The sequence below is a fragment of the Cupressus sempervirens genome, chromosome 9 (assembly GCF_028749045.1).
Source record: "Cupressus sempervirens isolate cs-2001-9-10 chromosome 9, ASM2874904v1, whole genome shotgun sequence".
Taxonomy (NCBI): domain Eukaryota; kingdom Viridiplantae; phylum Streptophyta; class Pinopsida; order Cupressales; family Cupressaceae; genus Cupressus; species Cupressus sempervirens.
In genome coordinates this window covers 439,099,738-439,171,826 of record NC_143126.1, presented here as the reverse complement: position 1 = coordinate 439,171,826, position 72,089 = coordinate 439,099,738, and the positions used below count along the sequence as shown (strand labels likewise).

The window sequence follows — 72,089 nt, the reverse complement described above, 5'->3', positions numbered from 1 at the left end:
ATAACATGCCAAATAAAAGCATAAACCACACCTTTGCCAAGAACCCTGTGAGTCCTCAAGATGCAACCATCTTCACACACCATGAAGAAAAACATCTCCACATACCAGGAATAACCATCTCCACATACCATGAAGATAACCAAGAACTCCATGAGTCCTCAAGATCTAACCATCTTCATACACCATGAAGATAACAAGTGCACCATGCAAATGTCAAAGATGCTTCTGCAGCAACAGGATCTAAGACAAACCTCCAACATCTGCAAAAACTCAATAAATATATCAATGCCAACAAAACTCCCACTCAACCGTGGTACCAAGTCACCTATGGCATCATAAAATCTATCCTCTCCAAACCAAGAAGATATAAACCAAACCAGGAACTAATCCTGCACTATCACCCCATCACTGTCACAAGCTCCCACTAAACTGTGTATCCAAGCTATCCATGACATCATGATGAAAACCCATCCTCTAACCATGAGAATCAACCAAGGCATCAAACTATCAAAGAACTCAAAGTGCACATCATGAGCTCCTCAAAAGAAACCAAATAACCATGATTCTCAACCAAGAAGATATACCACCATAACTGAATCAGAAATCCAAGCTAATGAACATCAAGGATGTACCTGTATAACCAATCATGTCATGCCAAAATCCATGGCACCATGATCACATCCATGAACTGAGCATCAGGCTCTCAAAGTGTCCAACCTGTCAGCATAAAATAGTCAACCACAATCCTCCACCATGACTGTCCCTGGTAACAATATCTCATCCCTTCTACATGAAGAAAATAGTAAATCATGTGACTTAGGGCATAGACAACCCAAATCCAAGCCACCAATCTGAATATGCATCAATTATGAAAGATCAATGGGCAAAGACAACCCATAACCAAGCTATAAATGCAACTTGTAAGTATAGACCGCTTACAACACTGCACAACTTGTAGACCCAACAAGTCATCATGCATATCCAAATCCAAACACTGATAACCATATCATCATGAGACCAATCTAAAATATGAACTGAGTATACAATGACATCAAATCTTAAATTTTCAATGCCATAAACTCACAATGTTACCATAGTCAAAATATATCTATAAATTGTTCAGATCAATATATCAACAAATAAATCATGCCAAACCTACACCAAATCTAAACCAATGTGTAGAGCTCTCCAAAAGCTTTCCGTTGACTACTCGAAGTCCAAAATCCGACTCCGTATGCCCAAGTTATGCCCTAATCCGTGCTCAAAATAAACAACATCTGACTTTAGGACTCTTAAAACTTGACAAAATGTCAAAATTATGGAACCAAACTTACACCATGTTGTAGTGCTCTGAATTAGCTTTCCAACGCTTGTAAGAACTCTAAAATTTGATATTCTGAGAGAAAGTTATGGTCGTTTTACTAAGACAGTCTTTTTACCATTTTCAGTACGATTTTTTATTTTTTTTATTTTTTCAGTGACGAAAATTCCGACGGGATTAAATTTGACGGCCATCATGGGCTGAAACCAAAAAACTCTTTCATTTTCTCTGAACATGGCCAAACTAGGGCATATTATATATCAAATTTTATGGAAATGTCAACCCGGATCCAATGGCGAGGTCTGTTTTTACCCAGGAGGTCATTTCTGCAAGCTACCCCCCAAAACCCTCATTTAAATGAAACATCCGAAAAAAAAACTTTTTGTCCAACAATTTCACATGCCCAAATCTTTTAACATCCCATCATAACAGCAAACCCAAAACCCTCAGATCTGCAATAAATCATTCATATATCTTGCCCTTTCTTTTATCCTCTCATGCATTCCTATGGATTCAATCTAGGGTTACAAATAATAAAACCATAGCTCTGATACCACTTGTAAGGAAACTTGGCAATAAAGAATATAACTGTTTCCACATAACTCATAATAAATTTGAAATAAATACGGAATTAAAATCCACATGCAAGAGAATAGACAACATACCCATAAAATGTGACACAAGATATACCCTAGGAAACCCTCATTGAGGGAAAAACCCAACCTCCAAAAGCATCCATCATCATGTATTATTCAGCAAAAAATACCATTGCCATACAACCATGGAAGCCTTCATGGCCATAGCCATAACCGAGCAAACTATGTGAACAAGCATGAATCCACACATCCCATGCCATGCTTTCAACCTTCACAAATGCTCCTTTGGCTAACCTGTCAAGCCTTGTCCCGCTCGACTCTTGGCTTTTGTCTTCTCCTTATCACTCTCTCTCTCTTTCTACAACAACTACCCTTGTGTCTGCTTATATAGTAGCAAGTCCCACAAAACCACCAAGTGGTATTACATAAACCATGTGCTACCTAACCCACTGACCCCACATTTAATATTGGGCATTTAATTCTTTTCCCCAATATTAAATAATTACATAAAATATTTTTACAATGTTACAATACAACTCATCAAGAATATTCCATGGAAATCTTTACATGTTGCACGTCCATCTAGGTACAACATTACATAATAAAATAAAATAATAAAATAAAATAATAAAATAACAATATTATGCAATGTGTGCAACACCCATTATCTCAACACAACCTCCTTTTTTTTTTGGCTCCTTGTTCACCTCTTCATCATCAAAATCTTAGGATTAATAGAATTATCCTATAAATCAGGAGATTTCAAATCTTTCTCTTCATCGATAACCCCTTTTTCCATCTCCTCCATGTTGTTTGGCTCTATAATATTGTGTTCCTTAATAACCAAGTCATCCTTTTTTTTCCTTTTCAGAGTCAACAAAGAGCCTCTTCTCTTGGGTGGCCTCTTAGATAGGCATTTCCCCTTGTTTCATTATATCTTTATCCACAAAGGGGTTTCTAGGAATAGTCCAAGTCTTCACATCCAAGTTTGGGGAACCAAAATTGCTACACTCTCCATCATCATTTTATGAAGAGACCCCTTGACCATTAGAGTACCCATCATTATTTGAGTTGAAATCTCCACTCTCCATCTCACCCTCTTCTTCTTCTTCATTGTCTGACTCTATTGTGCCCTTGTTCTCCTTCGAGTTTGGAATAGGTTTGGTGTCCTTCTTACTCTTCTCAATAGCTTTCTTCTTATTTTTTTTCTTAACCTTCTTCTCCTCACTCTCTGAACTAGACATCAACTCAGTTTCCATTTTTTCACTATTCATCTCCTCAATGAGGCTTTTAGTTTTCTTTACACTCAATTCCATAATCTCCTTCCTAGAAAACTTCTTCCTTTTTCCCAGTGAGGGTGAGGGTTTCACAACATTATTTTTGTAGCATTCTTGAATCAACAGGATAAGTCCTTCACAAAGGACATGTTGGGTGGATATTTTGCAACTGACAGTTTTGAGTAAAAATCCAGTCGCAAAATAGGATGACTAGCCATAGCGTGTGAGATAGAGTCTCTCCTACATTAAAGGGAAGGCTCCCCCTTCTCACCGTTCCTTGGATCAACTCAAGGTAAGAAAGAAGTTGAGAGATTTTATAAAATTGGTGTTACCAATATCCTTTCTTCCTAAATTTCAAGAAAGAATCCACTTACTTGTGGAGCGAGTAATGGGTAGGGTGAATTTCTAACTACACTTCTATCAAGAGCTGGAAATAGTGTCACCGATAAACCTTCACTAACTCAAAGGCTAGCTAAAAATATACCAGTTTGGCTCTAAGTCTGGTCCTACTTCTATATGAAAAAGCTTTACAATTAGGGCACAAAGACTCCTAAAAGTAAAAATAACTTAACTATTTTGCAAATTAAGAGAGAAGTATAAGCTACAAATAAAGCTTCTAGCTATACACTTTCACAATTGCTCCTAGTCAAAGCTCTGGCTTTAATTGCTTCTTAAATCTTTTCTATTCAATTTACAAGATACAAATACCAATAACACAAGATAACATGAATCAAAGGCAACTTGGATGAATTATAAAGAAATCTTACAATTCACACAAATAACAATCCCACTTAATCAAAGTTAAGTCTCAAATGCTCCTTTGTATTCACTTTCTCTCAAAATAGTGCTTACACAAACAAAATTCTGCTAGCACAATTTCTCCAAAGCTCTCTTGCATAAAGATAATGATGAATTTACAAAGAAGGGGCACTCCTTTATATAGGCATAGGATTTGAGAAAAAGGTGGAGGAAAAAGTGGGAGAAACTCAACCAACTTTGACCTAGTCTAACTACAAAAGAAAATAAAGGGTTACATGCAACTGCACATGCAACTCGCATTACATCTTTTCCATACACATGCAACTCACATTACATATAATTACACTTTTTTATGTAATGTGTTCTTTACAACTAAAAACATGAAAGAAGAAGAAGAAGAAAGATAAAAAAGAATTGAAACAATCCTAGGGATTGTTATGAAGGGCCTTGTACTTGGCAATGCTATCCCAGATGATAACAAGAATGGGTGTTCTTGTACTTTGTACCGCTGCATTCACCTTGATAACCATGGTCTTGCATCTTTCAATAACCTCTAACTTTGATGAATTTTCTATTTTCATGTGGAAACTTAATGTGATCCAACTTTTCTTGCTCAAGTTGTCGTGAATTCTCCTTTGCATATCAACACAAATTGGATTCTCTGACACTTTGAAAACCTTCTTGATGATGACCGGATGTAAACTCAGAACAAATTTCCATTAGCACCTTTACCCTTTTTTTCTCTTTTATTTGACATAAAGTCCTTTGCACATGGGAATGCATGCAAATGGAGATTGTTGATTTCCAAAATGTGACTTGGGCTTTCAAGATGTCATTGCACAGAAAATGGATTACATGTAAATGCAACATGCAGTGGGAGATGAAAGGTGAAATGAGATGTAAAATCAAGTGGAGGATGCACTTCAAATGTAAGTGTGAATGAAGGATGAGATGAAAAACATGAAAAGATGGAGAAACATGTATTTTCTCATGAAAGCGCAAATGCATATGAAAGGATGTAAATGGAAAATGGAAGTGAGATAATGAATTTATAGTCACTTTTGGCAAAAAGGAGAACTCAAAGTACATGGAAAGTGAAAGTGAAATCTTTTTGACTTTTCAAAATGTGAGTTTTAATCAAAATCAGACCTTTTGGATGCAATTACACGTAAGACATTTCGTGTAATTGTGTCATGCGAATGGAAGTGAAAAGTGAGATGGGTGAAAATGGAAATGGAAAATGGGATTACATGCATATGCTGATGGCGAATGGAATGAAAAATATGTAATCACATTTCATTGAGTGAGAGATGAAATTTTGTGACAAGAAATTAAATGTGGAATATGACGATGCTTTCATATGTAATGAAACAAAAACAAGTTCTTGGGAAAGAACTTGCAATTTTTCCAAGTGGAGAAAATCAGCAATCAAGCACAAAACACAAAACACAAAAGAAACAACATACCTTAAAAAATAACTCAAAACATGCCAAGATGCAAAGCACTTCAAAGCTCAAATTCAAAATTGGGACTTGGGAAAGAACCAAAAACATGAAAATGAATGAAAATTTCATATTTAAAGGAAAAATGCACTTTACATGGCAAAGATTTTCACAAATGGAAATCATCAAGTAATTTTATGCATAAAATCAACAAGATAAGCATGAATTAAATTACAAGGAGGAAGAAGTCCACTTACATGAAGATTAAGTGCCAAATATGAAGGAAAAAGATGCTCCAATGTTTGAAAAATTCTTCAAAAATGCTAAAGACCTTTTCCAACTTTGAAAATTTGAATGGGAGAGGGCAAAAAACAAGGAGAAATTGTTGGAAGATGCCAAAACGTGCCCTAAAAACTCTCCATATTCCAACTTTTTCAAAGAATTTACGCTTGCAACACGTTTTTGGTAAACAAACATTTTTCTTCATGTTATAAGATCAAAACATTTTGTTCATTTAACTTCAAAATGTGAACTCCAATGCCATGTAATCTCCAAAAGATGCCAAAACAATTTGGTTGCGAGAGAAAATATGCACTAAAAATGGATTTTTTCTACATATTTCTCCAAAAACGTGATCCATCATGAAAGTTTCAAAAACATTTTTGAGGCAAATGAATCCATTTTAGAAGCAAGGAAACTCATTGCCATGCAAAAACGTTTCAAATAGAATAGATCCCATGCAAATCCATTGAGTAAAATTCAAGTTATGAGTAGAAATGAAGGAATTTGGAGTTTTTCTTCAAAAACATGCCCTAGGATCGATCTCCAAAAACAATTTTCAGCATACTAAATCCATTCTTGATGCAAAGAAAATCATTTCCAAGGAAAAATATCTTGAATGGAGAAGATTTCATGCAATTCCACCAAGAAAATCTCAAGTTATGGGCAAAATCAAGTTCTTGGAGGCCAAATGCATGCTTTCCTCTCAAAATCAGACTTTTTGGGATGCATAGTATATTTTAAAACATGTTTTCCTTCCAAATCGGACCTTTTTAGGTGCAATGCATGTTTTAAAATATGCATCAAGTGAAAATAGAACCTTTTTAGGTGCAATGCATATATTAAAATATGCTTCCAAGTGAAAATCAAACCTTTTGGAGGGGAATGCATGTTTAAAAATGCATATCACTTTTTCGATGCATAAGCATGAAAACTTCACTTTTCATGTCATGGCATCAAAAATGTCCACTTATGGTGAACTTTTGATGTAATGACATCAAAAATGTCCACCAAAGTAAACTTTACATGCAATGTCATGCAAAATGTCCACTTTTGATAGATTTTACATGTAATCACACACAAAATGTCCACGCATAAAGCCTTTGAGTCATTTAATTCATTCAAATTTATAAAAATGTTACAAAATGGGTCAAAAACAATATTTATTTATCATACTATGAAATATAATACATAAACATCATTTTAAAGTAACATTTAAATAAGTATTTGATTTTTAAAACCAAAAATTTAAAATGAAACTATAAAGTTATATAGTTACTTTAAGTGAAAAATTAAAAAGTATCTCAACTTAAAATTATAACATAAAGTGCACTATAGTCACTTTAAGTTATAAATTTAAAGTAAAAGTAGCTTAAAAACATAACAAAAAGTGAATATAATGTTATATTTTTCAAAAAGTGAATATAATGTTATACTTTTCAAAAAGTGAATGTCAAATTGAAAATATAACATCATATTTTTTATTCATGCTACTCCACCTAAAATGTCCACTTTTGAGGCACTAAAACGGGCATAACTTTTGACTGGCAACTTTGATTGACCTCTAGATTAGATCAAATTGAAGGGAAAAATGAAAGGAATGACATGAGAAACACCAAAGGACTAAACAAAAAGCAAATGCAAACTCAAAAGAAAAGAATCGACTATGAAGACTTCAAAAATCAAGCAAAGGCTCAACATAAAACAAAATGAAAAAGACTTGATGAAGGCCTTCAGTAAAAGGATTCATTATATCAATTGGTATAGATTGGTTGATCAATACTAACCAATTAAACAACTTAAACTCAGAGAAAAGCAAAAGTAAGCTTGAAAAAGTTTCGTATTGTTACTTACATTTTGTGGTGACAAAATGCAGGACAATATGACACATCTACTTTCTTTCTATCTATGCACTTTGAGACTATTCAACATCAAATACTTCAAATAAAAAGGAAAATATAACCTATCCTTATATCTAAAATGGTTCAGAAAAAGAAAGTAATAATGTGAACCCTTTTAGACCATCCATCCAGAATGAAGTACTCACGAACACACGATAAAACATCTTGCCATATTTCATTGATCTAGTTTGGATCAAAGAAATCCCCTTTCTTGACCAATTTCTTTTCTTCTTTATTTTTTTTGGAATTTTCTTAAGGGCAACATTCAAGTTTTTCATTTCTTTTTAAAATTTTATACCCCCCATTCGAAGGCCAGTAGTCTCTTCAACAAAATCCTCAATCAAAAAGATCATAACCCCATGTAAAGACACCTTTTTCTTAAACCAATTATTAAAAAACTACTCAATAATATGTGGTTTAAATCTATGTAGCTTCTCAAGAAACATAATCACCTTACCCTATTGAAGGATATCCATACCGCATGCTTCATCTTCCAGTTATTACAATTTGAGGCCTCCTCCTTCCTTCACTCACCTCCCATAATGAAAAAAATGATGAAGACTACAATAAACGGTCACAAGAGCAAAAAAATAGCAATATTTTAGCTCAAAAACCCTGACCACCCAGAAAACGTGCCAAGTAAAGACAACTATAATGAGTTGGTACTTCCTTGTAAATTGATAATGCCCTTTATTAATGCTACCATGATATTTACTAATTAGTGAAATCTTAAATAATCTTTCCTTCGACTACATTTTTCAAATTATAATTAATAATTTCCTTTAAATTAGTTTCCTTACTTAGGTCCTCTGCTCATGCCATCTTTCTATTCGAACCCATTGCTTTGTTGGCAATCTAGTCAGTAACTCTATTTCCTTCTCGATAGATGTGGGATATGATGAAATCATCAAAGTTATTGAGGAAATTTTTAATTTCTACAATACTTCCTTCAATATTCCACATCACTAATTTTTTTATCATTCAACATATTGATTATGTTTAAAGAGTTCCCTTTCAGCCACAATTTTTGATAACCAGTTTCCAGTATAATTCTAACAATGAAAAGGACAACAATGACTTCCACCCTATGACTAGTACAGGAACCTATAGGGATCTCCACAACATCCACCATCTTACTATTATGGTCCCTTAAGAATCCACCACAACTAGCTCTCCCAAGATTCCCTTTAATCGATCCATCAAAGTTAGCTTTAAACCATCCCACCAGAAGAGATTTATAGACTATACCTTCTCTACTAACATCTTTGTTTATTTTTCTAACTTTGATTTTAAAGGGGTAAGAGATATTTAAATCTCTTTTATTTTTATTTTGAGAATCAAAGTTCTCTTTAATGGCTCTTACAATTTTTTGACCCACTACCCAAGCAAGACTTTCTTTGTTGCTAAATATCCTATTGTTTCTTTGTTTCCAAAGCCCCCAATAGAAGTGAGGAAGAGAAAGATCCCAAAGAAAATGAGCATCAATAAATTTAACATGAAATTTCCAATTTTGAAAGCACTCCACAAGATTCTTAGGCTCAACCCAATAGATATTCTAGTACTGAAGGAGAATACTCCACACATTCTGGCTAAAAAGTTAGTGAATGAAAAGGTGATTAATGTTGCATGAGTATAAGGATGTTTAATTTTTTTGTTTCTATTTACTTTGCATTATAATTAGTTTATGATTGTGTAATTAATCAAAGAAAGTTAGAAAAATTTAGAACATTGATTTGACCACCACCCCCCCCCCCCCCCCTCTGCCCCACCTCTCAGTGTCCCTCTATAGCATTGGTCTCCTTTTTTTCTTCCCTATTGTCTTCTAACCCCAATGTTGATGATACTAAATAGGTTGAGCTACTTGAAGATATCCCCCATCTAGTTTCTAATGAGAAGAATAAAATGATGAGTGTTATTCCTAATGGAGAGAAAATTTTCAAAGTTGTGTGCTCTTTTGAAGGAGATAAATCCTTTGGGTTAGATGGTTTCCATGTAGTGCCTCTCCCATTTTATTTTTGTAAGGCATCTCGATGGATGCAACCTTGTTGATCTCTCCTTGAGAAGGGATCATGATTGGGACCATGAGTGGTCTACACCCTTGAGGTGATTTGATTTATGTTACTATATCAGTTGCTTTGATTTTGGTTGTGGCTAACTTATGAGATTATGTTGTGCTATATGGTTCAATGAGGTTTGTGCTAGTAATTACTAGGATTAATGTGGTATTGTGATGATGTAGTTTTGTAATTACCTTGGAATGTGTGCAAAGATTGCACTATGTACTATTACCCACTACACTGGACTAGGTTTTTGTAGAAATGGTTAGTCATGTAGATGACTCTGTTTGCTTATGTGTTTTAAGTGCCTTTTCAAGTTTTTTAAACAACCATTATTAAATTATTAAATAATTAAAAATGTATTTTCAATGTTGGATTCATTGGTTATGTGCTATGGATATTTACCTTATTATATTTTAATCCAAGAGATACTTGATACTCATGTTATGTTTTACATTTGAGATGACCTAAGGGTCAGATGTTATACTTTGATTTCAGTATCATAGATGTTAAACTTCTATGCTGTTGAGTTGATCATTTTTACATGATGATGCCATTTTGAGATGACAATATATTTTATGATAATATCTAGTTATCTGGTATTTGGACACATCCCCGATTATGTTATGTGATGGATTTAATGCTATGGTTATTTACTTCATTCTTGCATCATTATGCTACATGTGAACATGAGTGTTGTAAATGTATTATTTTGGTATAATTAAATAAATGGTTAAATGACGCATTTAATACATTTATTGCTTCGACTATGCTATTATATGCAATTGCACTTGATCATGTGTTTTAGTGTGTAGGATTTATATCCCTAGCAGTGGCATATGGAGTTAGTGATTTAGTTGTTCATATTTTACCAATGTCATCCTTGTATGGTCAATGTATCTTATTTAAATGTTTTGATTAAACCTTTTGGTGATTTGATATATCCAGACTCATTTGCATTATGCGATTAGACTAGTAAGCATGCTTGTGCATTTAGAGTTTTGCATTATCGTGAAAGTTGTTAAGGAAATTTATGTGATTTTGGGTTTTTGGCTTTAAATTTTATTGAATTTAATTTTTGGCAGCTTTTCCATAGATGAATTCCTATTACTAGGAATAGCCAATTTTTGTTTGGGTTGATTCGAGGTTTAACTAGGTTGGCTAGTTATTTGCTCTAATCAATTATTCACTTGAAAAGTGAATAATATTGAAAGAGGAATTTAATTCCTTACTTCTCACTTTTGAATTAGAAAGTTTGAGAGTAAAACCCAAAATCCTATCCATGAGGAATTACTATTTTTTTCATTGTGGGAGCTATAGGTGTGGGATCGTCACAAGATCAGTCTCATTGGATGTAGCTCGAGGAGACCTTGGATTGTCGCAATTTTTGGCTACTTCTGTGGAATTTTTATTTTATGGTTCAGATTCCTATTTTTTCCTTTTGGCTATGAGGTAGGGCTCTCCCATTTTATGGTTTCAACTCCATTTCTACTTCTTTTTTTGGTAGCCATTTGTTAGGAGGATGAGAACTAGTGCTCCCCTCTATTTCTGTATGCTAGGTCTACTTGGTTTGGGGGGGGGGGGTACGAACATTTCCCTATTTTCTAAGATGAGGGTTTGGGTTTTACATCATTATTCTGTCTATTTTTTTGCATATGGACTCCAAACCCATATTTTATTTGATTTTTGTGGCTTTTGTGCCCTAAGACCAAATGGGTTTTAATTTTGATTTTTTTCCATTTTGGAGTTTTTGCCTCGATTTTTATGTCACCCAATTTTCTCAAGTTTTCTTGGCTTGATGTTGGTCATGGACATGGATTGTCTATAGACTATCAGTCAGAAAAATTATTGGACTTTTATGTTACATTGGGATACGTGTCATACTCTCAACTTTGTGTTCAGTTAAGTGATTTTATACCTGATATTTCTTTTTCTTTTGGACCCTTGTTATTTCGTGGACACTAGGATTCATGTAGAATCCATACTCCTAGATTAAGGCTAGTTGAGTGAGTTCATGATGTTTGGTCTTGTTGCATCATTAGGATTCGTGTAGAATCCATACTCTTGAATTGAGGTTGGTTGAGTGAGTTCATGGTGTATGGTTTTATTGTTTTTGGGATTCATGTAAAATCTATTCTTCTAATTCTATTTTGGTTGAGTGTATTTTTGCACTGTATTCTCATCCAGTCCTTGTGTTATGATCTTCATGATGGTGGTGCACCACACACAAGTACATGCACATACATTAGTTAAGTGACTTACAAGCTCAATCTTCTATGATAATTTTGGTAGTTATGATCATTGGAGATGGGTTGGGAATATGCATGTCTATGGGCACTCATCGTTGGATCAACATGGGTAGGGTAGGGTACCATATGGAGGGGGATTCAATCTTGCAGCCTGGTGATGATTATGCCTAGAGGGTTGGCAAAAGAAGTCTTAATTAAGTGATAACTAAATAAAACGCTAGGTGGTAATAAAACTTAAGATAATAATATGTGCTAGATCCTTCCATTGAGGGAGTTGAATCTGCACAATCTAAGCTTGGGCTTGTCGATGCCAAGCAACTCTACATAATGTCAGCCCCTACTTAGTAGCCTATTGAGTGTCTGACCAGGACATGTAGTTTATGCATTGTCTCTTGATATTGGTTTCGGTCATCATTACTATCTGGCATGAGTGTTAGCCATGGAAATTTTCTTTATGTGTGTTTGTGGTTGGATCATTATCTCCATCAGCACGGTAGAAGTGGACCTATGGGTTTCACATGGTTGGGTGGTGTAGCTACCCATACCACTATCGGGGACTGGTGTACATAGACGGTCCCTTGTTCTAGTGTGACCGTTGTTGGATGTTTTCACTTGATACTTCAAGTTATAGAGTATGATTCTTGTGATCTATGCTTTCATTGGAATGCTTGGATATCATGTTTAGATGATGTTAGTTATTTGTCGCATTCCTATATTATGATGGTTAGCATATGATTAGCTGATGTGTTCGGATTTGTTTGAATATCTAGTGCTTTACTTGTTAGCATGCTAGATTTTCGATTTGTATGATGTTTACTATATGAGTAGATGATGTTAATTTCTTGGTTGGATTATCTATTTCTTATTGGAGTAGCATGATAGATTTCATGTTCTGATGATGTTATTATGCTTTAGAAGTGGCATCCGCATAAGACAACTCTGACTATCTAGTTGATGGTTTGGGATGTTATGCGTGGGTGATGGCTAGGACCTTCAAGGTCTCATGATGTTATTATGGTTTGGTGGAACCACACACTTAGTTTTTTATTTCAGTACATTGTGATGTTATTTCCAATCATTTTCCTTTACTGCTATGTTAGATGTTTAGATGCAGTTTCCATCTTTGAGTTATTTCATTTGAGTATCTTCGCCTAATTGTGGATCTAGTACTCCCCAATGTGGAGGAAATTTATTTCCTAGCATTTTATCTTTATGTTTTTTGGCTTTTTTTTTGTATCCTCGTGTTAAATTGTTCTTTATCACGTGAGAATGCAAAAGCTCACATCGTGTGTTGGGTTTCCTTGTATGGCTTATAGTGCATCCTTGCATGAAACCCAACACTAGTTTGGGGTTTTTTGGCTTCTAGGATAAGCAAGTCCTCGAGCAATTGGTTAGATCCTCGCATGGCTTGTTGTACATCCTCGCACACAAATTTGCCAGTTGTGTTTCCTTGCATGAAAAATAGGGGGCATCTCCACTAGTTTTTGGGGAACACAAATTGATGTTTTAATTACCCTTTGGGTTTGATTAATTTTCCATGCTCTAAAAGATACACTATTCTTTGTTCTATAGTCATTTTGGGATTTTGTTTCTTAGTTTGAGTGTGTTAGTTTGGTAGTAGCATTTGGAGACCCATTGGCTATTGGGATGGTTAGTAAAGTGTTCCATTGTGATATTTGTGATCCCTATATGATGTTTTCTTGTGCATTCATACTTGTAAAAAAAAATTAATTAGCTTTTCTTGTAATGAATCCTTGTTCCAAGGATCTTTGGGCAAGGCATTACATTCCCTATGTTTTTCTTTCAGAAAGAGTGTGTTGCCCCACTTTTCACCTTGTAGCCATTTTGAAAAATTGGAAAATTTTGTCTCTTAGTTAAGCCTAGGTATGTTTGGGTCTAATTTTAATTTCCCTTAGGTGAAAAGAGTCTCCATCAAATTTTCCATCTTTTCCTTCTCCCACATTTCATGGCCGGGTGGTTTTCCTTGATGTTGTGAGTTTATGGGTAGCTTAGTACCTAATTTGATGGGGAATCTTGCAACATACAAAATTTATTCACAAAGTTGGACTTGTTTGTAGCTTATCACGTTTTCAATGACATAAGGAAGCTTGCAAAAAATCAAGCACCACATTCTGCTCTATGGGTTTTCAACCCATGAAGGCGATTTTCAATGAAGAGCAATAAATGATGTTTGCAGGCCTATATAAGAAGATAATGAGCTATTTTATGGAAAATCCCTATTTTAATTACAATATTCTACCTTGAGAAATATTCAAGATTCATCATAGTGCTCTGAATCATTTTAGGCAAAAAACTCAAAACTAACTTCTCCTTGGCGGGGCTTTTAATCCATGAAGTCCATTTTTCACCAAAGGCAATTGTAAAGGAAAGAAACAAGGAGGTGGGCCACTTTTTGAATTTTGTAGTCCTTTTAAGATTTTCCAAACCCAAAGGAAATATTAACTCAAAGGATAAGGTTTAAATGAAAGTCTGGGCAGAAAAATGAGAATCATCTTCTCCTTAGCTAGTTTTCAACCCATGAGGACGATTTTTTGCATTCAAGAGAAAATCAACTTTGTAAGTGGATTGGGTCCATGAATTACACACCAAACATCTTAAGATGATAATGGAAACAATCTAACCATTTAAAGAAAGGTATACTGATCATAATTCAATTAGGCAAATATTTCCTTACGGGGTACTCTGTTCATAATTTCCCAAAACTTAATGGAAAATGTAAAAGTAAGTATACGAGAAAGGAAAGTTACCATTGGGCCAACAGAAATAGTGAAAAGACATCGAAATATTTGTTAGAAGCTCCCGCATTTACTGTTTCAACAAATTTACCCTTTAATTCATTCGTGTGGCGCAAATCTTGAAGATCAACGGATGAATTGAGACTTTTATATAGATGGAAACATAATAGTTATTCAAACTACCACTTTTTCTTGAATTGTTATCCTATTAAATTGCACAACTCTTTCAAATATTTTATATCTGTGAATTCAATATCTTGTTCCTCATCTAAATTTGAAATTTCAATTTACTTCATTCTCAGATAGAATGGCAACCAAATTTGTTGGGTTTGATGGACTAAATGGAATCAAGTCCACTTTGTAGAATTTCACAGATACTTCACTTCATTTTTATGACATACAAGATTTCTAAAGGAGGCTGAAGTCAGAGCCGATTCATCCCTAACTGAGCAGCTTTGAGGAAGTGGACTAGTAGAGGTAGCTAGTTTCCTAGTGGTAGTCCAAGCTCTAGAATTGATTTATGAATGCATAAATCACTACAATCTAGATACCAAACAAATTGTGTTACTTGATCATACAATATTAATCTCTATTGATAGGAAAACTATGGTGAATTACCTCCGAGTTCCAAAATGAGAGGAGTTTTCAGACTTGATAGTAAGAGGAGCAGTCTGTGAGTTCTCTGCAAAGAAGATGGTGTGGAGGAAGGAAATTATGTAGTCATGGTTTCAAAAGCCACAGAGCACCAAGAGTAAGGTCCCAAAAACTCTATTTGGTACTAATCTCAAACCTGAGATTTGGTTCTGCTACACAAACTAAAAGGTGAGGTAGAAGCTTTAAATTTTGTTGAACAATATTTCTTTCTAGTACAAGTTATTTGTTCAAATACACAATATATTGATATGGCCCATGAGGTAAGTGAAAATCTTTCTAGGGCTCTCAGCACCGTGAAGTTCTACAATACTTTCTATATGTCTTCCTTTCTGATTTACATGCTAGCATCTCTACAGTTATGGTCAAGCCTTCCAAGAATAGAAAAATTTCCTACTGATGTGAAGTGTTATGAGTTTTATCCATGTTTGCAATTGAAAAATAGTTATGAGAAGTATGTCAAAGTTAATGACGCACTCACAATGAGAATTTGCAGGGAACTCCATGGATGCCTGGAGACGAGATGTCTGGAGGCAATGGCGGCTATTAGTTAGTTCAAAAGCTATTTTATCCAGTTCTCATATTTATCACATTTGCATCTTGTAGCTTTCAATGGATTCCCCTTGAAGCTACCTAGGTATCCAAGTGACATGATCATGATGATAGAGATCGTAAGGTAGGCGATCCAGGTCAACATGCTAAGCAGAAGCTTGAAGAAGAAGGGATATGAGTTTCCTATGAAAGTAGGAGCTTACAGTTACGAGTCCCACTCTAATGTAAAGAATATGCTCAAAGTGTTCAAGATGAAATACAAATTGGAGGTGTATGAGGTCTTGAGACCTGTGTTTGATTCGAATGGATATGCTAGGGATGTGTTGTAGATTGGGAGTATGATCAAACACATTACCACTATTGAAGATTATTGGGAAAATTGTAAAGATGAATTTAAAAGTCAAGATTGTGCTTTCGCCAGGCTCACAGTGGAGTAAATAAAAACATATAATATCAACCTTAATGCTGAAGGATTGGAGGATGATGGGAAAAATATGTATAGTAATACATATTTGACTAAGTTAAGGAACACTCCTATCAGTTCGAAGCCTTATGAGAATACTGAGGAAGATTTAGACATTATGATGGCTCGAATCATCAAAAGAACTCAGAAGTGGGTTGAATGGACAACCAAAAGAAGTTAGAGTAAAGGTGTAGCCACTCAAGCTTCTCTAGCAGCTACAACTCCCTCTTCCTCCCAGAGTGCTACACTTGGCGTAACACTAGCTATCACTCAATGAATAGCTCAACCTTTGAGAGGAGGTGACCAACCTCTTGACAAGAGCATTCCCATAGCTAAGACTTGTCATGATGGCTCCCTCCCAATTATTGGAACCCAAACTAGTGTTGAAGAGAAGAAGATGGAGGTGACAAAGGATAGTGCTATTACACTAGTTCCCTCTCCTCATGTTACACTAATTCCCTCTCCTCGTGTTACACCAGTCTCCTCTCCTCATCATAGCCTAGTTTCACCAATAAGTGTTACACTTCTACAACCAAGTGGCTCCCCAATATAGATAGTAGATTTGGGAGATAGAAAGAGCAGTAGTAGTGAATCTACTGAATTTGATGAGGCAATGAAGAAAACCTCAGAGGTGGAGAAAGGCCAAAGCTCTTTCAAGCTCATTTATAAGGCCCTGAAGAATCCCTTCTCTTCAACTACGATGACAATAACTCCAGTTAAGAAGAAGATGTTAGCATAGAATCACTTGGGACAGCCTCCAAAGTGATAGGCACTGATTTCGGATCGGAGGATACTCTCGAGAGGAAGAGAAAATGGAAAGATGAAAGCGCCCCCGCCAAGGATACCATATCCCTTGCAGTTCATTCTAGGTCTACATTAACCAAGGTAAAGAAGCAAAAAACTATGTCTATACTTGGGCAAGATCCAAAAATAGGGCACCTAACAATGGAGATAGCCAAGCCCAACAAAGAAGGAAGAATTGCAGATATAACTACTGATGATTTTACCCTGCACTTGGTGGACCTTGGAGAGGCCAGACATGACACCAAGGTTGGCTTGTGAAAGTCAACCAATGAAGTAATTAAGGGACAATTAGAAAACCTAAAGTTGTCAAAAGCTAGGATAAAGGTTGAGATAGAAGAGTTGAATAGATTCATCAGATAATTGGTCACTCCATTGGAAACTATCTCCAGAGTATTGATAACAAGAAATCCTACTACTACTGAAGCTCAAGCCCTTATCTCTCGACTTCAGGAAGATAGGCACTTTGGCCAAATTGGTAAAGACTAGACTGGGAAGCTCAAATTGGCAATGTTATCTTAAGATTAGAAATAGAGAAGGATAACATCTTAGCAAATAGAAATACCCTGGTTGGAGAAAGAACGAAGTGCGAGGATTGTATTTCTCTTTTGAAGATGGTCATTCAAATGAAGGCAAAGGAAGCCGTTGAAGCAAAAATCTTGCCAAAGAGAGATGAACCTCTATTCGAATGGCTTCAGAGCATGCAGTTCAAGTCAGAAATGATCTTATTAGCAGAAAAAGGACTCAAGGAAATAGAGGATAAAGTGAAGAAGACCCAAGATAGAGGATTTGAATTCATGAAGGGGCTACATACAAATTCATAGACTATTGGCCAAGGGAAAGAACTCATTGGGATAAACATCATGAAAGAGAAATTCTCCAAATTCTTAGATAGTCTGACTGATGTGTCTTCCAGTAATCAAAATAGAGTCATGGAACTCTAGAAACTCAAGAGATGCATACACGTGGCCACAAAGGAATTTCCAAATCAATTGAATGATGTGAAGGAGTTGGTCAGGGAGCATTCTAGGTGGCTCTTGAGATACACCAACATACACATGCCTAAGCACGAAGAGCTAATCCCAATCATAGTTGTTGTTAAGGCCTATAGAACAGAAGTAGAAAAGGGGAAGAAGATGAAGGGATTCACATTCTACCCCCTTTTCACTTTCTTATATAATTATTGCAATATGAAAAATTGGTTTCTTACCATTTGTCATTCTTTGAGGAGATGAACTAATTAAACTTCTATTGTAACGGTCATCTCAAAATCCTATATGTATGAAATTGAAAGATTAATAAAAGGTCAAAAAACATTTGGTGTGAAGTACTTGATGTTGTAGAGTCAATTGAATGGTATTTTGTAGCAACTATTTTATGTTCCATTTCTGTTAATTGTATTTATATGTTTTCTTTTTAATCTAGATTGAAGCAAGGAAAGAATAGAGTTTCATTCCCTTGTTTCAAGGCAACGAAAATATGTGATAAGTAGTGCCATTGCATGTTCCAAGAGGAATCCCTTAAACATTTTTCCCTTTAGCTAACTTCTTCTCTATAGTTTAGATTCTAATTAATTCACTTCAGTATTAGTTGTTATCCTATTAAGCTTTGTGAGTTCATAAGATGTGTTGGTTCATAAACTTAATCAATTCTTCAGAAGTCTTTTTCTGCCTGAGTTAGATCATGTTTAGGTCTGGCTTGCTTTTACCTCTTCTGTTCTCAGGTCAAGAACACACCCCATATTAGTTTAGAAATAAAATATAATTCACTGCAAATCTACCATAGGGAGTTCTACCTATCAATTTAGAGAAAAGCCAGTCTATCCATAACTGGATTTTCAACTGTTTGTATTTAGACATTGCTCATAATTTGGGCATTCACGAGTCATAATCAAAGAAGAAATTTTTTTTTTACCAATGGAGTGGAAACTGGTTGGCAAAGATATGTGTGATGTTGTCAAAGAATTCTTTGGAGCTAAAAGAATGCTAAAGGAAATTAACTCTACCTTTCTTTGTCTTATCCCAAAAAAGATTGGAGTTGATTCCTCTGATTAGTTCATACCTATTAGTCTCTATAATTTGATTTATAAAATTATCTCTAAAGTCCTTACTTTGAGATTATTGAGCATCCTTCCTAATCTAATTTTTGAGAAACATAATGGTTTTATTCCTGGAAGACAAATTCTCAACTATATTATATTTGTCCATGAAAATATCCAATCTTTGTCTCTGTCTAATAAACAATGGTTTATTATGAAAGTAGACATTGCTAAAGCTTATGATAGAGTTGAATGGATTTTTATTCAAAAGATTTTACTTTCTTAATTTGGCTTTAATGATAATGTTATTAAGTTAATATCGTGGCTTGTGTCCACTACTTCTCTTGCTGTGTTAGTCAATGGGAATTTCACTAATTTTTTTAAACCCTCTAGGGGGTTGAGGTAGGGTGATCCTATTACCCCTATTCTCTTTACTATTATGGTTGATAGGTTGGGAAAATATATTGGGAAGCTAGTTTTAAGAGGGGAAATTCAAGCTTTGAGACCTTCTCATCCTCTTATATTCTTTCATAAACAATTTGTGGATGATACCATTTTTCTAGGTCAACCTGGTGTTAGGGAGGCTAGAAGCCATAAAAAGGCTCTCAATCTTTATTCCTTTGCTTCTGGGTAGCTAATCAATTGGAATAAGAGCATAGTGCTCTATTTTTTATTAATACTCCTAAAAGTAGACAGAGAAAGATTACTAATATTCTTGGTTGTTCTATAGGTTATTTTTTGTGCTCGTATCTTGGTCTCCCCTTGGGTCTTAGCCCTTTAGATACCTTTTGGGAGGACCTAATTAAGAAATTCAATAAGAAATTAGCTGGTTGGAAAGTGTAAGAATTTGCCTTAGGGAAAAATTTACCCAGGAACTAAGAACTCAAACACAAGGACAACTGTAGACCAAAAAGAGAGAGTATGATCAAAATGACGATATATTCATTCAATATGCCATAAGAGGACACTAGGAGTGCTTGTATATAAAGGCCTCTGAGATACATCTAGAATGCCTCAGAATCAGCTACATGATAAGTCATACAACCAGGCACATGTCCACTAGATATGGGTTATCCTTCATTAAGCACGGAAGTAAGTGTGATGATGAGAGGATAAACCTACATGGGTGTAGCACGCAAATCAATGTTGTAGACAACATGTGCTAAAAAGGGAGTGTGAATAACTATGTTGTATACATGACAACTTAGTGAATGATGCAAACTCCAGTGTTGTAGACACCATGTGCTAAAATAGAATTGCGTACTTCTGTGTTGTCAACATGACAACTCAAAAAGGTACACAAACTCCTAAGTGTGTCACAAAATAATAAAATAATGCATTAACCTAAGTAAACTTAGGCAAGTGTAAATAGTAAATACTTATTTACACCAACATTCCCCCTTAAGTGCAACTTAGGGGAATGCCCTTAAGCTTATGAAAAACTAGGATGAAATGCATAATGGGTCTTGGCAACTAGGCCATGTTAGGTACCCGTGTACATAATGAAATGCAATCTCTCATAAAGTAGAGAAAGAGGGAAAACCTCATGGGAAAATCCCTCCCCCAAAAAGAGAGATAAATAGGGATGCATGGTTGGATGGAGTAATCAAGACTCCTCCATTATGACATCCAATATATACAAAAGTGAAGAATGAGAAAAACTAGACCTCATAAGAGGAAAAAGTCCCCCCCATAAGAAAGAAGAGGAAGAGAGACAAGGTAGTCCCCCCCCCCAAATGAAAAAAGTCTGTCAGTGAAAGCTGCTCCAAGAAAGAAGTTAGACCATGAATGCTGAATTATCCTCCTCCCTTTTGGAAGGAACAGTGGCAAAGGTGCAATCTTGAAGATGTATGTTGGTCCTGAAACCTGTCTAAGTATCCCTATGCTAATGTTGATGTTTGCCCCTTCCAACTATGCTAAAAAGAACGAATACAGATCTAGAAAGGATGTTTATTGAACCTATTCCAATGAACCATATGTCTCCTCAACTAATAAAGAGACCTCTGACAACTGCTTTTCATAAGGATCCACAATCAGATCAACCTGTAAAGATTGATCATGTAGAGAATGAACACGAGGGTCAGAGTAAGCCCTCACAACAACTATAGAAGGATCATGATCATCAATGAGAAGATGCAAATCATCAAGGCTGTCTCCCAAATCTGCAGTGTGTGACTCCACGAAAAAACCTATAATGTCTACCATGTAGTCATCAACTGAAGCTGGAGCTAGAAGACAACATGTACCCAGCTGTGCTAGACCTTTCACTGTGGCAATATAAGCATGTGGACCGGACTGATGATGTGACCTCTCACTACAACTGTCGATAGAACCCCACATGTCTAAATCTGTTGAAGCATTATTGATGGTGTCACTATCAGTTTCCACTATGTATGAAGTGCGGAGAGGAGTAGACGATAAGTTGGGTGAACTTTCCTCAAAGGGAACATCCTTCTCCACAAAAATCTCATGAGTCTTTGGATCCATTAGTCCATATGCCTTAGCATTGTCTTCATATCCTATGAAAGTACAAGGCCTAGGTGTATGTGCCTTGCATCCTCTGGAAGATAGGTTTGCCCATGTTTGACAACCGAAGACTCTGAAATGACTCACAACTAGTTTTTTGTCACACCATGCCTCAAAAGGAGTTTTCCCATCTAGGGCATTATGAGGAGACCTATTAAGTATGTGAGTAGTACTGCTAATGGCTTCAACTTCTAATGTAGGATCAAGAGACTTGGCTTTTACCATGCAACTTGCCATGGATTTGAGAGTCCTAATCCTCAATGCTGCAACATTTGTCTTATGCGGACTGAATGCTGGTGGATTCTAAAGATCAATTCCCTCAAGCTTACAAAAGTCCCTAAGTCTTTTGTCCACATATTTGTTCTCATTTTCCACCCATAGAACATTGATGGCTTTCCTTGATTTGTGTTCAACATGAGTCTTAAATGCTTGAAGCTTATGAATGACTTCACTCTTATGATGAAGGAAGTAGACCCATGTGAAGTGGGAAAAGTCATCAACAAATGTGAGGATGTAGCGGCCTTGGCTAACTGAAGTCACTACAAAAGGACTTGCTAAAACCATGTGAACCAATTGGAGAACAACTGGTGCTCGTGAAGACTTGCCTTTATCATACTTCTCCTTGAGATTCATATCCACTGAACATGATGAACACTCACCCTTAGAAAAATTGATGTTAGGTAGACCTTTGACAATGTGTTTAGAGAAAAGTTGCTGAAGATAGCGGAAGTCAAGATGACCAAACCACTCATGTAATAGTGTAGATTGTGAAGTAGAGTGAGTCAACAAGGCTTGAGAAGGAATAAAGCCTCTTGTCATCATTGACTTTCCCCACTGCAACCAATGAATCATCTCTAAGACTGCACACCATGATTGAATCTAGAAGGAACTCAACTTTATGACCATTGTGAGTGATTTGGTAAATTGATAGGAGATTGGAGCTAAGGTTTGGAATGTAGAGAACATCTTTGAATTCCCCATTGTCTATTTCCACATGTCCTTTCCCTTCAACTTCCATTTTAGTATCATCTCCCACGAAGATGTGTGGTACCTTTGACTGCTTCAATGAAGAACAGTCTTCCTTTGAAGAACCCATATGGTAAGAGGCCCTTGAGTTAAGTATCTATTTCGAAGAAGAACTTGTGTTTGCCATAAGTGCTTACCATTTTCCCTTTGAAGAGGTTGGATTTGAATCCTTGGAATTACTTGGCACTTGAATCTTGTTCTTACTGAGTAGATTTTCTAACTCATCGATTCGTTTAGTCTTGCAATGATGCTCATCATGATTTGGCTTTTTCTAGTATGCACAAAAAAGTTTTTCCTTCTTTTCATTACTTCCCTTCTTATTGGAAGAAGAATTGCCTTGCTGTGAGGAGGATTATTGTGTCTCATATTATGATTTCTACTTCCGCTACTTCTTGTTGTTGCTTTTCCCTCTTTGATTTGATTGGTTCTCATCACTAGCCACCAAGGCTTTGATCTTTGATGACTTTAGAAGTCCTAAATCCATCAAGTGATATTGTTCAATAATCAATATCTTGATGAATGCATCAAATGAAGGCTTCTGGTAAGCAGTTCCCATGGTCAACCTGTGAGTATTAAAACTCAAAACAAAGGAAGCATACTCTAAAGCTAGCTTCTTTAGGATGTGATTAATCAACTTTTCACCCTTCAAGGGATTTCCACAATCTTTAAGTAGTTTCCTATACTTGTTGGCTTTGTTGATGTAATCCTAAATTGTGTCAAAGTTCTTTGGAACCAAGAGAAGTAGATTTTCCTCAATCTGAAATCCCTTTTCGTCATCCACCTTAGCATACAATGATTCAAGTTTGTCCCAAGCTGGTTTGGATTCTATGAAACTGGCAATGTTGAAGAAGAGATCTCTATGTACACAACTCCTCATAATTCCTAAAGCCTATTGGTCTTTTTTTTTCTATTCAATGAGTTATTTATCATCAGTAGGTTTGGTAATTGTACTATCAACATAAAGACTATAACCTTTTTCCATTAATCTACTCCATGTAATATCTTTCCATGGAATAATTGTGTGAAGTTAGAGGTGGACATTTAAATGAACCCATGATGTAGAAAATGAAAAAAGCACAAAAGAGAGACAAAAGAACATAGTACATACCTCCCTTTCACTCAATCAAAAGACCTCCCAAAAAAGATATTTTTGGCACTTTATAAGTAGTGCGTGTACAATGGGCCACTTGTCAAAATGATCAAAGTAGACGTTCTAATTTTGCTTTTACAACTTCCTTTTGAGGCCCAAATCTATCACTAAGCACTGTAGCTTAGATGTACAACAATTCTAAAAAGTAATCAAAGCTTTATAATGTAGAAAGAGTCCTAGTTCTGAAAGTGAGAATTTTGTCCACACAATCCTTGAATCTGACTGGAGATCTGGAAAGTAGATGAAAGATAACACACTTTCAAAAAAATAAAACCTAAAAAAGTGACTAGATGTGCCCATATAGAGCATTTGAAGTTGCAAAATGCAGGATTAAGCAGGTACAATCACCAAAAAATGCAATTTCTAAAAAAATCCTTGCACCAAAACTAGAAAAGAACACTGCCACTTGAAAGTTTAGAAAATTCTACCCAATTTTTAAAAAAATTGCACTTGAATTAGAGTCTAGATGTCCAAGTTATGGGCTTGCAAAGTCAGGCTACCAAATCAAAAACCAATCTAGAGAGGGGTCTGGGAGGAAAACTACTATCTTAACATTTATAGGCCATTGCAGTTCAAATTTTCCTGGGAATGACGGTCAGACGACTGTCAAATTTTTTCCTATGAAATGATGATGTCGGCAAAAAATCAGTGCCCGGGCTGAAGTGGCAAGGTGACTGGGCTGTCTATACTATACAAACTATACATGTGGTGTCGTATGGATGACATGGAAGGTACAACTATGATATGTGTCTGATGACTAGGATCCTACATGGTAGGGTACATTGGGCAGTACACATGGTTGTGTCCTTACAATTTGTTGAGTTGGCAGATCCACGTGTCACTGACATGGAAAAACAGTCAGATGCACATGTGGTGAAACTAACTGTACCACTTAGGCTACTGACATGTCTATTCAGTTGCGTGGAAATTTTTTGCGTGGCATGGATAGGTAAATACGTAGGTGGCGCAGGGTAGTGTTTGAGCAGAGGATGCATGGCAATAGTATGGAGGGTTCATGGGACTGCACAGGCTCCCAAAAATCCATGCTGAGGACTAGAGAATAAATGCAACTGCTAGGAAATTGTTGATGGATTGGGACACTGGGCTTAAAATATTTTGGGTGTTATTAGTTTTTATCTCGCCATCACTGACTGAGATGCTATCGAAGATTGTGCAAGTCCAGAATTATGCAACATTGAGGGTGCAAAAAAGCAGGTTGAAGATGTATATATGACACCAAAATGTGTTTCAATAATCCCACATTGGGTGTGGGATAACACCTATGGGTGTTTTAAATTGCAAACATGTCAATAACAAACCAAAGTAGCTAGAATTCAGTAAATAGAGTTGGTCACTAGAGTTTGTAAGGGTCACCGAATTATGTCGTGCATAGATTTGGTCGCTGTCAAAATAAAAGAATATTCTCTGTGCAGGGCCAGGATCTGATAGTCCAGTTTTGCAAAAAAAATTCTTTGATGCCCAAAGGGAATTTTTTTTTTGAAATATGTAGAATTCAAAAATACAGAGAAATAATTAAATTATAGATCAAATAATGACCATACCCATACTTGCAAATCAGGGCATGCTTCACAGTCAACTTTGGCCAAGGGTGGCCAAGTTTATAGTTGATTTTCACCGAATTAGCATTTCGAACGCAATGGCGAGGTTAGATCTGGCTCTAGATGCTCCCAATTTCTACAGTACTCCAAATTTGGGCTGAGGTGTTGAAGCAACAATGGTCTCAAATGGCTGTTTGAAGGGAAAATCTCCAAGTTTTGATACCATGTAAGAATTTTCCTTAGGGCGAAATTCACCTAGGAACTAAGAACTCAAACACAAGCACAATTGTAGACCAAAAAGAGAGAGTATGATCAAAATGATGATATATTCATTCAATATGCCATAAGAGTACACTAGGAGTGTCTCTATATAAAGGCCTCTAAGATACATCTAAAATGCCTCAGAATCAGCTACATGATAAGTCATACAACTAGGTACATGTCCACCAGATATGGGTTATCCTCCAATAAACACAAAAGTAAGTCTGATGATGAGAGGATAAGCCTACAAGGGTGTAGCACACAAATTAGTGTTGTAGAAGAAATGTGCTAAAAAGGGAGTGCGAATAACTGTGTTGTCTACATGACAACTCAATGAATGATGCAAACTCTAGTGTTGTATACACCATGTGCTGAAATAGAGTTGCATACTTCTGTGCTGTCAACATGACAACTCAAAAAGGTACACAAACTCCTAAGTGTCTCACAAAATAATAAAATAATGCATTAACCTAAGTAAACTTAAGTAAGTGTAAATAGTAAATACTTATTTACACCAACAGAAAGGTAGTATGCTGAGTCAAGCAGGTAAAGTTACTCTTCTCAAAGCTTACCTTCAAAGTATTCCAACTTATGCTTTGAGCCTCTTTAGGATTCCAACTAAATTTTTTGATGCTATTGATAAAATTCAAAGGAATTTCTTATGGTCTAGAATTGAGGAAAGGAAGAGAATGGCCTTGATTGCTTGGGATAAGATCTGCAAACCTAAGATAGATGGTGGCCTGGGTATTAGATCTATATGAAGTATGAATAAAGCTTTATTGGCTAAACAAGGGTAGAGAGTGAACCATGATGATAAGGAATGGAGCTCTATTTGGAGACACAAGTATCTTTATGATGTGCCAACTCTTTATGACTTTTTATCCTACCCTATTATTCCTACTTCTTCTACTATTTGGAGTGCAGCCCAAGGTGCTAAACATATCTTGAATAAAGGTTGTAAATGGAAAGTTGGTAATGGATGTAAAGTTAGATTTTGGGATGATGAGTGGCTTTTGGACCACCCTTTAGTTGAGGACTTTGAGGATATGAATTCTATTAAAATTTGTAAACAAGTTTATGGTGAATTTGTGGAGAATTAGTGGACTAACAATGAGTGGGTCAATATTGCAGAGATTGATCCAAAACTTTCCTATATCCAAATTGCCCTAAACGTTTGTAGCCTTTATCCACATCAGGAGGATCTTATGGTGTGGGGAATTGATCTTGGAGGTTATTTCAATGTTTCTTCTATGTTTAGATTTAAGTAGAAGGGTAATTCTCCAATGTGGGCTTTAGCTTGGATCAAAGGACTTATTCCTAAAATCAATATATTTTATTATACTTTACTTCAAAATAAAATTCTAACCCTAGATAGTTTGCAAAAAAGAGGGGTTTATTTGGTTAACAAATTTTGTCTATGCAAGATGGATTTAGAAGATAGGAATCACCTCTTTTTGAATTGCAGATTTAGCCATAATGTTTGGGGTTATATTCTTCAATATTGGAACATCTCTTGGGTTCAACACAATAACATTGATCTCTTCTTTCAAAGTTGGATATACCCTATAAAGAATGTAGAAATTGGTTTTATTTGGAAGACATTTCTTCCCCATCTCTGGTGGGAATCTAGAAAGAGATGAATAATAGAATTTTTAGAGACAAGGAAACTCCTGATTGGGTTTTGGGTCAAAATACTATTAGAGCTATTAAAGAGAATTTCGAGTCTCAGAACAATTTTTTTCATGAAACCCAAATAAGAGATCCTATGAATGGTAAACGTACTAAAACTAAATAGGATGACCAAAGACAGTATGTGAAATGGAGATCTCCTCCAATGGGATGGGTTAAAGTTAATTTTGATGGTTGAACTAAAGGGAATCCTAGAAAAGCGGGGTGCGATGGAGTGTTGAGAGACCATTACAATAGAGTTGTGGATGCTATAGCTACACCTATAGGTCATTCTACTATTCATAAAGTTGAGGCTACAATAGCTTTGTTGACATTGAGGATGGTAGTGGAATTTGGATTCCAGATCTTATGGCTAGAAGGGGATTCTCTTAATATTGTCAACATGTTGAATAATAAGAGTACAATAACTTGGAGTATTGAGGGAAACATCCTAGAAATTAAGGACCTTATTAAAAATTTGATAATGTAATTATTACTCATATTTTTCATAAAGGTAACACAGTTGCTGACTAGATAGCGAATAAGGCAATTTACAAGGAAGCCAAGTTGACATGGTAGGATTACCTCAGCAAGGAGTGTGAGCTAACAAAAATTGTTAATTATGATATGATAAATGCTACTGAAGGAAAGATTACAAAAGATTGAGAAATTAATTATGAAAAGAGATGGTTTATGGTGGATTATTTGTGTATCCCAAGGAGGTACTATGGTACCATTATGGAAAGTATTTGGCACATTTTCAGGGTTAAAAGTTTTTTGGAGATGAAATATATTTTATTCTCTATTTTTGTTATCATTTCTCATATTGGTTTCAGGCGTAGAGACGACTACGAGATGGGTGGAGAACCAAGGAAACAAGAGACGATGACTTGCAAGGAATGGAAGGTGAATTCGGTTGTGTGGGACATTCTCCAAAAAGGGAAAGTTACAGCTTATATTGAGAGGCTTCATGGCTTCAAACCCCATGTAATGAAGTATTTTTTTATGAACTGGATTGAAGATAGAGTTACGATCCATGGGGTTACTGTGAAATTGTCTCAGGATTTTTTAGCCGAGATTATCAAACTTCTTATGGAGGGCCTAAAATTTAGTAAGGAGGCCACATTTTGCATGCTGCCTTCAAGAAATTCTTGAAAAGTGATGAAGAGGATAAATGAATTGAGAAGAGTGGCACTTTCTATGACCTAAGCTAGATTAAGGTTATATGGAGGGATGTTTTATCCTAGATTCATGAGTATTTCATCCTGGATGGGAGATCTAAGAGGGTACACAAATTTCACTTTGTGTTTTTAAATCATTTTTAGTACAAAGATAGGCTTTCTTTCCTATTTTATTTAAAGTTTTCTTTTCTTTAGAGTCTCCAAGCCCATAGGAAAAAGGAGTCTAGACCAGTACTCCATGAGGGGTTAATCTTACTGATTAAAAATTACTATAAAAACAAAGTTGTTAGACCCTCTCCCATTGTGGAAAAGAAGCCTAAATCACTTGGAAATGATCCTCATGCTAAGAAAATGGTTAATATGAGGAGGGATTTAGTGATAGTAAGAATGCCAAGAAGAGTAACAAAACAGAGGAAAAAAAGAAAAATGTGGAGGAAGTTATATTAGAGTCTGATAGTATTGTTGAAGATGATTATAAAACATAAATGGGGGACCTTAGTTCTAATTTGGATGGCTACTCTAGTAGCAGAGGTATTTCAACTGGTAAGGATAATTTAGATAGTAGTAAAGAAAGGAAAACTAAGTTAAATAATGAATCTGAAGCCTCGAGGCATAATGAGGGGAACCAAAGTGTTAACCCTACACCCATAAAAAGGGAGTCTACTAAGGTTAAAATGGACATGGAAATTGAAAACAACGATGATGGTAAATCCATTATCATGAAAGAGATTAGCATGAGTAAGGAGAATAAAGAAGAGCCTTTGGAGCAACAAGGCTTAAACACCAAGAACCAAGTCAACATCAAGGAAAATTAGGAAATGACCAATGATTATGGGAATAAATTTGTTGATGGGCTTGGATGACTCTCATCAAGTGAACTTGTTTTTCCTTCATAGAGCCAAGCTTAAAGTTGATGTGTCTCTTCAAGGAGACTTGTGGCTCTATAATGAGATTATGGTGTTGAAGAAAAAAGTTGGTGACATGCAGAAAGAGTTAGATCATGAAAGAACTTTGAGAGCCCATCTAGAAAGCCAAGCTAGTAATATTCCTAAGAAATTGAAGGAGTATGAACTAGAACTCTAAAAATTGATCAAGGATAGTGGGTAGAAGATGGAGCTTGTTACTTCCAACTTATGTGCTACAATGACCAGTTTAGGAAAGAAAAGTAATGAGGAGATTATGTCTCCAAATACAGTTGGGGCTAAGAGTCTAAGCAGTCCAAGAAAGAGAACAAGGAAAAGTATGAAGAAAAAATTTGTTGAGGTTCCTAAGGCTTTTGGGGCTACTACAGAAGACATCATTTAGAGCACTGCAAAGGCAGGCAAGGAGTTAGCGAAGATCATCAAAGAGCTTCTTTAGCTGCTAATTAAGTTTACTGGAGAGCTGGTTTCCAATCCGTGTTGGTTTGTTGGTTCTTTTTTTTTTTGTTCTTTTTTCAGCTTTTTGTTTTAAACTCTAGGTTTTTGTTCTTTTTAAACCTATTTGTGCTTCTGGTTGTTTACTCTAGTGGTTTCAAGTTCCTATAAAACCTGGTTTTTCTTATGTTTTGTGATAAACTTTAGGTTTCAGGTCCTTGTAAAACCTAGTGTTTTTTATTAAGTAAAATAGGTTTTGAAGGGTGCCTGAAACCCTGTACAAGTCTAAAGATTTTCAATAAGTACAGAAGCCAAAGTACAACAGACAAACGAGAAATTGGTCACCCCCCAAACAAAGGGTTAACCAATGCGACGGAAAAGCCTATCACCAGCCAAAAATAAAGACCCAACAAGAGGGCAAAAAACCAAGTTGAGAGCTAGATACTACAATGGAGCTCACGATTTTCCCTTTGATTTAGAGCCTCCCTTGCATGATCGGAGGTTCATTTCTAAAGGAGGAGTCAATGGCTTAGTTTTCTTTCTTTTTATTGCAGTCCAACCATCCTCCACCTTAGTTACCTCAGCAATCCAATCCCTAGAAGAAACTGAACAATGGAGCCCAGTGGAATCAGAAGCAACAATAATCTCCCTAGGAGAACCCGTAGCCATCTGGCCCCCAACAGGACCAGGAGGAACATCTGATACAGGGGCAGGGGTAGGAGAGGGAACAAGGTCTTGGCCCTCGACAAAACTAGGAGGAGCATCCGAAATAGGGGCAGGGGCAAGAGAAGGAATAGGGTCCTAACCAAGAGTCTGAACTTCCTCCTCAATCATCGACACTAAATTATCAACTATAGGAGAATCATCCACTGGATCTAGAGGCACATCCATGGACTTAACCATTGTATAGTGCTTAGAAGAGGCCCCTGACCACCAGGAAGGTCGTCGCCTTGATTTAGTCTTCACAACAGCACAGTGGGCAACAATGTGACCTGTCTTATGACATTTTCTACAATGAAAAGGGATACGTTTGTAATCCAATAGTTGGGTCCAAGAGCCCCTCACGGATTCTAGACAAACCTTCTCTAGAAGGCCCTTTGAAATATCCATCTCTTCCAAAATTCGTGCACACATCGAATAGAGAATATCCAAAGTGTCTGAGTTCACATATAAAAAATCATCGATAGCATCCTCAATAGCTTTGTAAATAGAATCTAGCCAGAGATGCATCAAGATATTCGAGATCCAGACCCAAATAGGAACCTTGTTAAAGGATTCTGTAAGTGGATCAAAATCCATATGCCGTGGTTTGGCCATAAGTGGATATTTGTCCTGCCATGAAAAATTGTTATTGCACAAAGTAGTCTTCCTGTCTTTAGCAGTTTTAAACTTTACTATGAAAAATCCTTTAGCCATCGGAAAGATGTGGACATCATGATCTAAAATTGATCCATTACATTTTAATTTATTGCATAGTAAAAGTTTCAAACTTATTTCCTACATTCACATAATTTTAATATTTTTTGGGTCTAAAATTAAGTGTCAAGTGAAAACACATTTGTCATCTTTAGTGGTGTATCTGAATAATAATAAGATTTTGGTTTGACACATGTATGAATAAGGGAATTTACTATATATGCATTATATTAATTTGTAGTATTGACAAGAATTTAATGTTAGTATCTCAGTGCCTTGGTATGGTGCATAATTATCCATAATTATTATTTAGCAGTATCTCATTGTCACATAAAATAATTGGAGGAGTAGGAATACAAGTAGAAGATGTAGAAACAACTTCAAGGGCATAAAAAAATGCATTGTGCATGATATCTCATCATTTATTATGTTCCTCTACATTATTCAAATAACATAGAAAAGGGATTACTATAGTTCTGGAAGTGATTAATAGTGCAACTCGCATGTTTACATTATCATTAACACATTCACTTTGATCATATTACTATAATAATATTTTGAACATTTTTCTATATATCTATGAAAGCTTGACTGTTGTGAACCTTAACTTGGTGGAGGTTGCAATATTCTTGATCATTATAGGCTCTAAGATGTGGTTTATTAGGATAGAATGAAGTAATTAGAGAGAGTATTAACATTAGCACTCAAAAATATTTGGAGAACACCATCCAAATAATTTTTAAGCTTAGTAAAATTATTAGAAGTGGTTCACTTAAATGAGAGTAAAGATATAGTAACTTGATATATATTTTATTTTTCACTGCCCTTTGAATTTATTTATTTTGGAAACCAAAAGTCCTCATCTTTAAAAGATATAAACCAACTAAGGGACACATAATCCTTTTATCACCAAAATTTATCCCTAAGAAATTTGATTTGACACCTGTCACCGTCGAATCAGTTTTAAAGTTTCCCACACAATTTTTGAAATTACATTGATATTAATTTTCATGTTTCCATAAACATATTTAAGAATACGGTTGTAGAATCATCAAGGCATTTAATAGAATGTAAAGATAATGAAAAAAAATTTCGATAGTATAGTCATTTAGCATTTGTGGGGACAATTTAGTTAAGATGACATCATCTTAAGTGAAGTGATTGTGTGCTATTGAAAATCATGGTTAAGGAATGCTTTAGTCTCCTTTTCTATTATACAATTAAAATTAATAAGCATCAATGTATACATGCAACATAAATTGCACCAATGTCTAAAGCTAAAGGTGTGAAATGTGGATGATTTTGTGCAATAGAATCATTTTTATTATCATTTACTTATATGTAGAATTGTTGATTATTATACTAGCATATTTGAAGTGGTAGTTGGAACAAGAGTAGCATTGGGACCATGTGAAAATGCATTGGGATCTTGTATCCCCCAGTCCTTTTTTGTGAATTGTAACTTAGTATATTATTTATTAATAGAAAAGGACTATTCATCAAAAAAAATGCATAATAAATGAATGTGAATGCGTACCAAGAAGTTTTGGTCTTGCTATGTGAGTGGAGGATTAAATAGTAATGGTTACATAAATGATAAGGTTAGATTTGCTTGAATGATTGAGGGGATGAAAGGATTAGTCAAGGTAATGGAAAGTGTGACCATAGCATAAGACATTTTGGGGAAGAAAGTCAATGTGTAATGAATTATGAATAATGGAGGTAGGAAGAAGTCTAGTGATAATAGTGTTAGAGGCTATGTAAGAAGTAGAGTTAGGGTTGGAAAAGGAGGACAATTGGGAAACATTGATCTGAGACCTTCAAAATTTAATACAACAAGGACATTCCACTAATATATATTAAAGATATTTGAAATTTGATCATTTCTATTGGAGTGGATGACCATACTAGGGTTTAAGCAAGCAATCCTAAATGAAAGATTAAGATAAAAAATAGCCCATAGCATAAACCATAATATGGAATATGCAATCAATCTCAATTTCAAGATATAAGAGAATGAATTATATATCAGATCGAGAATCAAACACAAGGATAGGTAAGGTGGGTGAAGGATATAATATATAAACAAACATCAAAATATAAAATGATGATTATAAAGGAAAAAAAGGTATGAATTGTGGGATTAAGATGTCTCAATCTTAGAGTCTAAACATTGATAAAAATTTCTATTTATTTTCATTATTAATTTCCCAAGTGTCAACTTACTATGTTGTCATATCACTTTGTGGAAACCATTTGTGAGTTGACTTCCTACATGAATGGTGAAGAGCATGAGTTTATGTCACTTGTCACATAGGTGCTCATTTTGAGAAAGGGATTTAAAAAATTCCTATGAGATACACTTTGGTGATCCTAGTTTTTTGAGTTAACAATGGAAGGTTTGGAAATGTGTTATCAGGACTAAAGAGTCATGAGGAATAAATGTTAAGAAAATGATATTTATGGTTGATTTTTGTTCAGAATGTATCAATGTGTGTGGGATTTTCCTAAATACGACTTTGGAAGTTTATATATAATGGGTGTAGTGCATATTGGAGTATGAGAACTATGAAAGAGATAAGTGAGAGTGGTTTGGAAATTGTAGTGCACAATGTGTCATGGATATGAAAAATTGCTATTTTGAACACCACTTGACTACCTAGGAATGAGAGTTTTTTTAACAAACTATGGGAGCTTGACTCTCATATGTGAGCTCTATAAATATGTAGCACTATTAGAATTGTTCTTGCATTATCTATTGTTGTATCTAGTTCCAAAGAGTGTTGACTTTTAAAATTGTATTGTAACATTCATTTGTGTAATACAATTTAGCTCTTTAGTTTAGAGTAGTTTTTTTCTCATAATGGATGTCCTATGAAAATCTAACATAATGGCTTTATTTACTTAATTATTAATTTTAAATGTGAATCTAATATATAATTGTTTAAGGTCTTGTAAGAACTTTTTGCATTTACTCTCCTATTTGATTAGCGTTGAAATAATTATTCTACACTTAGCTTCCTTTTAATTGATATTAAAGTAACAAAATATTTTTTTCTTTTTGGTAGAAAGGAATTTTTTGGAGTTGTGAAGAACAAGCATGTTCAATAGGATGGAGATGGAGAAGTTCGAAGATAATATTTTTGAGTTTAAGAAACTCAAAATGGAAGATATGCTCATGGATGGAGATCTATTGGTTGTAGTTTCTTCAAAAAAACCTCAAGCTACACCACAAGATGATTGGGATGTGATGGATGAGAAAGCCAAGGGTTTGAGAAGAATTTGAAGATTTGGTTCCACTAAATTGTTGGCATATTGTTGAAATTGTTACAAGATTTCAAGCCAAACCTAAGGAGGTACAAGTTGTTGTTGTTGTTTTTGTTGTTAAGAGGATATTCAAATATTTAAAGAGTATAGTTGACTGTGGATTGTGGTATGGTAAAGATGAAGATTTTACTCTAAATGCTTACACTGCAAAAAAATGTGGATGAAAGGAAAAGTACTAGTGGTGTTGCATTCTTTTTGGAAAAGAGGTTAGTTTCATGGTTAAGTATGAAACAAAATTGTATATCTCAATCTACTACTAAAGTTGAATATTTTGTTGTTGTTATTAATTGTACACAAGTTGTTTGGATGAAGAAAATGTTCAAAGATATCAAAGTGAGTATTAATGATCCTATTATTATTCATTGTGAAATCTCAGTGTTATTAATATTTCAAAGAATCTTGTGTTGCATTCAAAGACAAAGAATATATCTATCATCATTTCTTGAGGGATAAGTTAAATGAGAAGGAAGTGAGATTGACAGCTTTGGCTACTAAAAAGAATATTGTAGGTATTTTCATGAAGTCCTTACCTAAAGATTCATTTGAATATCTCAGAAGTATGCTTAGTAATGAAGGGTGCTCCCCTTAATACAACACAAAACAATAGAAACAAATTACAACACAAATTACAAAATATGGATTTCTTATTATCGCTGTAAAAGAAGAATTACGTAATTACATTATGCAAACCCACATGGGCGCCTTCCTTACAATAATCTACAAGATCGAGCTAGGACTATCACCCCATAACTACCCTAGACAACCTATCAACCTTCCTTATATAGGCACTTTTAACTACCTGAGAAGGTTCTAGACACTAAGCCCTAACCGTTGAGGCCAACCAACCTCATATTATATTATTTAATTACACTTTATTACATAAGATCGACTCAAGACAATTTATAAATTATATTTTTAGATGGGTTCACTTTAGGAGACCATAACTAGCAAATCATTGACCCAATGGGCTATTATAAACCCATTTTGGAATCCTTGACTAGTGATCTACAACAAATTAAGGTGCAAGCATCCTTTGGTTAAGGTTTTGCCTCATTTCGGAGTCATTTAGGCCTTCATTGCTAGACTTGAAGTTTGGACAGCCAAAATTCATACCAAAAATCTACAAAAATTGCACTAATACATATGATAGGACAATATAAAAACTCATCCAACAGGTTGATATGTTAAAGATGAACCTCCATATATGAGATTAGAAAAAGCTGAGCTCATAATACCAACTTACTAAAACTAGCAAACTTCCACAAATAGTAACTCTGTACAAGAATAATCCTTATTAAAAAACACAAAAATTGGAAACTGAAAATAGAAATATTTTTGGGTGTTGCAAGATTGTCCTTACACCCAAGATGCTCCTGCATCACTTAAGATGATAGCCCCTTCTGATCAAAGCTAGTTGATGCATGGAATTGCATCAATTTGGCGATTTCAATAGAATTACCCTTATTCTAGATTGGTTATTTTTTGGAGGGTACTACTCAGGAGCAATTAGTCTCGTGAGGTATGATTTTTAATTTTCTAAGCTTTTATAGTTGATTTGATTTCTTTGACTTATTGCATACATGTGCCTTTGTTAGTGATGTTAAAAGGAGAGAGATATCTATGTGAAAAACATGATGATTAGGGAGAGATAGTGTTATGAGAGAATTATCTATGATAGAGTTTGTAGGGAGATGATTTGTTAGAGAAACTCAACAAGCTATATTCTACATTATTGATGAGTTTGAACACATTGTATGTTGCCACCAATGCCAAAGAGAGAGATTGTTGAGATATTGATGGAATTGTTGCAGGAGATTGCATTATATGTGTTGGCTTTAATTTATTCATTTTTCAATAAAGAGATTGAATCAACACAACTTTTGTATTACATATCAAATCATGCATAGTTACAAATGGGTGCCCAAATGTATTTTGATAATTATTGGTAAACCATAGAGGTTGATACTGTGATTTGAGTAAGGTATAGTTATTGGTTAGTGATTGGTTATTATGTCTTTTTTGTTATTTTTTTTATGACAATATTGTAGTATTTGGATCGGTCATGCAATATTTTATATTGCTAACCTAGTGGTATGCTTAGGACTTGGATATGTGTCCTCAACTAGGGTGGCCCATTATTTTTGTTCCTAATATGGTTAAGATGTATAAGGTTCACACTTTTGCAAATGTTGTGATATATTGAAAGCAAAAAGTTCATATAAGAGTGGATTGGTTGACCAAAATGTAAAAGTAATTAAACTTTTAGACTTAATATAGGATAATCCATAGACTAGCTTAATTATTGATTATTCTCAAGTTAATGTAATTTTTAATCAAATTTTAATGTACACAAATATTTATGAAAATAATAGAGGCACTTGAGTTCTCTAACTTTAATATAATTTTTATTTTATTTTTACAAAAGCAAATATGAAAATAATAAGAATAAATTTCAGAATGCATTCCTTTATATTATTCTAGATTTAGGCCTACCTTTGATAAGGTTATATACAAAGCCAGAATATGCAAGAAATGTATTTTGTTTACAAATGAATGCGACATACACACAACATCATATTGTAAAAGTGCATGTCTGGTTGATTCAAAATGGCTAGTAAAATAGAAAGCGTTGGGTAAAATGGAATTTCACTTTTAGAAATTCAAAAGCTAAGTTTGACCTCACCCACAAAAACCTCCTTGAAAGAGTTGAATAAAATGGATTTCAGTTTTGAATTCACAAACTAAGTTTGACCTCACCCACAAAAACCTTCTTGAATGATAGACTGAGAAAAATTTGCACATATAACAAAAGTAAACTATCTATATTAATATGAATACAATTATAATATGAATGGTCTAGAAAAACAAAAAATAGTCTATATGGTTCATATGGTGATTCAACGACTCCCAAACAAGATCAAACCAAAATGTGCACTGAGCAAACCAAAATGGTCTGCATCTAACGTACATCTAAATTGTGGCAAGACCATTATGCAAACAAAATGGTCTGCATCTCACATACATCTAAATTGTGGCAAGATCATTATCCAGTTTGCATATTTTTTCACAGAAATATCAGCTAGGTAGATATGTGAAACTAGAATACAATGCTTAAAAGTGTAGCACATACACCAAAGATAACGGCAAATATTAATATGAAACGAACCAGATTCAATCAACAAAGAAAACAAAGTTAAGATTCCTTTTTATATAGGCAAACCCGTGATGTGATCAATTCTATATCTTTTCCATTTTAGTGCAAAACAAAATTATGGTTGCTTATTGTTTGAACGGAAAAACCAGAAGCATGATTGAGATTTAGCTTGGCTTTAATGAACGTATGCCATGCCTAAGCATTTTATGCTATGACAAATAACCAAAATAGCACAAGATTTAAAGGCTGATTCTCTCTCTATACATATATGTGTCTATACACGAGCATGGTCTTGGTTGTGACATGAAGTCAAATCACATCCAAACTCACCATCCAGCTTTCCAAATTTCTTCAAGGGGATTAGCATCTCCGCCTGTTGCAAAACACAGATACGCCCTTTCATTGAAATTGCAGAATTTTGTGCAATTGAAGTAATATGAGCACACATGAGAGGAAAGGAACAAATTACCCGAAAAAAGAAGGAAAGATTTATTGCACCTAACAGGATGGAGGTAGGCATGGTTCTTCCATTGCACGTATGCTGTGGGAACCTTTGTAAGCACTGATCCTAACCAGTAGAACATCCAAACACTGACTTGCATCAACAATAGTATCTATCCACCCATGGAGGTTGTAGTTGTACATTATGAGGTATTAAAACTGGCAAGAAGTTCCTAGTCTTGACATCAGGCAGAAATTTCTTGCTTTCCGGTTCGCAAAAGCCTCAGGCAGTAGCCGCTGAAAGCATTCCATGAATATGCTCCACTCCTCTTCTCCCATCTCATTCAAATTTAAACCAACCACTTTCCCTACACTCCGTTCTAGAGTTGTCCGAGCTAATTTTGGGGAGCTTACTAACCTCGAGCTAGGCTCACTTCGTGCTTCAGCATTCCTGTGCATCCACCTTTTACCACTACTGTTGCTCCCATAATTTCTTCTGCCACTTAGAAAAACTGTTTTAGGGTCAACAACAGAAGCTTCTTGATTTTTAGGGGTCGTTGCTGATTCTTCATCAAGATCAAAAGTTACCTCTTCTGTAATATCTGAATTTGCACTAGATCCTTCCTTAGGATTGCAGTAAACAAAACTTTGAGTAGATTCACTTGGCTTAAATAAATCTGAGGAAGTTTCGTGCTGCCGAGTAATGGAAGACTGAGGAAAACTAGAGCATCCTCCTTTTGACATGGATGACAATTCAATCTGTTGCCCTTCTTGATCCCTATGTAATTGGAGAGTAAATTCATCTGCAATACTTTTAACCAGAGCGCGAGAAGATCGAATTAGTGAGAGTTCATGATCTGCATCCAACTTGGCTAGAATGCAAATACTTTCAAGCTCACTTAGTTCATCAGCCATTGTACCAATTTCTCTGGTCATCATGCTTCCGATCTCGGCAAGTGATAAACCAGCTACAGCTGCTTTTTGCAGAAAGGTAGTAGTAATCATTAAGACCTTCAAGCAAGATTCCCTCAGCATGGGTAATTCTTTGCGTAGCAACTCAGCATCACTTGCAGCATTCAGGTTTTTGATATACTCTAACTCCTCCTCTGAGAAGGGCAAGGCAGCCTGTGGCCAATGAAGCCATTCAAAATAAGGATCATCAATTGCTTCTGGTAAACAAAGTCCATGGTCAATCGGTATCAACTCCAGTGCATCGTAGACATGCAAATCAAACAGTGTCCAACTATTACACTTTTCCTGAAGTAGCTTTCTTACAAGAATATTTCCTGCATGTCTGTCTGTGTTCAAAATTCTCACATCAAGAATACCTATTCTGTGCACAGCTCCTACGGGAAACTGAGATGTACCATGTTCACTTGCATCATATTCATGGGGTACAAATCTCTGAAGGGATCCAATCTTTACAAAGGGCTCTGAGTTACATGGCAATACATTAGTGTTCACATTGAAATTCGAATGGGTAGCTTTAACGAGAGCTGTAGGAGGTACTTTTGCAAAGTGGTCATGATCCAGTAAATATGCAGCCACCTCTCTGATGCCAGTCTCTCCAATTCTTATGGACCTCTTAAGACCTGGCTGTCCTAGTGTCTTCCCCACAAAACCGTTGGGATTATTAGGAGCAAACGGTTCTTCATCCGTAGGTTTAACTATAGCAATTTTTTCCCTTGAAGCATTTTGGATAAAATATGCTCCTCCTAAACCACCACCAGCGGGAATTGGTTCAACACCATTATCCAAAGCTTTCACACATTGTCTAACTAATTCTCTGACTTTAGGGCATCCATGAGATCCACCTATAATCTCCAGAGGCTTGTTACGGCCCTTCAACTTTATCTTGCCTACCACAGGTGAAATACAGGGGGTTGATGAGGTTCTGTACAGTCCTCTTGTTAGCAAAATAGGAGAATCATTTCTTACTTCGTTGAAATCATGTTCTAGCACCACATCTCCAAATGTAAGGGCACTCTGCTCTGTTGGCAGACATAGTGCTACCTGAAGCTTCTTTTTTATTGTCTGAACCCTGTCATCCCTGTCCACCTCTATACCCAAGACATTACCAATATCTGTTTGCACAAAAAGTCGACGGAGGCCCATTTCTCTTCTGTACATACTAGGTAGCCCACTAGGAACTCTATCAGGCAATGGAGCTGGTGCTTGAAGGCGCACCGGACTAGAACTGGAAGACATTATTGGAAATTATTAATTACTAATTGGAGAACAACCAGATGAATAAGTCGGCAACTGGTTATTGCTCAACTCTCAGCAACAAGAATCACCCAAGGCTGGAAAGTCACTAAAGACTTATAAACCCTTCCAACCAAGGGCATACAATCATCTGGCTATGTCATCAACGAGAAGAGTTGAAACAAAACGCCACTCCTAAATCCAGGTAGCCAAAGTCCTTGGTTAATTTCCCTGTTAACTCTGATAAAAGATGGCAGAAAGACTGAAGAGGTAAATCATATAAGCTATGCAAGTATTGACCATAGCCTAGATCTTCTTAATATTAGAAAACAAGATCTGCAAAACAGTAAAGCAACAGTACTTGGAATATGTGTACCCTTCAAGGGCCATGGAACTTGACGAGTCCAAGGAGTACAAAAGGAATCAAATTACTGCAATACTCTTGCCCTGGAGTGTAAGTTCTTCCAAGGAAGCACCCAACCAAACTAACAAAGGGCAAGATGAGAAGAAACTGTTAGTTTCTTCCTTTAATTGCCCCAGGAAAATGCTCTACTGAAAATAGCGCACAAGACTTCAGCATCTGCATTTCCAGAAAACAAAAAAGAATTAAACCTTCTTCTCTTCCATGAAATAAAGTAAGAAAACAGAACCAAGGCAAGGCAAAGATTTAGTGTTCCAATGGTTCGGATCTTCAAAACATTTCATATGCTTCTCTTTTCTACAAGAAAGGAAAATAAACTAAGTTGATCTAAACTCTCATTTCAGTTATTTTTTCTGGAGAAAACAACTTCATTCTCTTTAATTCCGTCGAAAAATAAGGAAAGCAGAAACAAAAAAATTGTAAAGCTTTCTCATTTCATTTTTTAAACACAAATACCTTAAATTTTCTTGATTTCTGATAGAAAGGCAAAATAACTTATATTGAAATTTGCCTTTGCACTTGCCGAAACCCCTTAAATTTTCCTCATTTCAATAAAAGAATAGGAGAAAAACTACACTAATATCAAGCTATCTTTTAACTAAAAACTACCAATATCCATTGGAATATTGTTTCTAAATGCGAAATAGATCAAAATTCCGAGCTCAAACTTGTGAAGCTTTCAATCCAAAAGTAAGAGTATGTATATGAGGCAGTGCCTTTGAAATATGTACAACTGAAAATTAGAATGTATAGATTGATGTTACAGCATATAAGAAACCATCTGAAAATCAATTCATCTTAGAAAAGGTGGATCTAGAGGTCACACTAAATTATAAAAAAGTTCTATTGTGTAAGAATGCTGGACTGCATACATTTGATTTTCTATTTTAATATCTTTGATCATTGGATCAGTTTAGGAACGTGACAGCCCCTGTCCACCGCATGTCTTGTAACATTGGAGCAGATTTTTACTAACTGGTTACAAAATGTGTGTGGTCTGGACATTTTGAAACTTGGTTAATCAATACAAAACATTAAGAATCAGAAAAAACAGAAGCCATTTTCAGAGCCTGCTTAACCAATAGATTATAGAATACACATTAAACATTAAAGCAGAGACCGATAGTTAATAATTAGCAAAATTAACAACATTAAAAACTGAAGCAGGAACGACTTTATGTGGTAGAAAATATTATAAGCTTCACAATGCAAGTTTTTTTGTTTAAACTTAAAATATGAATAAGAAATGCAAAAAAATTAAGCAATACCGACTCCTCAAACTCTTCTAAAAGACTCAAAGTAAACAAAAAGAATTATAACGTTTACCCTCCACTGAAAGGACCAGTACTCCATAAGAGCTATCAGAGGATTCGTGATTTTCTTTATGATATATATTTCTTTAATGAAAAGGTATAGGTTGCTAACATTCTTTTAAGCCATAGTACACTTACCAATTTCTCTTGTGCAAGACGTAGGAAATTGTATTTCCAAACAATATTATTATTCACAGATTTAAAATTTGAACATTTTCTCTTTACTTTCAAGAGTTAAAGTGTGCTTTTTGAAATCTGATGACGATCCAATGTCTAAAAGAATAAATCCAAAGTTTCAGCTCTCTTTGGAAGATTTACGATTGTCTACTAGTAATTTAACCCTAGGCTTAGATTTCATCCGATTTCCATCTCTTCTGCTAGTGTTCCAATAAATTCCAACACCTGACCAAATTGAATCCAGCAGCATCCAATAAAAGCCCCGGTTATTTAATACACGGCTTTATAAATTGGAGGCCACTAATTGAAGCGACTACTCAAATAGCTTACAATACCCTACAAAATTTTTTTAATAGACCTGAAAAGTAAAAACCATAGAGAAATCATATACACCGTATTGTCTTAAATTTTAATACATAACTACATGACTCACCATTACTAATTTGCACTTTGCCCTTGACATTGTAAACATCCAATGGGAAAGCTTAAGCAGTAAAAATATTAGGTAGATGAAAAACATCAGTTCTCGTTAGGTGCAAAGATCTGAAACCTTAAGCGATGAAGACGGGCAAGAATTCAAGACGAATTTTGCAGTTTTTACTTAGGAAGTCAGAGGCAACAAAGATGTTTATCCTCCCAATAAGACGAAAATAAAAGCTCCAAATCTCATGTAAGATGCTACAGAGATGTTTATCGTTTCAATAACAAAAAACAACTTCAGAGTTAATGTCATCTAAGTGGCCTATGTTGCTACCTCTCTTCCAAAGGCAAAACCCCGACGTTTTGAACTTTAACGGATGATTCTTAAATAGAACTCTTATTAAAAAGCATTCATCTCAATAGGTATTGATAACTCTTCTGTTAAAGAATCAAAGATTGTTACACAATTCTGACCTCATCTTTTATATCATTTAAAAAAATTAAATCTAAATGGCCAAAATAATCATAAACATTTTATTGTTTGCTAGGTCTGCATCTACTATCTTATATTCTTTTTGCTCTCTTGTATTTCGATGAATGATGTTGATTCCAGAAGTTGAAATTGCAATAAACATTGTATTACCCTCCTCAACTGTAATCAATTGATTGAACTCTAACCATAAAACAAAAAACCATTGATAATCCTTAATGTAATTTATTCACAAAAAAATTAAAAATCTTAATGATCACCGTCCAATTGTAATCAATCAATTAATCTATAACCACAAAATAAAATATCAGAACTTAAAGTGGTACCTCTTCTGCTGATACCTCTTCAATTTAGAATCAAAGATTGAGGACTCAAACCTGACCTCATCTTTATATTATTTATCTAAAAAAATCTTCAATCTTGATTATTTCACAGACATTCCATCACCCTCTTCAACTATAATCAATCAATCGAACTACAACACTCATATACATCACATTCAATACAGACATTACTTAAACACAACAGAGATCGCAGGATTAAAAAATCAGAAATGAAGAAGAAATCAACGCCGTAAGGAAAAACAGCGGCTTACCCGTCAGATGCTGATTGGCATGCTAAGAGGGGTTGCACCATCCACCAAGCACCACCGCAATTTCTTCCAAGCCTCCCTTGATAATGAAAGTTCACCTCACCTGAGACAATGACGGGTCGGGAAGACAAACAAACTAAAGGTGAGGAAGAAGAAACGGGCTGGTCCGAGAGACCCCACAATTCAACGGGCGAGAACTGGGAAAAGTTAGAAACCGGCGGCACAAATCCCCATCCCTTTCTATGGAAAATTCATGGCGGAGCAGGGCACAGGAAGGATTGAGAGCGTTGGAAAGAAAGGGAGGTTTGTGCAGCAGGTTTAATATGTATGGAGATTTCAGCGTCACTGCTCCCTCCTCACTTCTTCAAACGTGTCCTACAAGAAAGAAAGGGGGGGAAATTATTTATCAAACAATCGCGGAATTTAGTTTTTTTTGGACCAGTTGGTGAGATGATCAAGAAGCGCCACGTGTACAGGAAAGCCTCCACGTGGCATAGGTGATGTCTTATTACTATTCTCGGACCCCACCTCAAGTTTTTTTGACCAGTTGGTGAGATGATCAAGAAGCGCCACGTGTACAGGAAAGCCTCCACGTGGCAGAGGCGATGTCTTATTGCTATTCTCGGACCCCACCTCAGCATAACTGCACATCGCATTTCTTAACATTATCCAATTTAAATGTGTCCCTGTCGGCCCTGACATATACTCGTGGTCACACGGAAACTTTTTTTTTGGTTTAGTAGTATTGAAGACACATGGAAACTTCTGTTGTTTCCTTTTGCGAAGAAGTTGGTCTCTAGGACTTTGACATGAGTCACTTCTTCAAGGGTTGGTTTGGGTGACGATGTTGGTCTCTACATCTAGGTCTGTGCATTTTCTTTTTGTTTGGTTGGAAGTTTAGAACTTCTTTAATTAAAAGTTTAGGACTTTGGATACCAATTTTATCTTTGGAAATCTTTATTCTTGGATTTATCTTAACGATCAATTTTATTTTGTTGAAAGTTGATGACATAAAAATTTGGTTTTGTTATTCTCTCATGTTAAGTATCCTCTCGTGTAAAGAATGTGTAATCTTGTTCTAGATGATTATGCAAGTTAAAATGCAAAAAATTGTTCGAGTTCAATGGTAATAAATATAAGTTGGATATTCTTCTGTCAAATTCTTTTCTAGGTATTAGATGATTGCTAAATGAACTAGGGATCTCCCTTGAAATACAACTCCAAGAGTCACAAGTAAAATATTATGAGCATTTTCTTATGACATAATGTTCAAGTGGAAAGGTTTAGGTTGGTCTTAAATTCGATTTGAATTTTGAAAGATTGTGGGTTATTTTCTAAAAGTGGATATAGAAACTAGGTCATTTACATCATTATATATTAAAGTAGGAAATGGATGGATATGAATAGTGAGATTTGTAATGCCTTCGCCCAAGAATCCTTGGACAAAAGGATCAATCATAAACTAACATTTTTTTTGTTAAATAAAGCATAAAACCTACTTACATCATACATAATAATCACAAGCGGAAGACTGATCTAACGAGCCAAAGATTCACAAGACAATCATTACATTTCAACATATTCATTATCCCTCTAGATGATTATCATACACTATTCATTTTGTTAACCATGATAGAGTTCATTTTAATGTCCAAGTATAAGTTCCTTGATGATTATTTATACAATTAATTTCAAACTTAAAACATTAAGATAAAGAGATGACATATCAAACTATCCCAAGAAGGATTTGATAGATTATATATTGTGGATTGAGAAGGTGCAACCCCCAAAAGCATGTCTGAAACACTAATTTTTATAGATGAGAACAAATGCCCACTTATTCCCAAACGACAAATGTCATTTACCAAAGTCTTGTACGAGGATTTTCACCTAGCATCTCATACGATGATTTGCAAACTAATATAATTTATTGTACAAGATTTCCCATCTGATTGTCGTAACAACCCTACATGTGTCACGACAAGGCCATGTAGATCACACACCATGGTGTCGTGACCTTGGCACTCTCCCCTGCATCAGGTCAATAGACAAATCACATCATTCACCTGACATAACCATACACCAAGTGGAAAAATCATGCAATGTTTGTATGTCACATGATAGTGTACCTCATATAGAAACCACACATAGGTCACACACCACACAGCAATACCTCTTAATAGTTGATTGACATAGCCAGTGGTATACCTAGCTAGGGTATCTCTCATATGCCTACCAACACACAACAACCAAGCAACCATGCCCCCCCGCTCAACATCAAGTAGGAATAAAATACATATACATATTGTGCACCTAAACATATCTAAGTACATGGCCCATCATTTCCCCAAAGCCTAGCTCGCTACCATCAATAATATGACATCATCACTAACATTGTGTCAAAACACTAGTGGGGTGTGGCATTGTACCTCATACATCATGTCGAAACAAGTGCAATACAAAATACATCTTAGTATGGAGCAAAATCTCCCTCCTCATGCATCACAAAAGTATATATACAAATGCATGAATCAACATTGGTACCACATATGTCCACAGATCCTAACATCAAATACTAATAACAAATATATTCATAGAATCTCACATCAAATACTAATACCATCCTCAAGAAAAATGGGGATAGGGATCACATCTAAACCTTGCAATCAAGTTTATCATAAGGGGTAGCTTTAATTATCTTTTCCTTAAGAAGTGGAAGCTTAAGATTGCTTCACTCCACCATTATGCATTATTACTCTATACTAACCAATCAAGAAAAAGAAGATATGCTACTACCCCTTCACGTATTGTCTTATCAACAACTTGTGGGTTAGCTCTTAGTAGGGTCCACAAATAAAACAAAATGATAGTACAGTTCTCGCATACTCAAATAAAAACATAGCCTCCACGGATACGTACACATATACTCACTGTAACGCCCCGCCAAGGGATCCAAAAGAATTAACCTAAAGTTTCACTAAGTTTGCTAAACATTTTTTTTTTTTTTTTTTTTTTTTAAGTAAGAAAGTATGACATACACATCAAACAAATAGTAGCGGAAGCAATAACATGTAATCATTGACAAACATACATTGCAAGTTACATTTCTTAAAGATCCCAAGACGTTGAGTCACGTTTAAATTTAATTAATTCTAAGTCTAACAACCAACACATACATATAAAAGAATAATTTGAAACTCCAATATCCATAATATACATTTGTTCCGAATGCTCCTTGGCAAATTAATTCGGAATGCTCATTCATCCACTGTACATGTCACAGGGTATGAAAGGCTTAAAAGAATATACATATGTAAAGATCAAGATACAACATCCTCAAATCCATGATACAAAGTACAGTAAAAATATATGAAACTATTCACCATACATGATACATCCATACATCCATAATGATAAAACATCTATCATAACATCTAACCATCCATCATAATAATCCAAGAGCATAGTGAAGGTAAATGCCAATCATGAAATCTCCAGCCACGGTGACCACGGAACGGATCTCAATGGTAAGAGTAAAAGCACTACCACCCGACCGCGTGGAACCTAAATGGTCCACTCCCACCGCGCTGAGGAGATAGTCTCAAGTCCCAAAATAGGATAACAAAACCTATAATCATAAATACTCTCTAAGTCCAGGAAATCCTATAAGTATGCTAACTCAAGGGTTCCTAAAAAGATCGACATCTAAATCCCAGAGGTACCACAAGACACGTAGGAAACCTAATATGCAAGCGGGAAAGTGTCATCGCAAAAGTCATGTAGAAGTTACCCGAGCAATCCCTTAGGAATCCCGGGTCCCTACTGATCCTGCGGCCACTAGTATCCTCTCGTACTGACGAGGCATACTATGGAATGCAAGGTCGTAACCAAGCGTCCTCTCTACCCCATCCTAGTCTGTACTAGCACTCATGGCATGGGAGAGAACATACAATTATCTTGTTAGGTTCATTTTCTCTCATTTAGTGTAAATGTTTTCACTTATTAAAAACGACTTACAATGGGTTTCTCAAGGCAGCCTCTTAGGGCTCCGACCCCCATTGCAAGCCACTTCCCGACTCTACACATAGATAACCTACCCTAGCTCATGAACTCATAAATCAAAGAATCATAATAAAACCATCTTAGTCCTATGCGAGCAACTGAAAATATCATAAAAAGGTAATCCACAAAATATATCAGTTCTTCATGAGCAACAGATAACATCAAATAGTAATCAAGTAATCACGACAGTTCTCTATCAGCAGCTGAAGGCATCAATGATAAGTCACAAAATCCAATGGTTCTCTAATGAGCAACCAGAAAGTAATACAAGTATAACTTGATCGAGACTCAGAAATGGTTAAGTTAGGTATTCTCAAATACATACACCTCAGCTTCACACAAGGAACTGGAAAGCAATAACAAACAGTAAACACAATCATGTCATAGAGCACTTCATCACATTACCATGGTTAGGTTAAGAAAGATCGAGACCAAATCATCAAGACATCACATTCACAACCCCGAGCCTCTGGTAACAACCTGAACTGGTCAACGCTAAACCAACCCCAAAACATTCAAAGTACAAAGTCAACATCAAAGTCTCAGAGATTGGATCTGAAAGTATATTATTTAAGTTAAGGTAAGGTTTGTGATTTAGTTTAATGTCGAATTCAAGTAACAAAGTTTTCACAACTACCCTTTTTCGAATACCCCATTTCTATAATAACTTTCATTAAATCAATATCCAAATTTATAATTTAGTCAAATAACATTCATTAATAATTAACTTAATTAAACTAATTTTAATTAAACTAATCAATATTTATTAGATCTAATTATTTATTTTAATCCCACTACTAATTGTTAATTTATTAATATTTAAACAAAATTATTAATAAATTAAAATCTACAACTATATCTATACAATTAATATTTATTTATTAAATATTTAAAAAGTTTAATATATTATAAAAATTGAATATATTATAATTTTTATTATTTAAAAATTTTTAATTAAATAAAATTCATTTTTTAATAATTAAAAAAAAAATTATATAAAAAAAAAATTTTAAAAACGTAATCCCAAAACGTTTATAGCCCGTCGGCTTTGGCCGCAGGCCTGCGGTCGCAGGGCCTGCGGCGGCAGGTACTCTGTACCTGCCGTCGCAGTACCTGCGACGCAGGTACTGTCGGCCTACGCCGACAGTGGGGGCGGGTACGGGGTAATTCCCTCCCCCCCACTATATTATATTTAAATATATATATATATTATTTTTATTTTTTTATATATATATTTGTTTTTTATATATGATTTTATTTTATTCAATTAACAATAAAATAAGTTTTATTTTAACAAAAATAATTTTGTTTAATCTTTTTTTTAATAAAACCAATTTCTTCCCAAAGGATAATTATGTAAAATATAAATATATATATATATATATATATATATTTATTTTTTATTTATTTATTTATCTAGAACTGTTCAATTTCATTAAAACAAAACTCTTATCAAATTAGATCTTAATTTCTAAATCAAGAAAACAAGGATTCTAATTAATTCATCCAGTCTCCATGGATACATAAATTATTGACGAATAATTAATAGCTTCACAAGATTGAAAGCTCAAAACTTTTATCACAGAGAATACAGATCTTCAAACCCCAGACACGAAGAAGGCAGGAAGGGAAAATTGTAAATTTAATGGATAAAAAACACAAGACCCTACCTGATCCTGATGCTATTATGCAACCTCCAGAAAACTGTATGCGAATTCGCTCCTCTCAATAACCTTCCCCTTCAAGACTTTCTTCGTATCAGCCTTCTGAAATTTGCTTCCAAAAATTGTCTTTCTCCAAAAATTCTCGTCCAAATTCGTATATCACAAAAATGAACCCCCAAAGTTGTGATAAGCAAATTCTCCTCAATTCGGGGCACTAATTGTGCGTTTACCCGAGAAGACTCTTTGCACAACTCAGTTAACTCCAAATTAACTTTTATTATCTTTTCTAATTCTTTTGCATTCAACTTCCATGCACATTAAGTTGAATTATTAAATAACTTTATTTAAAATTTCACTTGACTTCAATTCTTAATTAATTTATTACTTTAAATCTTATGTGCACTTTTAAGAAATTAAAAATAACATTATTAATTTTTATAATTTAATCTTTTAATTTAATTCTTATATTTAACTCATGTTTAGATCATGCGATCTAGAATTCTTAATAAATTAATATCTTTCAACTTTTAATTTATTTTAGAACTTAATTGATAACATATTTAATTAATTTAAATAACAATAATATTTAGCATTTATTTAAAAATGAACTCCAAATATATTATTATTAAATTAAATAAATATTATCCTGTTCTAAATATATCTTGAACTTTAATTTCCAACTTTAATTCTTTTATTTATTTAATTAATTAATTAATTAAATATAAAGATATCATAATAATTCCTTATTAAATTAAATCATTAATTAGTCTTTTTAATTAGACTTAATTAATAGAAAAAAATACACCAAGGACTCATAAAGCAACATACGAAAACCCATCATAGAAAAATACATACCAAATCAAACAAAAGGGTTATAATCACCAAATTACATCATTTGATGCATTCGGAGGGTACTTAACTCAGATACTTGTCCTAATTATCAATTAGGACAATTGGCTAAAGGGTTTAGGATTTGGACTTAAGAGTTTATCTCCCCTCTCTTACCATTGAGACAGTGCGATAGGGTACGCTCATCCTGACAATTCAGGGAAGTCGATACCCGATACCTGCAACCTGCATAAAATCCACGCATGTACAAACACAATATTCTAAGCTAAACAGGCAATGGCAGGAAGTGGTGCATCGTGTAGATCCCGACTAGCAGGTGACTACGACTCCCTTCCTTAACCATATCAGAAACACCATACATAAATAAAACATCATGCACACCATACACATGCAGTATGGGGTAAGTATCCATAAGAAACACATGGAATAATGAACCATCTAACTAATCATCATCGATAACTGAAACCATTGAATAATCATCATACATGCATGAAATATAGAGTACCAAGTAATCTCATCATATAATAAACTGAGTGTAATCATCATCTGATAATCTCTAGAATAATAATACTACTCATCAAACATAAATTGGCCTAAAAGAGTTTGGCAATCATATCATAAATGTAGCTCGAAAAATTTAAACTAGGGGCAGGCACTACATCCACCCCCCCTAGACTTAGGCTTACTCCTGGAAGCCTATAAACAAATAGGGATATAAATCCCGTAATCTAGATGCATCCTCCCATGTAGCTGAAGAGTCATCAGTAGGGTCCCATTGGACCCTTACCTGCTCTATGGTTCGACCCCTGAGGGTCAACTCCCGCTGCTCCAGAATACGTATTGGCTCCAAAGCCAGCTGCCCGTCCTCTACCTGTAATGCATTCCAATCAAGAATATGTACAACATTAGGAATATACTGTCTAAGTACTGAAACATGGAAAACATCATGAATGCGAGCAAGGCTGGGCGGTAAAGCAAGACGATAGGCAACTGGACCAATCCTCTCAAGAATATCGAATGGTCCTACAAAGCGAGGTGCTAGCTTCGAGCCCTTTCCATAACGGATCGGACTCTTCTGCGGACGCACTCTCAAGAAAACCTTCTCTCCCACAGCAAACTGGTTATCTGACCTATGAGCATCAGCATACTTCTTCTGCCTATCTTGTGCCGTTGTCAAGTGCTCTCGGATACGCACCACCTGTTGCTCCATGTCACGAAGCATCTCTGGGCCCAACAGGATGCGATCCTCAAGGCTATCCCAACTCAAAGGTGTACGACAAGGGCGTCCATATAAGGCTTGGAAAGGTGCCATGCCAATAGAACTGTTATACCCGTTGTTGTAAGCAAACTCCACTAGGTAGAGATAGTCCTCCCAATGAGTCTGCCTATCCATCACGTACATCCTCAACATATCCTCGAGAACCTGATTCACTCTCTCTGTCTACCCATCTGTCTCTGGGTGATATGCTGAACTGAAGTTCAACTGCGCTCCCAGATCATGCTGTAGTGATGTCCAAAATGCGGAAGTGAAAACATGATCCCTATCCGAAATGATCTTTCGGGGAATACCATGTAGTCTCACAATGTCACGCATGAAGACATTAGCTACTGAAGCTGTAGTGTAGGAAGACCTGATTGGTGCAAAATGTGCCACCTTGGTCAACCGATCAACGGTGACCATGATAGCATCATGACGACGAAGAGTCATAGGTAATCCTACTATGAAATCCATAGAGATGATGTCCCACTTCCATGAAGGAACGAGATTTGGTTGCAAAAGTCCTGCCGGATGCTGGTGTTCTGCCTTGACTCTCTGACACTCAAGACATCTAGCCACAAAATCAGCAATGTCGCGCTTCATCCCGGACCAATAGAATAAACGTCGCAAATCTGCATGCATCTTCTTGACACTTGGATGTGCCGAGTAAGGTGCACGATGGGCCTCTGATAGGATCAATATGCGAAGCTCATCTAGTAGCGGCACATAGATCCTTCCTGAAAGTCTCAAAAGGCCATCTGATTCTAAGACATAGCCTGAAAACTTACCCTCCAAGGATCTCCCTGAATTGATCTCACTGCACACCTCCAGATACCATGCATCAGTGGGGAGTGCCTGAAGTATCTGACATCTCAAATCGACACTAAGAGTCATAGATGATATCACATGTTTCCTGCGACTCAAAGCATCAGCTACGACATTCTCCTTCCCCTGGATATACTTCACCTCAAAGTCATACTCGCACAAAAACTCCATCCAACGCCTTTGCCTAGCATTCAGATTAGGCTGCGTGAATATGTACTGAAGACTACGATGATCGCTATGTAGTTCAAATCTGTGTCCCAACAAGAAATGTCTCCATCTCACTAAGGCATGAACTACTGCTGCTAACTCAAGGTCATGTGTAGGATAATTCAACTCATGATCCTTAAGTTTGCGTGACTCATATGCAATCACTCGACCATTCTGCATTAGAACTGCTCCAATACCCTCGAGGGAAGCATCTGTACACACCATGAACTCCCCTTCTGGATCAGGTACAGCTAAGATCGGTGCACTGGTCAGAAGCTCTTTGAGTTTTTGAAATGCTTCTACACACTTTTCTGTCCAAAGAAACTTCTTTCCTTTCCTCTGAAGGGAGGTAATAGGGTGTGCTATTCTGGAGAAGTTTTGAACAAATCTGCGATAATACCTAGCTAGACCCATGAAACTACGAATCTCCGACACAGTAGTGGGTGCAGGCCAATCTACTATTGCCTGGATCTTCGCAGGGTCTACAGAGATACCTTCGCCTAAAATAACGTGTCCCAAATACTGTATCTCTGATTGAAAGAAATCACACTTTGCCGCATTGGCATAAAGTTGATTATCTCTCAAGCACTGCAAAACTAAACTCAAATGTTCCTCATGTTCCTTTTGGGACTTAGAATATATCAGAATATCATCGAGGAACATAAGAACAAATCTATCAAGATAGGAACGGAACACCCCATTCATTAAGCACATGAAAACTGATGGAGCGTTCGTCAGCCCAAAGGGTACCACTGTGAACTCATAATGCCCGTAGCGAGTTCGGAAGGCGGTCTTATGAATATCAGCCTCCTTGATGCGAAGTTGATGGTATCCTGACTTAAGATCAATCTTAGAGAACACTGTAGCTCCCTTGATCTGATCAAATAAATCATCAATCCTTGGTAAAGGATACCTGTTCTTTATTGTCACCTTATTCAACTGTCTGTAATCGATGCAAAGGCGCAAAGAACCATCCTTCTTCTTCACAAAGAGCACTGGAGCTCCCCATGGTGATACACTAGGTCGAATACTACCCTTGGCCAAAAGTTCCTCTACTGCAAACGCAACTCACTTAGCTCTTGAGTGGTCATACGGTAAGGAGCTCTAGAGATAGGTTCCGCTCCTGGAGTGAGCTCAATGCTAAAATCAATGTCTCTCTTCGGAGGCATGCCTGGAATCTCACTCGGAAAGACATCAATATACTCCTGTAAAATAGGGTGATCTAGGGTCTTCCTCGTAGATTCTTCCTCATCAAGCTCATTTACCGAAACGACAAATACCTGACACCCCTTACGAAAGCTTCGCTTAAGTTGCATAGCAGAGATCATCCGTAGGGATATAGGTCTCGATATCCCCACAATCTCAACATCCTTCCCTTGGTCATCCTGACACATAATGGTCTTCTTTCTGCAGTCTATACTAGCCCTATGAGAGCCAAGCCAATCCATACCTAAGACCACATCATAGGAGCCAAGAGGAATAACTCGAAAATCGACTGAAGTCTCAAACCCTCCTATGCTAAGTCCACACTTATGAACTACCGAATCTGTGGAAACTTTAGCACCTGAGGCTAGTTCCACTTGCCAACCATGGTCTTGCTTAACCGGCTCCAGCTTACACTTATCAACTAGAGATGGAGAAATGAAAGAATCTGTAGCACCTGAATCAAATAATACAGAGAGAGGTGTACCTCGGATAGCTCCTGTAGTCTCAACTACTGTTCCCTGATGGTCTGCTTGACGGTGATCCACCGCTGCAAATACTCTATGAGATCCACCTGTATTTCCAACTGTAGGCTCAGATGCCGCTGGCCTGGGTCCTGAATACTGAGATGTTCGCTGTGGGCAGTATGCTGCAATATGACCAATCTGTCCACACGAATAACATCCCGTGCCTCTGCCAGATCCTCTCCCTATAGGTGGTGCATTCGACCGCTGGTGGCTACCCCTGCTAGCAAAAGACTGGTTGCTCTATGCAGGCCGAGATTGCTGATTCTGTCTATTACGTTGAGCATTGCGATTGATCCTAGAGTTGGATCCACCGCCACCACTCTGTGCCTGAGGGTAAAATCCCTTATGCTGCTGAGGCTGCTGCTGAGAATGCTGCTGAGAATACTGATTCCTCCTAGGGAAGGGAGGCTTCCTGATTCCACCGGAATTGTGGTTGCCCTTAGATCCTGCTATAGTAGGCGCTCCCACAAATCCTCCTTGCCCAAAGTTGACACTCTGCTCTACCAGGATAGCTCGATGTACCGCATCTTTGAGGGTCTTAGGCTCAAATACCTTAACACCCCCAATAAAACGGTTGTTCAAGCCTCGAATGAAATGTTGTGCCAACTGTGCTGGGTTGTCACTGAATCCCGAAAAAGGCATGAGCTCATAGAACTTGCGCTCATACTCTACAACGGTCATAGTGAACTGTCTCAGGTTATGGAACTCATCTGCTCTATGCTGCTTCCATTCCTCTGGTAGGAATCGCTCATGAAAACTCTCCAAGAAAATCTCCCAAGTGACACTACCCATGTCAATGCCCAACTTCTTCTCCTCAATAGTCCACCAGGTGGCTCCAAATAACTCTAGATTGGTAATGGCAAACCTCGCTTTGACATTACTGTCAAAGTCCTGCATAGAAAAAATCTTGTCAAGGGCAATAAGCCACTGCTCAGCTACATACCTAGAACCTTGCCCATTAAAGGGCTTGATCTTGGACCTCTGAAGATCCTTCATCTGAGAAGATACTATGAATCTATGTCGATCCCTCTGAGGACTCCTAGATCTGCGTCTATGCTCATGTCCAACCTGGTGTGCTCTATCCTGCTCAAGAACAGGAGGTAAGCGATCAATAAGGGTTCGCATCATTTGCCTCAGATCAACCTCCTCAGAGTCGGCATGTCCCTCATCGTGGTTCTCTTCCTGATGCTCACTGACATGCTCTTCCCTATTCTCTTCCTGAATGGGGCTCTCATGGATAGACTCATGAACACTAACATCTCTACCTCGTCCACGACCTCTGCCACGGCCAAGGCTATGGCCCCTAACGAAAGATCTCGTCCTAGATACCATCCTACAATAATATCCAAGACACAAGATGCTAAAATAACCATGAAACATACTACTGAAATACATAGATAAAAGACACATGTTTTGCAAACAAGATATTTTCAGTTTTCAGTTTACCTATAATTTCAGTTTTGAAGTTTTGAGTGTTGAAGTATGAATAAAATAGGTAACTAATAGTTTATATACTGTTTCAGTTCAACTAGCTTCAAGTTTTAGTTTTAAGGTGTGCATTTTTATTCAACTAGTTAACACTAGTGGCGTTTCCAATATACCCAGAGCTCCCAATGTAGAAACTTAGGCTCTGATACCAGATGTAACGCCCCGCCAAGGGATCCAAAAGAATTAACCTAAAGTTTCACTAAGTTTGCTAAACTTTTTTTTTTTTTTTTTTTTTTTAAGTAAGAAAGTATGACATACACATCAAACAAATAGTAGCGGAAGCAATAACATGTAATCATTGACAAACATACATTGCAAGTTACATTTCTTAAAGATCCCAAGACGTTGAGTCACGTTTAAATTTAATTAATTCTAAGTCTAACAACCAACACATACATATAAAAGAATAATTTGAAACTCCAATATCCATAATATACATTTGTTCCGAATGCTCCTTGGCAAATTAATTCGGAATGCTCATTCATCCACTGTACATGTCACAGGGTATGAAAGGCTTAAAAGAATATACATATGTAAAGATCAAGATACAACATCCTCAAATCCATGATACAAAGTACAGTAAAAATATATGAAACTATTCACCATACATGATACATCCATACATCCATAATGATAAAACATCTATCATAACATCTAACCATCCATCATAATAATCCAAGAACATAGTGAAGGTAAATGCCAATCACGAAATCTCCAGCCACGGTGACCACGGAACGGATCTCAATGGTAAGAGTAAAAGCACTACCACCCGACCGCGTGGAACCTAAATGGTCCACTCCCACCGCGCTGAGGAGATAGTCTCAAGTCCCAAAATAGGATAACAAAACCTATAATCATAAATACTCTCTAAGTCCAGGAAATCCTATAAGTATGCTAACTCAAGGGTTCCTAAAAAGATCGACATCTAAATCCCAGAGGTACCACAAGACACGTAGGAAACCTAATATGCAAGCGGGAAAGTGTCATCGCAAAAGTCATGTAGAAGTTACCCGAGCAATCCCTTAGGAATCTCGGGTCCCTACTGATCCTGCGGCCACTAGTATCCTCTCGTACTGACGAGGCATACTATGGAATGCAAGGTCATAACCAAGCGTCCTCTCTACCCCATCCTAGTCTGTACTAGCACTCATGGCATGGGAGAGAACATACAATTATCTTGTTAGGTTCATTTTCTCTCATTTAGTGTAAATGTTTTCACTTATTAAAAATGACTTACAATGGGTTTCTCAAGGCAGCCTCTTAGGGCTCCGACCCCCATTGCAAGCCACTTCTCGACTCTACACATAGATAACCTACCCTAGCTCATGAACTCATAAATCAAAGAATCATAATAAAACCATCTCAGTCCTATGCGAGCAACTGAAAATATCATAAAAAGGTAATCCACAAAATATATCAGTTCTTCATGAGCAACAGATAACATCAAATAGTAATCAAGTAATCACGACAGTTCTCTATCAGCAGCTGAAGGCATCAATGATAAGTCACAAAATCCAATGGTTCTCTAATGAGCAACCAGAAAGTAATACAAGTATAACTTGATCGAGACTCAGAAATGGTTAAGTTAGGTATTCTCAAATACATACACCTCAGCTTCACACAAGGAACTGGAAAGCAATAACAAACAGTAAACACAATCATGTCATAGAGCACTTCATCACATTACCATGGTTAGGTTAAGAAAGATCGAGACCAAATCATCAATACATCACATTCACAACCCCGAGCCTCTGGTAACAACCTGAACTGGTCAACGCTAAACCAACCCCAAAACATTCAAAGTACAAAGTCAACATCAAAGTCTCAGAGATTGGATCTGAAAGTATATTATTTAAGTTAAGGTAAGGTTTGTGATTTAGTTTAATGTCGAATTCAAGTAACGAAGTTTTCACAACTACCCTTTTTCGAATACCCCATTTCTATAATAACTTTCATTAAATCAATATCCAAATTTATAATTTAGTCAAATAACATTCATTAATAATTAACTTAATTAAACTAATTTTAATTAAACTAATCAATATTTATTAGATCTAATTATTTATTTTAATCCCACTACTAATTGTTAATTTATTAATATTTAAACAAAATTATTAATAAATTAAAATCTACAACTATATCTATACAATTAATATTTATTTATTAAATATTTAAAAAGTTTAATATATTATAAAAATTGAATATATTATAATTTTTATTATTTAAAAATTTTTAATTAAATAAAATTCATTTTTTAATAATTAAAAAAAAAATTATATAAAAAAAAAATTTTTAAAACGTAATCCCAAAACGTTTATAGCCCGTCGGCTTTGGCCGCAGGCCTGCGGTCGCAGGGCCTGCGGCGGCAGGTACTCTGTACCTGCCGTCGCAGTACCTGCGACGCAGGTACTGTCGACCTGCGCCGACAGTGGGGGCGGGTACGGGGTAATTCCCTCCCCCCCACTATATTATATTTAAATATATATATATTATTTTTTTTTTTAATATATATATTTGTTTTTTATATATGATTTTATTTTATTCAATTAACAATAAAATAAGTTTTATTTTAACAAAAATAATTTTGTTTAATCTTTTTTTTAATAAAACCAATTTCTTCCCAAAGGATAATTATGTAAAATATAAATATATATATATATTTATTTATTTTTTATTTATTTATTTATCTAGAACTGTTCAATTTCATTAAAACAAAACTCTTATCAAATTAGATCTTAATTTCTAAATCAAGAAAACAAGGATTCTAATTAATTCATCCAGTCTCCATGGATACAGAAATTATTGACGAATAATTAATAGCTTCACAAGATTGAAAGCTCAAAACTTTTATCACAGAGAATACAGATCTTCAAACCCCAGACACGAAGAAGGCAGGAAGGGAAAATTGTAAATTTAATGGATAAAAAACACAAGACCCTACCTGATCCTGATGCTATTATGCAACCTCCAGAAAACTGTATGCGAATTCGCTCCTCTCAATAACCTTCCCCTTCAAGACTTTCTTCGTATCAGCCTTCTGAAATTTGCTTCCAAAAATTGTGTTTCTCCAAAAATTCTCGTCTAAATTCGTATATCACAAAAATGAACCCCCAAAGTTGTGATAAGCAAATTCTCCTCAATTCGGGGCACTAATTGTGCGTTTACCCGAGAAGACTCTTTGCACAACTCAGTTAACTCCAAATTAACTTTTATTATCTTTTCTAATTCTTTTGCATTCAACTTCCATGCACATTAAGTTGAATTATTAAATAAATTTATTTAAAATTTCACTTGACTTCAATTCTTAATTAATTTATTACTTTAAATCTTATGTGCACTTTTAAGAAATTAAAAATAACATTATTAATTTTTATAATTTAATCTTTTAATTTAATTCTTATATTTAACTCATGTTTAGATCATGCGATCTAGAATTCTTAATAAATTAATATCTTTCAACTTTTAATTTATTTTAGAACTTAATTGATAACATATTTAATTAATTTAAATAACAATAATATTTAGCATTTATTTAAAAATGAACTCCAAATATATTATTATTAAATTAAATAAATATTATCCTGTTCTAAATATATCTTGAACTTTAATTTCCAACTTTAATTCTTTTATTTATTTAATTAATTAATTAATTAAATATAAAGATATCATAATAATTCCTTATTAAATTAAATCATTAATTAGTCTTTTTAATTAGACTTAATTAATAGAAAAAAATACACCAAGGACTCATAAAGCAACATACGAAAACCCATCATAGAAAAATACATACCAAATCAAACAAAAGGGTTATAATCACCAAATTACATCATTTGATGCATTCGGAGGGTACTTAACTCAAATACTTGTCCTAATTATCAATTAGGACAATTGGCTAAAGGGTTTAGGATTTGGACTTAAGAGTTTATCTCCCCTCTCTTACCATTGAGACAGTGCGATAGGGTACGCTCATCCTGACAATTCAGGGAAGTCGATACCCGGTACCTGCAACCTGCATAAAATCCATGCATGTACAAACACAATATTCTAAGCTAAACAGGCAATGGCAGGAAGTGGTGCATCGTGTAGATCCCGACTAGCAGGTGACTACGACTCCCTTCCTTAACCATATCAGAAACACCATACATAAATAAAACAGCACGCACACCATACACATGCAGTATGGGGTAAGTATCCATAAGAAACACATGGAATAATGAACCATCTAACTAATCATCATCGATAACTGAAACCATTGAATAATCATCATACATGCATGAAATATAGAGTACCAAGTAATCTCATCATATAATAAACTGAGTGTAATCATCATCTGATAATCTCTAGAATAATAATACTACTCATCAAACATAAATTGGCCTAAAAGAGTTTGGCAATCATATCATAAATGTAGCTCGAAAAATGTAAACTAGGGGCAGGCACTACACTCACCACCTCATGAGCACACAGTGCAAGTGCTCATTATACACAAAACACATCATAACAATGGTATCAGATGTTCATATGTATAGGCAGCACTTTCCAACCAAAAATAAATCAATATAACATAGATTCTATTGCTTCTCAAAGTTGAGCAACATAAGCATCAAATGTCAAAATTTAGTACTCTTTAACATCCATAAAAAATTTCTTACTAGGTAACATTACCCCACATTCATATTTTCTCATTTCATTTCTCCCCAATTTACTTAGTAAAACATAACACAAATAAGATAATCAATGTTATAACATTTCTAGTATAAGTGGCAACATTCCATGTCTTGAAAAATACTTGTCAACATTTATCCATTTACAAATATAAAGAAACAAAGTTTCATTAAAATTGTGATTCTAGTAACATATGAAAAAGGTGCATAGTAACAATACAATATGCCAACACTCATGAATTGAGCACATATTTCTATGTCTTAATAAAGGAAAATATAATAGATTCAATCACTTTTTGAGCATTCAAATTTTCGCTCACAAGAACATGAAGAAGGTAATCACTAATCATACAATGCACTAACTTTCACCATAATTCTAATGTTTCCTTCACTAGGAAACATCTTTTCTAAACACATATCCAATAATAGGAAAGAGGAGAAGAGGTATTTTTTATTCATCTACCCATTAATAAACATGGTATATTCATAATAATATACATGTAGAAGGCTAAAATTACAAAGTTGTGTCGCAGTTAAGGATGTCTTAGAATTTCGACCGAAGAGATTTTGACCAAAGGGGGTATGACCAAAAGTGTTCTAGCCAAACAGGTGTGTTGCCAAATGATGTCGACATGGCATAGATGTGAAAAAAATAGCTCATCTAGAACCCTTTTGATTGGACCACTTTCAACCAAAAGGGTTCTAGTTGAAACCCAAAAAAAACTATATATAGCCTAAATGAGCCCTTAACAGCTCATTGTCACCGTAGCAGCTCTTATAAAGAGCTTGTGGAGAGATTTTGACTCCTTTGGTTGGACTAGGTACAAAAAAATTAATTTTATTAATTTTTTGTTTTTGCCCCATGTTTTTTAGTTAAATAATGTTTGTATTGCATTATTTTATAAGTTTTATGACAATTTAGCTTAGTTAAACTCTTAAAAGTAGTGAATATCTTTTGTAATGAAATTATTTTTAATTAAATGATATATAGTTAACTTAGTAACATAGATGTAACCTTAATTAACATAGTTGAGTTTAATTCGTTAGTCGTCATTAATTATAGCTAATCTAGTTAAACTACTTAACATTAGTTAACTTAGTCAAATATAATTAACCTAGTCAACTTTAATTAACTTAATCAAAACTAGTTAACACAGAACTAACCATATTTTGAACCTAGTCAAACTTACTTGTAACCCTAGTTAAGCATTATTTTAAAAGAAGTTAACTTAGTCAAACTTAATTTTAACCTGGTAACTCTAATCTAACATAGAACTTACTTAATCAACTATACTTGAAACCTACTTTAACCAAACTTAACCTAGTGAAATTTAGTTAAGGTGGTTTTAACATACTTCAAACATAGAGCTAACACCTATAAAGTAACTAAGCATGTGTATTTATGTTTTATTCATGAGTTGTACATACAAATGAAGAGTTTGTTTTTACATGTACATTTATAAATATGCTTAAATTGTAACTAGTGCTCTCTCTCTCTCTCTCTCTCTCTCTCTCTCTCTCTCTCTCTCACACACACACACACACACACACACACACACACACACACCATCCAGAGTAATTGTTCTCAAGGCACCTATTTTTATCAATCCCAAATGAAAAAATAACCTTGGGATTTAATGAAAATAGGTGCCTCGAGAACGATTAATTTGGGTGTATTATATATATATGGGTATATATAAGCTAGTGGCTATTACGATGCAATAGGAAAATCATTATTTTTTATTTTTTATTTTGATGAGGTTAGTATCAGATTATTAATAGATTTTAATTATAGTTGTATATTTTGTTAAAGTTGGTATAAACTTATTCCTCAATTTTTTTAGTTATACATGTATTATATAATTTACATAGCTTTAAGAGTTTTTATTATTTTAAGGATAATGTTACAAAAAATGTTAGAGTTAGGAGTAGAGTTATGGGGAATTGCTAGGTTTTATTTAATAAGTTTGCTAGGGTTTATGTTATTATTATGGTTAATATTACTTTTAGGGTTGTTACTCCTATTATGGTTAACGTTAGTGCTATTATTAGTTCCTGCCTTTGGCAGGAATACTTATGCATTCATGTCAGTGCTAATATGACATTAACACTCATCAATCAAATCAAAGAATTTAAAACATTATATAAAATTTCAAATGTTTATATATTTTTTTAATTTTTTCATTATTTTATAAATCACATTTTTCAATCATTCTATTGGTCCATACTATTTTTGGTGGGGAAGAAAATTAATTTTCCTCAACAAAAATACAAATATTTTCTAACAACTTCATCTTGCATTAATGAATGCATTAATTACAACTTTATCCTTCCAACATTTGTGACAAGTTGATAAGATTTTTTTTTTTTCCAATCATTTTATCTTCCACCCCACACATGTCTAATCAATATTAATTCTCAATAAAAATATAATTTCAATATTTTATATCTTTCTATTTGAATTTCTCATTTTTTTTAAACTTTGATTTTTTAATAAAAGTTGTTAAATTATTAGTGTTATTTTACTTTTGTACAAATAAATTAAATAATATTATTTTTTAATTATATTTTATAATAGTGTTTGTAATATGTATAATTGATAAGTGTTAGAACAATTTATAAATTATATCATTTATTATTATTAATATTTTATATTTAAACAATTTAGTTTAAATATATTTAAAACTTAAATATATATTTTGGCCTCAACCTCTGCTACTTTTAGAACATACCTAGTTGTAGGTTACCTTTGAAGAATTTGGAGTTGTTCTATAATTTTTGCTTGGGGTTTCTATATTAATGCATGCTATTCTGTATTCTCCTTCACAACATCAAAAGAAATTGTTGGGTGCATTTATTTTCCTATTTTTGCAAAGTTGGACACTAATCTTCCTCTGTTCTTTGATATTGTTCCTTGCCCAACCTTCATATTTATGTAAGATGCTATCAAACCACTTAGGGTGCCAGTTCAACAACAAACCTATTCGATTACTATTGTTGAGTTATGTATGGATTCCAATGTGAAGAAATTATTGTGCTATTGAGAAACAAAAACTTTCCTTCATAGGGGCACTTCAATATTTCAGTGGCACGGTTACCAAATTTTTGAATAGATGAAAATTGAGTGTTAGATTTTGTATGTAAATGTTGATGTAATTGGTTATCATACTCTAGTGGCAATAAAGAAGGTCTAAGGCTCATTGTTTATGGAGACTTCAAACAACTGGATAACTGTTGGAACTCAAATAATAAGTAAATTTGAACAACAATTGTTTTAAATTTTAAATTTTATTTTATTTTGTACTTAGCTGGAAATTAAGCCATATGTGATTAAGTAACCTCTGTAATCTTTTGAGGTTAAATACAATAGACTGAATGAGAACGATAAGGCATGATCAATCTAAAATGAAGCAACATATTAGTATTGAACCGCTCATTAAAACCTTATTGTTCTATTATGTTGTAACTTAACTCTTTTACTGTTATTTTAGAATGGTAAATGGAGTAGAGATCTTAAACACTAGGCTGCTCTTAGTGTATTAATAACAAATTGAACCAGAACTATAGATTGTTAAGAATCTTGTTCTTGATAATGCTGCTAAACTGTGCCATGGTAAATAGAGTAGAGATCTTAAACACTAGGTTGCTCTTAGTGTATTAATAAAAAATTGAACTAGAACTATAGATTGTTAAGAATCTTGTTCTTGATAATGTTGCTAAACTGTGCCATGTTGGGTGGAATTATTCCATTCTTTTGATTTCTGAGGTATTATAGTTAGACCATTTTTGCTAAGGCAAATCTCGAACTGCCTGTGAGTTGTCTTGAGTGAGTTTTATTTCCTTATGGATGGATATATAGGGGATTGGGAGGGTGGGGGTGGATGCATTTTGTTTTGCTTCTCTCAACTTGTCAAGTGTTGCATGGTAGGATTCATTACATTTTGACTCTCCATGCATCATGTTGGCGAATTAGTGCTTGGCCAAGCCATCTTTTATTATTTCAGTTGAAATATTGTTATTTCTAACATTGCATATGGGTAGATATGTTGATTTGTACATATGGGTAAATATGTTTTCTTTACTTTTTGCATATGTGTTGATGTGTACAATGTTATTTTATTTCCCTACCTTATATATATCTATGATTAGGCTACTTAGATGTTTGTAGTAAGTTTCACAGCTGCACCGGATCCATCTAATCCATCTTGTTCTGGGAAGCTAACCTTCTCGTGCTAGGGTTGGGGAGTTCTTCATTATCAAGAAGAACCCCGGGGGAGTATTACTCTATGGTTGGCATGGTAAAAGCACTTGGGCCACACCCTCATTTTTAGATAGTAGATGGACGTTGTTCGTCGACTAAGGAATGAAACACTTAGAAGTAGGACAATGAACACTTGGGAGTTGTAAATGCCTATTGGCTAATCACTCTTCTTTCTTTATGATGTATATGCATCTTTTGGAATGTACTATGTGGGCATATGCACCGAGTTGTGGTGCCAAAAACATGACAAGGTTTTTTTTTTTTTTTTTTTTCTAATTTTCAATAGCGCGTACGCGCTATTCTGATATAAAAAAAGTTATATGATGGGCTGCAGACCCACGGCCCATCATTTTCATTTTTCTTTTTGGCTCTCCAATAGTGCGTACGCGGGTTTGATAGCAAAAATTCACCACCATTTGCCGAAATGCCTCTTCACCGACGAAATCCAAGACAACGAACACATCGACGACGAGGAGGTAAGTGATATAAACTTAACTTTGCATTGTTTAATATGTTTTCCATATTATTTTATTGGTTTTTGATATTCTTTTGTAGGGTTTTTACAAATTTCATTTAGATTTGTTTATTTAGTTGGATTTCAATTGATTTTTTATCAGGAAATGTCCATAATCAACCGGAAAATCCACAAAACCCTCAAGAACCTCAAAATCAAAACCCTCCTCAAGAAGAACAATAAATTCCCTAAACCAATTGCAAGACCTCCGCCAGGCACACAAGAAAATATAAGAAATGAAATATAGAGAGGCAAAATTGAATTAGAAAGACTCATTGTTCGGTTGAAAGAATCCGGACAAACCAATCCAATGAGGGCTCAATTGGCATCATCCCTCGAATCCATTAACACTCAGATAGCCTCAGTTAGTGGTCAGTTAGATATTTGGCGGGCTAAGAGGGATGAACAAAAAAGATTTTATGCAAATAAATTGTCATATGAAGATGTTAAAAAAAAAGAAATATCAAAAGGTAGTATATGTGCATTATTTAGAAAACCTGGTGAGCCAAATACTGTTAGAGAGGGTACTAAACGGTTCCCCATCCATTGGTGTATACACGATGCTATTAGAAAATTTTTTTGGGATAGATGGTGGATGGTTTTTGATGCCCCTCCTTGCAACAATCACGAGGTCCCCATGTATTTTTTGAAGAAATTATATTGTGAGTTTGTCCTTGGGGAGATCCCCAATTATTTTGATATGTTAGACTCCCAGGGTAGAGGTTGGGGGTCATCATTTGAGAGGCCAGGAGCACATCGTGACCCTAATGTAGTTAGGGCACCTGTGGTCCATCCACATCACGAGCATGTGATTATTCCTTCAGTTGTGAAGGAACATGTAGAGGCCAGCACTCTAGGGACCATTAATGCTTTGACGCAGACCCTCATCCATTCCACGAGCCCATTAGTTGAGGGGGAGCCTTCTATGTGTCGTGGTCACATGTGCACTTCATGCGGATCCCTATGCACATTTGGCACTCATGTCAGAGATGCTGCGAATGATGGGCTTGTCACCGATGAGTTCCTGAACGAGAAATTTGGCATTGACACACAGGTAAATTACTAATTTGATCACATTTCATATGTATAGTGAATGATTAATTAATTAGCATTTATTGAGATTGTTCAAAATTTAGGGTCAAAGTGTTGTTGGGCCCAGCAGCGATCCTCCAGGCCCATTTTTTGTCCCTTCAACGAGTCCTGAGGTATGTCTCAATTTAATCATTTTAATTAATACATATATTTATTACGTAATCATATTAAGGATTGACAAAAAAAATTATGCATGTGCATCAGTTCTCCACAGGACCCTCAACCTTTACCACAGACACAGAGCAGAGATATCATACGAGCTTCACACAGGTACAGTTGTTTCATGTTAATTTAATTCATTTGATTATATTTATTCCATGTTTCATGTTAGATATAATGTGTATTGTATGACATGCAGCTCATGATGTCGGACACACCTCCTCATCTGCGACAGTCTGCTGATAATGGAGTGGTTGTAGCTGTGGCTAGCTCACAACCATTGATGGAGGTATGAAAGAATTTTCTTCATTTTAGTTGTTGTTTATAATAGTTAATCTCAAAATTTCTAATATTATTTATAAGTGATTATATTTATTGAATTGTTGTAGGGTCTTGTCACGCCTGATCGTCCACGAGCATTTGAGGTGGACTTACAGAGTGACTATTTGTTGGCGGTAAGAAAATAATTGATTTTGTGTGTACATATATTTGATTTCAATGTATAATAAATATTGATTCATATCTACTTTCTTTGTATCAGTTGGACCTGGAGAAGAGCCTCAACAAGAGGTCAAGTAAGCGTGTCAGGAGGGCCCCGTCATCTCCACTGTCTCCCTCCACACGACGGTAGAGGATGTCAAGAGACTTGTTTCCTTCCCCTCGTGGGAAGGAAAAGATGTAGTTGAGATATTCGATACATATATATATATAGACTTGTTTCCTTCCCCATGTATATATATAGGCACCAAAGAGACATATTTGACATACATTTGATGTACATATGACATTCTATATTTGATGTATGACATTATTGGTTAATATATGATATGTTTGTTCATATACGACATTATTGGTCATCATAATATATTATGTGTTTGTTAATGTATATTACATTATTGGTTATCATTTTATATTATATTTTTGTTCATGTATGACGTTAAATTAGATATGTTCATGTATGACATTAAATTAGATATGTGCATGTATGAAATTAAATTCAATTGCTAGAGAGTTGCCATTACGTCTACAAACTAGTAGATGTTATTTTTTGCTTTATTATTATTTCTCAAAAACTGCAAAGAAGTTGTTTCTGGTGAATAGTTGTAAAAAATTGTGATCATCGACTTCATGTAATCATGGCTTTGGCTGCGAACACTTGTAACTTTGGCTATAAGCATCCATGGCTTTGACTATGTGCACTAGTGGCTTTGGCTGTGAGCATTTATGGCTTTGGTTGTAGGCACAATATAGCCTTGGCTGTAGGTTGTCTTCTTGCTGCATGTCAAAGTTACCTTCAAGAATATCATTAGTCTAAGATCATTACAATTAAAATACTATGACATAATACCTTGGAAATAATAGTCTTTAACCCATTACTTTATTTGTTAAAACATCATGTAGTATCTACTATAGTGCTTCTACTCAAATATGTTTTCAAAAATACTTAGTATGGCAAAGAAATGTCTATGGAAAGCTTGTCAAATAGGATATTGAAGAACTAAATGTAGACAGTCATTAGTACCCATCAATAAGAACACGGACATCTTTCTCAAGCAAGCCATATGACATTAGCTTAATTTATAAATTTCCTTTGCAAATAACTAGAAGATGCTATGAATCTTAATACAGAGTTAATCGTGAACTCATTATTCCATCCAAGAAGCATATATCACCCTAAGCCAATTAACCGACAGGATAAAAATTAATTCAATTTCAACAAAATTTTGAGTATAACAAGCATCTTAGGTATTCTTACAAGAATTAACACGATGTTCACAAGAGCATTACAAGTTCTCGTAATGTCATTTCACATATTGTAATCATATTCAATTTTGAATGGCCATTTGTGTTACAAGCATAAATTTTCTTTAAGGTCTTTTAATTCTAGACATGAATTTTATTCTGAAGCTTTTCTATGACAACCCACTCAATGCATATATTGTTGTTCCACATTATGCTGATTTGACTTTCATTGGTTGATTTGGGTCTAGACATGATGTTATTCACTACCTTTTTTATATATTATTTTTTTGTAGTGAGGTTCTAGCCTGAATGAATGTATTAATCATTGAAGTTGTGAACCTTGGTCAAGATCCTTACAAATATATTTTCAAATTGGACCTCAAATAGTTTTCTCAGTCACCCCCTATACACAGATACTGAAATTGTAGTTAATTACAAAATTAATACTGAATTAACACAAGTTTTATGTACCTCAATAGGCTAGATTATTATTGACTGGGAAGCTTTATCTTAGAGTAGTTGGTTTCCTAAATCTTTAGCACAATGACACTCTTATGGAATGTGGAATTAGGTATACTAGCTAAGGAACGTTCTTTAAAAGGCAGAGGAAACTCAAGACTCACATGTTTCCAATCAATATAAATGTTTAAATCGCTTCTCTAATTTTTTCTATTTATGATCTTCTTAAAACTTAACTTTCTAAATGCATTGATGGGGAAATAAAGATCTTCTAGGAACTAAAGGCTAATCATGTTTAATACTTACAATTCTTTGTTTTTATCTAATAATTTAAAAAAGATTGTACAAGTGTTTTCAAAGAGCAACACTTGTCACTAACATCATAAGAAGGAATATCCAAGGAGAATTACCACTGATCCCCCACCACCAAATTCAAGAGAAAACAAAAATTCACTACTAAAGAGATAGTAACAACGATCATCCCTGGTCTCTCCCTTATCACAAAATGATTACCATCAAAATTTGCATTTCCAATTGTGTCATGTGCGTTGAAGCAATAGTAACATTTTCACTCTCTTACCTAATGTCTCCCATTTCTGAAACTCTTGGGGAAGGGCAAGGCCATCTTCTCAGTACTTCAAAATATGAGTTCCATTTTTTCCCATATTGATAATCGTTGACTTAAAGTATAGTCAAAGTATTGACGGCCCATAAGAACTCAACCTTTGAACATCCCATCTGTAAATGACCTCATAAAGAAAGTTCAATAAACCCGCATGAAATAGTGAAACAAAATTTGCATACTTGTGAAGATGATCAGACTGCAGGTGATCAATATGTCTCAAATCTATATTCAGTTCTTTTACTATGCATATAAATGGTTTGTTATATAAAGGACTTATATCCACCAGATAAATAATCATTTTCTTACTATGCTATCCTTATCCTTGGTTGATCTCTGGTCTCTACAACATGATCCTGTAGGAATTGGAATCTCATCCATATCTCGCATGAGCTCCGAGATATGCCCCGTCAAAGATTGCAGCCCTGTGGGATTTAGTGACCCTTAGGGACATTCTGGTTCAGCGTGCCTAAGAACATTCGAGCATTGAAGGGGACAAGACAAGGTTGTGGATAGGGTTTACCCGACCACCCAGAGCTAATGGAGCAGACAGTTTGATCCCACAATGAAAGATGAGAGAGATTTGGCAGTTGGCAACTTTGTACTGGCCAACACTGCAAGTTTCAACATCACCCAAAATGGCATTGTAGAATGAAAACGGAATGCGATCTTCAAAAAGCGAGAGAGGTTATTGTAGGTCTCTACAATATGGTCCTGTAGGAATTGGAATCTCATCCATATCTCGCACGAGCTCTGAGATATGCCCCGTCAAAGATTGCAGCCCTGTGGCATTTAGTGACCCTTAGGGACATTCTGATTCAGTGTGTCTGAGAACGTTCGCGCACTGAAGGGGACAAGATGAGGTTGGGGATAGGGTTTACCTGGCCACTTGGAGCTAATGAAGCAGAGAGTTTGATCCCACGACAAAAGATGAGAGAGATTTGGCAGTTGGCAACTTTGTACTGGCCAACACTGCAAGTTTCAACATCACCTGAGATTGCGTTGTAGAATGAAAACGAAATGCGATCTCCAAAAAGTGAGAGAGGTTATTGTAGGTCTCTGCAACACGGGCCTGTGGAAACTAGAATCTCATCCATATCTCGCACGAGCTCCGAGATATGCCCCGTCAAAGATTGCAGCCCTATGGCATTTAGTGACCCTTAGGGACATTCCAGTTCAACGTGCCTGAGAATGTTCGAGCACTAAAGGGGACAAGACAAGATTGGGGATAGGGTTTACTGGGCCACCTGAAGCTAATGGAGCAGACAGTTTGATCCCATGACGAAAGATGAGAGAGATTTGGCAGTTGGCAACTTTGTACTGGCCAACATTTCAAGTTTCAACATCACCCGAGATGGCATTGTAGAATGAAAACGAAATGTGATCTTCAAAAAGTGAGAGAGGTTATTGTACATCTCTGTAACATGGTTCTGTAGGAATTGGAATCTCATCCATATCTCGCACGAGCTCTGAGATATGCCCCGTCAAAGATTGCAGCCCTATGGCATTTAGTGACCCTTAGGGACATTTTGGTTCAGTGTGCTTGAGAACGTTCGAGCACTAAAGGGGACAAGACAAGGTTGGGGATAGGGTTTACCCAGCCACCCGGAGCTAATGGAGCAAACAATTTGATCCCACGACGAAAGATGAGAGAGATTTGGCATTTGGCAACTTTGTACTGGCCAACACTGCAAGTTTCAACATCACCCGAGATGGCATTGTAGAATGAAAATGGAATGCAATCTCCAAAAAGTGAGAGAGGTTATTGTAGGTCTCTACAACACGGTCCTGTAGGAACTAGAATCTCATCCATATCTTGCATGAGCTCTGAGATATGCCCCCTCAAAGATTGCAGCCCTGTGGCATTTAGTGACCCTTTGGGACATTTCGGGCCTGAGAACGTTCGAGCACTGAAGGGGACAAGACGAGGTTGGGGATAAGGTTTGCCCAACCACCTAGAGCTAATGGAGTAGACAGTTTGATCCCACGACGAAAGATGAGAGAGATTTGGCAATTGGCAACTTTGTACTGGCCAATACTGCAAGTTTCAACATCACCCGAGATGGCGTTGTCGAATGAAAACGGAATGCGATCTCCAAAAAGTGAGAGAGGTTATTGTAGGTCTCTGCAACACAGTCTTGTAGGAACTAGAACCTCATCCATATATTGCACGAGCTCCGAGATATGCTCCGCCAAATATTGCAGCCCTATGGCATTTAGTGACCCTTAGGGACATTCCGATTCAACGTGCCTGAGAACGTTCGAGCACTGAAGGGGACAAGACAGGGTTGGGGATAGGGTTTACCCGGCCACTTGGAGCTAATGGAGCAGACAGTTTGATCCCACGATGAAAGATGAGAGAGATTTGGCAGTTGGCAACTTTGTACTGGCCAACATTGCAAGTTTCAACATCACCCGAGATGGCATTGTAGAATGAAAATGGAATGCGATCTCCAAAAAGTGAGAGAGGTTATTGTAGGTCTCTGTAACACGGTCCTGTAGGAACTAGAATCTCATCCATATCTCACACGAGCTCTGAGATATGCCCCGTCAAAGATTGCAGCCCTGTGGCATTTAGTGACCCTTAGGGACATTCTGGTTCAACGTGCCTGAGAACGTTCGAGCATTGAAGGGGACAAGACAAGGTTGGGGATAGGGTTTACCCAGC

The 72,089-nt window shown here is 35.6% G+C and overlaps 1 pseudogene across 8 annotated transcripts; it reads right to left on the bottom strand.

Moving 5' to 3' along the window:
• Positions 1-37,794: 37,794 nt before the first annotated feature.
• On the bottom strand, positions 37,795-44,203 carry LOC149539187 (phosphatidylinositol 4-kinase gamma 6 pseudogene; annotated as a pseudogene). 8 transcript variants are annotated; one of them, XR_016356176.1, is made up of 4 exons: positions 43,828-44,203; positions 40,773-40,991; positions 38,235-40,606; positions 37,795-38,138 (listed from the first exon to the last, which is right to left on the bottom strand). The product of XR_016356176.1 is annotated as a phosphatidylinositol 4-kinase gamma 6 pseudogene, transcript variant X5 (transcript). The 8 variants fall into 8 exon arrangements; XR_016356173.1 differs by having other exon boundaries at positions 38,235-40,651; positions 43,828-44,202; XR_016356179.1 differs by having other exon boundaries at positions 38,264-40,651; positions 43,828-44,202.
• Positions 44,204-72,089: the final 27,886 nt, after the last annotated feature.